The sequence below is a fragment of the Medicago sativa genome, chromosome 7 (genome assembly GCF_051527215.1).
Source record: "Medicago sativa cultivar Bolivia chromosome 7, Bolivia_mono, whole genome shotgun sequence".
In the NCBI taxonomy this organism is placed as follows: Eukaryota; Viridiplantae; Streptophyta; class Magnoliopsida; order Fabales; family Fabaceae; genus Medicago; species Medicago sativa.
Window position 1 is genome coordinate 33,892,900 of NC_140755.1, and position 72,089 is coordinate 33,964,988.

The 72,089-nt window shown below is 33.7% G+C and overlaps 4 protein-coding genes and 1 pseudogene across 5 annotated transcripts; 2 read left to right on the forward strand and 3 right to left on the reverse strand.

Annotated features, from left to right (window-relative positions):
• Positions 1-5,494: 5,494 nt before the first annotated feature.
• LOC146905812 (F-box/LRR-repeat protein At4g14096-like) lies at positions 5,495-13,966 on the reverse strand. Its single transcript, XM_085728645.1, has 2 exons — positions 13,262-13,966; positions 5,495-5,545 (listed from the first exon to the last, which is right to left on the reverse strand). The coding sequence occupies exons 1-2, from the start codon at positions 13,964-13,966 to the stop codon at positions 5,495-5,497; spliced, it is 756 nt and encodes a 251-aa protein (XP_085584771.1).
• A 3,774-nt stretch (positions 13,967-17,740) lies between these two features.
• Positions 17,741-19,396, forward strand: LOC146905813 (FBD-associated F-box protein At5g56370-like). The gene is made up of 3 exons (XM_085729734.1): positions 17,741-18,594; positions 18,691-18,831; positions 18,926-19,396. The coding sequence occupies exons 1-3, from the start codon at positions 17,851-17,853 to the stop codon at positions 19,205-19,207; spliced, it is 1,167 nt and encodes a 388-aa protein (XP_085585860.1). The 5' UTR covers positions 17,741-17,850; the 3' UTR covers positions 19,208-19,396.
• Positions 19,397-23,310: 3,914 nt separating this feature from the next.
• On the reverse strand, positions 23,311-27,839 carry LOC146905814 (FBD-associated F-box protein At4g10400-like; annotated as a pseudogene). The gene is made up of 4 exons (XR_015020347.1): positions 27,143-27,839; positions 26,848-26,995; positions 26,402-26,664; positions 23,311-23,450 (listed from the first exon to the last, which is right to left on the reverse strand). The product of XR_015020347.1 is annotated as an FBD-associated F-box protein At4g10400-like (transcript).
• Positions 27,840-28,795: 956 nt separating this feature from the next.
• LOC146905815 (uncharacterized) lies at positions 28,796-30,421 on the forward strand. The gene is made up of 2 exons (XM_085729736.1): positions 28,796-29,726; positions 30,044-30,421. The coding sequence occupies exons 1-2, from the start codon at positions 28,934-28,936 to the stop codon at positions 30,076-30,078; spliced, it is 828 nt and encodes a 275-aa protein (XP_085585862.1). The 5' UTR covers positions 28,796-28,933; the 3' UTR covers positions 30,079-30,421.
• Positions 30,422-64,362: 33,941 nt separating this feature from the next.
• Positions 64,363-66,732, reverse strand: LOC146905816 (F-box/kelch-repeat protein At3g23880-like). Its single transcript, XM_085728647.1, has 2 exons — positions 65,422-66,732; positions 64,363-64,581 (listed from the first exon to the last, which is right to left on the reverse strand). Exons 1-2 carry the CDS (start codon positions 66,652-66,654, stop codon positions 64,363-64,365), a joined length of 1,452 nt encoding a protein of 483 aa, XP_085584773.1. The 5' UTR covers positions 66,655-66,732.
• Between the last annotated feature and the right edge of the window lie 5,357 nt (positions 66,733-72,089).

Here is a 72,089-nt window from a genome sequence, read left to right on the forward strand (position 1 = left end):
TCATATGTGTATGAGATTTACACGAGAGGATAATGCTTATTCTCCTACCAAACATAAAAAATTTAAATATGTTTCTCTCTTATTTTGAATGGTGGAAAATTACACACTAATCTCTCGCGTGTAAATCACACATGAGAGGATCGAAATCCAAAATTTTCTGATCAATCGTCTAGCTAGCATGATATCACATGCATTATGTGTTTTTTGTATGATTTTTAACTAAAAATATTTCTTTTTGTTATAACAAACTCTGAGAAAATTATAGATTTGAGAAAATCATGGTTAATTTAGTTGTTAGCCATATGAAAAGCACCAAAGAAAATACATGTAAATTCATATTGATGGTTTGATGAACCTGATTTCTTCCATGAAAATTGACTGTTATTGGGAAGTAAATAATGAGATTGTTCTAAATTGACTTTACCAAAACCACTATGTACACCAAGCCTTAATCGACGGAATGTTACCACCAAACTTTAGCAAGTCCTTTCCAGACAGCATTGCAATAACGACCTTGTAAGCCTTAAACGTGTTAATTAGTACGCATAGTGCAGAAGGATCGCATCGAACTTGGTCATGTTATATATTCATTCAAAAATTTGAGTGAGATCCTGTGAAACTACTTGAAGTCTTGATTTTAAGCAGATGGCATATCCATTTCATATATCAGTAACATCAAAATAATCAGTAGAACTCAAAAAAGAAAATATGCATACAACAATAATTCAATAGACTTGGAAGTTATATGGTCAGTTCCACCACCTCCCTTCATGCATATTTTGAAAATAATTCTCCATATAACTCATTCAATAGATTATCAAGGCATCTTCATAAAGTGCATATAGCTACCATGTCCAAAATCATTCTCCCTAAAAAAAATGGTTTCCTTCCATATTCCTGCTGAGTACTAATGAGGTGAAAAATGCCACTGGAATGAACTTTGTGATTGTGATCATTTTTCTACATGTTCTCTGAAATCATAGGTAAGAAAAAACAAGTCAAAATCTAATAGAAATTTCTTCCATCATTGTTTTTCATATCAAGAACCATAATGACTTTAGTCATGGAACTCATGGAAAAAGACAAGTGAAAATCTAACATGATCTTGTTTATCAGCAGTGGAGGTAAGGAAAATTAAACCATTATTGCAATAGCTTGTTTTGTTGCACAGACTGGGAAATTACTATGGTAGGTTTAGTTCATTGCTGCAACATACCATTTTATACAAACCAAAATAAAGTGTATTTTCCATTTTCACAGCATCCATCATGCACACAACCAACTGTGTTAACAATAAATTAGTGCTCAAGTATCGTAGTTAGGGAAACAATAGTGCCAATGCCATGGCTTATCTCCGTAGCTGATAAAATTATTGCCACATAGAATTCATTATGCTGCAAAGATAAAAGCTGAAAAATAGAATATAATGCAAGATACATAAAACAATAACAAGAACACATGCTGAACATAAAAAAAAAAAAAAAAATGAAAGATAATGCAAAAGAAATAGATGTGTTTTTTCCCCTTATGGTCTAAATATTAGCAGAAAAGCCTTGGTGACTTTCTGCCTTTCCTAATTTAGGTTCATTACAACCTTGCTTTGATCCATCATATAATATGAGTTTAACAGAATGTTTGCAATGAAACATGGATCACTACAATTCATCACGTGCAAGTTCTTTTGGAGAACTATCTCCTTCCTCGTAGCAAGTATTTTTCATCTTTTGATCAAGGAAATCAACAACAATCTGCAGTTGCAGAAGTAGATCAAACCTTTTCTACGCGTAACTCTTCTGTCACTTGTCTTCTGAAGTTGGAGGAGCAGAAGAAGAAGATTCAGGAAAGAGAAAAATATTGGACAGGTAAAAGAAGAACAAGGAAAAGAAATATCGAAAAATTGGGTAAAAAAAATTTCCTCCTTATCAAACCTATGAATTTAATTCATGGTGCAACAAGTACTTAATATATTACAATATCAGTTTTTTGGAATGAAATATAAGAACAGGGTGGTTAAGAAGAAAGGAGAGACGGAACAGAAGGAACCAAGGTTTACTTTCATGACTAAAAGTGAGGTTGATCAACTAGAAGATGGATACAAATGGAGAAAATATGGACAGAAACCTGTCAAGAATAGTCGATACCCTAGTTAACTATAAACATTTGCATTCAATTGAAGATCCACCAATATGAACCAAGTCAGTCAATATAGCTAGCTATTACAGTACTGCACCCACGTTCCCAAGAGAAAGCAAAGTGAAATGAAAGGATATGTTCCATGCTTAATTTGGCCATTTAACAATACTCTAAGAACTCTAAACTCTATTAAAATCGATTGATTATATTTTTAGATTCTATGCTAGAGATTACACATATGGGGTTCTCAATGGCCCCACTCTCGCAAATACACAAGTTCATATCTTGCAGAACAGCTCCCGTATTTACTAGACTATCTTTTGTTGGTAACCTATTTTAAAACAGCTTCCACAACATACAGATATTTTTGGAGGAACATCTTTGTGCCTAACAAACTTATCCTAAAAGGGTTTTGGATGTGCGGCTTCCCCTTTTGAACACCGCATATGCTCCTCACATTGAATATACTCCTCCAGCAACACCATTCCAGGAACCCTCTTCTTTTATCACTCTGCGGCATGTAACCAACAAACTCATTCTCACAATTAAAAGGCTCTCTTCTCTAGTTCCAATTTCAACTTCTCTCCGCCCTACCCTCTCGTTCCCCACACAAATCCACTCCTTTGACCTCTTTTTCAGTTATGATGAGAAATAATCTCTCAAACCTATCTTTTAGTACCAATCCATGGATCTCTCCAAAACAATGTGCCCTGCCCGTGTGTCAATTGCTACAGTTAGACATGCAATGAGGCTCATTCTTTGTAATTATAATATTTATGACTTTAGAAATCCTTATTAACTGTAAATACAATGTGCCCTGCTCGTGTGTCAATTGCCTACAATCCTTTATTAACTGTAAATACAATACTATCTCATTTAAGAAATCAATTTCTGATCAAATTTGGTTAAGAGACAAATACATGCAATCAGAACATAACACTAACAACAACACGTTATCCTGTTAGTCAAGGTCAACTACATGGATCAAGAAGTCTTCAAAAATATTATTTAGAACCAAGTCCCTTTTCGTGTGACAATAAAAACATTAATACACTATCAAAAGGCAAATAAATAAAGAATCCTTTGAGAATACAACTAATTCGTTTAATCTTTGTCCATGCTTATTAAAAAGAATAAAGAAGAAACATGGATAAAAAGAGACAGTGATTTACAATTGCACCCTACCCTTTTTTTTTACAGAACGATTGCACCCTCCTACCACATATTTATGCATCAAATCAGAATTTAGCATAGAACTACTTACAAAATGTATCAATGTGGATCTGAAGTCATAAATAGATAAAAAAAAAAAAAATAGGTAAGCAAATAAGAGATTATTTAAGGATTTCCATGACCATCAAATCGGAATTAAGCATAAAACTACTCAAAAAATGGATCAACGTGGATATGAAGTCATAAAGCATAAAACTACTCACAAAATGGATCAACGTGGATATGAAGTCTTAAAAAAAATTAAAATATGATTTAAGGAACACGTTTCCTCGACTCAAGCACCAAAGACAAAGTTAATGACAATCATAGAGTAATTACTACTTACATTGAAACTTAAGTTTACACGTTGCAGAGGCCCTTGGGCATGAGGATAATAAATTTTTGGCTAAAGTGCACTTTTCCCCCTTAACTTTCAAAAACTTGCAATTTTGGCCCCCTAAGTATGAAAACTACAATTTTGGCCCCCTAAGTTTTAGCCCCATTGCAAATTTGGTCCTTTTTGCCAATTTTGACCGGTCAACGCCTACGTGGCACGCCACGTGTGTAATTATTTAATTAAAAAATTAAAAAAATCATATAATCATTTTTTAAATTAAATAAATGAAAAATGAAATTAAAAAATTAAAAAATAAGGAAAAATACATTAAAAATTCATTTTTCTCTCTCTCGTACACTAACAACAGAAGAAGCTTTCTCTTCTTCTCCAAAACCACACAACCGTCCACCATTCCAGGCGATGTGCCGCCCTACTCCGGCCTCCGTTGGCTAAAAAAATATCACCATTGAACTCATCTCTTCTCCTTCTTCAAAACCCCTCAATTTATTTCATGATCGGAGAACTTTCGCCGGCGACCACCGTGCCGGTAATCGCCACAACCGCGACGGAAAACTTCTCAGTCACAGTAAGCAACTTTAGTTGCTGTGAATATTCATTTGTTTTCTTCCATTTTCATCCCTTAACTCTTTCCTTTTGGTTTGATACCGTTGGAATTGAGAAACACTCAAAGCATCACTACGGAGTCCTTTTGTTGCCGTGAATAAGAGGTGTAGGAGAGAAGATGAAGCAAAGTACAAAAAAAAATGGTTTTTTTTAATTCTTTTTTGTTCACGAACAGATCTAAGGCAACTCCTTCTTCTTCTTTCTTCTTTCTTCACGTTTTTTTTTCATCAGGAACTCTCTTCACCTCCTTCTTTCTTCACGTTTTTGTTCGCTCTTGCTTCTTCCCTTGGTCCAAAACGCGAATTGGCCTCTGATAATATGCTTTGAAGCTCGAAATCCGGTTGTGATTGATTGATTGGGTCTTTGTATGAATGAAGTTGTATTGTTGTTATTGTTGGATAACGGTTCTGGAAATGGTTTGTGTTGATTGACGAATCTTCACTTGTTGTGTTGAATTCGATCTGTTTTTGTGGTATGAGAGCCGAAGCCTTAAGTTGTTTGTTGCTCTTTGTGATTCGAAATGAAACAGCTAGGGTGTGTGTTGTTCTTAGCTCGAATCACTTGATCTATGATGTTTATGGACGAATTTGAATTTTTGTGTTGTTGTTGATGGATTTGAAAGAGAAATGGTGTTTGATGATTGTGGTTATGTGTTTGGAATGAACTAAGAAGAAGAAAAAAACGTGATGTTGTTGTTTTTTGATAAATATTTGAAGATGTTGATGAAGATGAATAAGAGGAGTAGGAGAGAAGATGAAGCAAAGTACAAAAAAAATTGGTTTTTTTTAATGCTTTTTTTCTGATTTTTTTTATTTCATTTTTCATTTATTTAATTAAAAAAATGATTATATGGTTTTTTTTAAATTTTTTAATTAAATAATTACACATGTGGCATGCCACGTCAGTGTTGACTGGTCAAAATTGGAAAAAGGACCAAATTTGCAATGGGGCTAAAACTTAGGGGGCCAAAATTGCAAGTTTTTGAAAGTTAAGGGGGGAAAAGTGCACTTTAGCCTAAATTTTTATGTTAGGCTGTTCTCTGTTAAAGATTGTCATGGTTTGTAAAACACTTGCATTCTTCAAAATATACTTTGCAAGCATAACCTTGCCTGGTAGGCCTAAGAAATTGAAAAGATTGCAAGTTCGAAGGTGTAATGAAAGGCATTGCGGAACAGAATTTGGGGCCGCCTACCTTTCTATGGCATCTTCTCTAGTCCAATATACCTCCACTGCGTCATCCTGTAAACAATGCACATAAAATAAAAAGCATAAAAGACTGAAACTAGATAAGACGAGGAAATTTATTAGCTCACATGCCAATATTGTAGAGTTAAGTTATGTCTAACCCAAATTCTAAGAGTGTGAATAAATAAGTGAATCAGACAGATATTATTATCCCTAACAAACCTGATCAATTTCAAGCTTCTGCAGCTTAGGGCAGTTGTTGAGAGGTTCTACTAAGAATTTCCAACCATAATAGAGAGATTGCCAACTTTGACAGTAAGAAGTAAGCACCAATTGGGTCAAATTATGAAAAGTAGGAATTAAACCATATGGGTCACTGTTGGAACATGTGTGGAAATTGAGTAAAAAGACTAAACACAAATTTTCATGTTGGGTAGAACTAGTGTTGTGTGAATTGAAAAAAGTGGAAGTTCCACATCGGATAGAACGCACACGTTAGTAGTGTTTATATAGTGGGGGTGTACCTCTAATTAATGGGGGTACATAAGTACTGGAGAAAAATATATATTGATATATATTTTAGGCTTATATGTGTAATTAGTCTTTGCACTTTCACCCTATTTTGGTATTGGTCCCTGCAGTTTTTTTGTTTGGTTTTAGTCCCTACACTTTATAAATAATTTGCAATTGGTCCCTATCGTTAGTCAGCCGTTACAAAAAGGAAGGAAGGTCAACACAGTGCCATGTGGCATGTAATTATTGGCCCACATGGTGTTTTACAAAATTCATTAAAAATTAAATAAATAAAAGTTTTTTAATTTGTTTTAATATTATTTTATTAATTAAGAAAATTGCTACCACCAAACTTCTTCTCCTTCGTTACGTGAGTACAGTACACCATCACCAACCAACCCATCTTCTTGATCTCTATAGAAATTCAACAACCCAAAAACACAAACAAGAACAATAATAAACCAAGTGAAGCAACAATGAACCAATCATCATTTAAAATCCTTCAACAGACCAATAGCACAAAACAACAACAAAAAAACCCAAAATTTGAATAAGGGCCTCAAAATCACAAAAGGGATTCGAATATCCAGGAATAAAAAGAAAACGAATCGAATTCCAACAACAGGTTTGGGTTGTGAGAATAAGGGAATCTGAAAAGAGAATGTCAAAGAGTTGGACGAAAATTATAAAGGCGGCGCCAAGACAACAAAGTTGATGAAGGCAATGTCGAATTTGAAGATCGGGAGTAGAGATGGATTCAAAAGATGGAGATCTAGGTTCTTGTATGTTGTATCATTACTTGTTGAGTTATGTGTAAGGGTTGTGATAGGGGTGTGAGTGAACTTGTGGAGGAAGAAGAGGGAGAGTGGAATGGAAGAAAAAGGAGCTTTGTTTCTAAGATGAAGAATCGTTTTTCTTTAATTAATTAATAACAATTAATAATTGTTTTTGAAGAAAATTAATCAATTATTTTAATTTTAATACTATTATTATTATTATTATTATTATTATTATTATTATTATTATTATTATTATTATTATTATTATTATTATTATTATTAATTTAAACACTTTTATAGTGCCATGTGGCCCAATAATTACATGCCACATGGCACCCTATAACCTTTCTCTTTTCTTTAACGGTCAACTCTTTTTTTTTAACGGTCAACTAACGGTAGGGACCAATTGCAAATTATTTATAAAGTGCAAGGACTAAAGTCAAACAAAAACAACTGCAGGGACCAATACCAAAATAAGGTGAAAGTGCAGGGACTAATCACACATTTTAATCTATATTTTATTATTTGGATTATTTGGAAATGATAAATTAAATAATTAATTTAATCATTATTAGAAAGTGTTTTCTTAGTCCCCAAGTTTTACTAAAATATTTTGGTACATAATATAATATATTTTTGTACTAAATATAATATATTTTGGTACTCAATTGAGATATTTTTGTACTAGATCTAATATGTGAATTACTTAATGACAAAGTAATGTATTACTTGTTCCCAAAGTTTCTCACTTATTAGTCGTGAATTTTCTCTATAAATAGAGAGCTCACACAGTGCATTCCACACACCAAAGAGTTTCATTGAGTTGTCGGGAACTCTTTCTCTCTTCTTCCATTTTTGACTTGTGTTGACGAGTCTTTCATCTCTTCTCCCTCCTTCGACTTGTTTAACAAGTCCTTCTCCTTTTTCTACTCCTTTCTGTCCCTTCGGAATTAAGAGTGTTCTTAAGACCATAGTCCCTTTTCGGTTTAATGTCCCTTCGGAATTAAGAATGGTCTTAAGTTCATAGTTCCTTCGGTAATATACGTCCCTTCGGAATAAAGAGTACTTTTAAGATCATAGTCCCTATTTGGAATAAACAATGTCTCGTCGGAATTAAGAATGATCTTAACGGTATATAAAAATTATTTCAATATTTTCTATTTGAGGAGAAATGGTGGTATCACCATATTTGAGTGGTCGTAGTACCATATTGATACATTGGAGAAATTAAGGTTAGAATGGTGGTAACACCATATTTGAGTGGTCTTAGCACCATAATAGAGTGGTAACAATACCATATTAAAGTGATTTCAGTATTAAAGAGTGGTCTTAGTACCATATTTAAGGGTGTAATTCTCGAACGGTTTTCTACGGTGCAGTAGTTAACCGCACAGTTGTAGCCGGGCTTGTTTTATCCTGGAGGCGGCGTGGTTGTAGCCTACCTTGCACAATTTTGGGTAGTGCCACGAAACGTCTTAAAGAGAGCGACCTGGTCGTGACTCAACCTAGTAACAACTTCGGTAGATAATAGAATTTGGAAATCCAAATACAACAGTATGGAAATCGAAAAACAACAATTTTAAGACATTTCGATATGCTATGTCTACCGAAGAAGTTACTTATTGAGGTTCAATTGTCCCTAAATACAATAAGGATAAATCAAGCTATAGAAATACATCTTTTGACTGAAACGATGAAGTGATTGTTGTTTTAAATAACAACATTAAAAATTCAAATACGTTGAATTTGTTTGAAATATGGTTTCGAAATCAGAGCCATATAGTGAAACAATACTTTGTTACAAAACAAATTATTTGTTACAAAACCAAACAAGTTTAGTTTTTTACGAAACATAAGAAATGTTTGGAGTTGAAAAGAAAATAATTTGGTTCTGTTTGTTACAAAACAGTAACAAAAATTGATAATGATAAGTCTTTTTGGTAAAACCTATGTCACGTAATGGTGATGGTTTTTCAATCAGTAACAAGAATGCCATAAACTTATGCATCCTCATTGATAAATGGACTAGGTGGGTTTTATGGCATATTAGATATGCATAGTCGCATGCTAGCATATTAAAATGCAAGAATTTCGAATACCCATTTTTCTTTGATGCTAATGCTAAGGTTTGAACTTGTTGCATGCTATAAAAATAAGAAAGAATTTGAATTTTAGATTTTTATTGAATAAGACTGAGTTGACTCAGACTTAAAGAGAGACTTGTGTATCATGCATTCTTGTGGAAAAAGACTGTGTCTTTGATGACATGTTCGAAATTAAATTCTCCTTCTATTTTATAAGTTGTGTGATTTTAATATTTGACATGTCAAAATTGATCACGAACAAGCTTTTAATTTTAAATTTGAGTAACTTGGATTTAATTCCAACGTTATAATTAGACAATTTTATTTATTGCAGTCAAGATATATGAACCAAAAGTTCATATAAATCAGAATTTAGAGAATATGAATCTCTAAACATAATAAATTATGATATGTGTGAATTTGATGACACATAAATTAGAAATGATAAAATGATGTTTTTATCATATTTATTGATGACTGTGAATTTTGGAAAAACTAAAATTGATATGCTTCAATGTTCAATTTTTATAACGAAAATTGAAATTTATAGAGTACCCAAGTCTAAGAACAAAAATTTTAATTAAGAAATTTTTGAAGAAAAGACAATCCAACTTGTCTTATTTTTGAACTTGGGATTGTCTGAACTATATTTGGATTTTGGACCCCGAGAGTTGAACTCACTAGTAGAGCCTTTGAATGTGTATTCATCGGGTATGCGATAAATAACGAAACATATAGGTTTTATGACCTAAATGTTAAAGTGATCATAGAATTTAAAAGATGTCGATTTCTATGTAAATGTTTACCCCTTTAACTAAAGAATAGTGGGGGTACTAGTGGGGGCTCTAATGGGAGCACGACATTAGTGGGGGCAAAATAAATTCCCTTCTAAAAATTAAGAACTAGTGGGGGCACTATATGTAATTAGAAATAGTTATGAGAACATCGTACGGGATGTTATAGAACCTCAAAGAGGTAGGAAAGCAAGAATTGCTAAAGAGTATGGACCTTATGGTTTATACATTGGAAGAAGATTCATTAAGCCTTAAAGGATGAAATGAATTTTCTAGAGTCTAACAAAACAAGACACTTGGTTGACTTGTCTCATAGTTGCAAAATCAATCGGTTGTATTTGGATTTTGGAAAAAGGAACTAAAACCTGATGGTACGATTGATGAATACAAGGCTCTCCTTGTAGTCAAAGGTTTTAGACAAAGAGAAAAATATAGACTTCTTCGACATTCATTCACCAGTCACGAAAATCATATCCATAAGAGTACTAGTCCCTTTAGCCGCCGTTCATAACTCGATAGTACTCCAAATGGATGTGAAAGTTGCCTCTTTTTATGGTGAACTAGAAGAAGAAATCTATATAGAACAACCTGAAAAATTTTGTGATTCATGGACAAGAAAACAAAGTCTGTAAGTTAGATAATTCTTTGTGAGGCCTAAAATAAACTCCTAAGGAAGGACATGAAAAATTTGGCATTCTAATGCTATCGAATGAGTATAAAGTGAATGAAAATGACAAATAGTATTTGCACGATCATATGTCTCTATGAAGACGACTTGCTCATATTTGATTTAAAGATTCATGTTATGAATTATGTGAAATCATTGTTTATCAATAACATTGATAAGAAAGACCTAGACAAAGTTGAAGTAATTCTTGGTTTCAAGATTACTAGATCAAAAAAAAAAGAACTTTTTTGATAAATCTCACAAAGTTGAGAAGTTCTTAAGGAAATATTATTATTTCACCGTAAACTTGCAATCATATCTTATGATCCAAGTGTAAGAACACTTGAGATGGAGTTAGAAAAACAGAATATGCGAGCATCATTGGCTGTACTTAGGTATGCCACTGAATGTATTAGATCCGACATTGCCGATGTCATGAAACTCTTGTGCAAGTTTACTAGTAGACGGATGAGAAACATTGTCATGCTATAGAAAGAGTCATGAGGTGCCTTAAGAAGACTATGACTCTAGGATTACTTCATTAGGAGTAACCTATTGTACTTACATGGTACAAGATATAAACTAGAACATCTTTTAGATGAGTATTTAGCGACTAGTGACTGCACATTGAGCATCACTAGAGGAGTTGTTTGTTAAAACAAATGATATTGACTCAGTCCACTATGGAATGAATCTGAGATCAGAACACTAGAGAAAACTAGTGGAGAAGCAAGTTGACAAGATGCTTGCTAGTTGAAATCCCCTAGTGGATAAAACCGTTTCCAGAAGTGTTAATTTATTGTGATAGTCTGCAGCTATTACAAAATTGAGAATCGTTACCACAATGGTAAGAGGCGATTATTAAGGTACGAACACATAGAGAAGTAGAGAGCTAGCTACTCTCAAAAGGAACGATTAAAGTAGATCATGTACGTACTGATAAAGAATTAGTTAATCCTTTGACGAAAGGAATTACTAGAAAGAAAGTCCTAAACACATCCAATAGGATGGGACTAATGCCCAATGGTCACAAGTGATGGTAACCCAACCTACATGACTGGAGATCCCAAGAAATAGGTTCAATGGGTAATAACAAGTCACAAGTGATAGAACATGCTATGTTAAAAGTAAGAAAGCATGATTCCTGCAGCGATAGAATGATGAGATAATATAAACTCTTAATGAGATTTATACTCTATTTGGAGTGGAGTACATAGCTACAGGAGTACTCTTGATAGACTCACCTATACGAATGTGGAACTAAGGGCTGGTTCCTATGGAATTCGGGGCAGAATACCTAGAGCGTTCGTTAAAACCGGGATACACGTGCAAGGCCATAAACGCACGGGCTTAGAATACACCTTATGAAAAGGTTTGTGTGTGGGTTCGATAGAGTTCAATGCTGTAAGCAACTCTTGTTAATCAGAATTTTACTCGCTATGCAAAGGTTCAAGTTGTAAGCGACACCTTTGTTTACTAACAAATCTTATGGAGACGTCTTTGACGTTATTTCTGAAACCATTTTTTAAATTCAAGTGGGGGATTGTTGGAACATGTGTGAAAATTGAGTAAAAAGACTAAACACAAATTCCCATGTTGGGTAGAACTAGTGTTGTGTGAATTGAAAAAAGTGGAAGTCCCACATCGGATGGAACACACACATTAGTAGTGTTTATATAGTGGGGGTGTACCTCTAATTAATGGGGGTACATAAGCACTAGCGAAAAATATATATTGATATATATTTTATTATTTGGAAATGATAAATTAAATAATTAATTTAATCATTATTAGAAAGTGCTTTCTTAGTCCCCAAGTTTTGCTAAAATATTTTGGTACATAATATAATATATTTTTGTACTAAATATAATATATTTTGGTACTGAATTGAGATATTTTTGTACTAGATCTAACATGTGAATTACTTAATGACAAAGTAATGTATTACTTGTTCCCAAAGTTTCTCACTTATTAGTTGTGAATTTTCTCTATAAATAGAGAGCTCAGACAGTGCATTCCACACACCAAAGAGTTTCACTGAGTTGTCGGGAACTCTTTCTCTCTTCTCCCCTTTTTGACTTGTGTTGACGAGTCTTTCATCTCTTCTCCCTCCTTCGACTTGTTTAACAAGTCCTTCTCCTTTTTCTACTCCTTTCTGTCCCTTCGGAATTAAGAGTGTTCTTAAGACCATAGTCCCTTTTCGGTTTAATGTCCCTTCGAAATTAAGAATGATCTTAAGTTCATAGTCCCTTCGGTAATATACGTCCCTTCGGAATAAAGAGTACTTTTAAGATCATAGTCCCTATTTGGAATAAACAATGTCCCGTCGAAATTAAGAATGATCTTAACGGTATATAAAAATTATTTCAATATTTTCTATTTGAGGAGAAATGGTGGTGTCACCATATTTGAGTGGTCGTAGTACCATATTGATACATTGGAGAAATTAAGGTTAGAATGGTGGTAACACCATATTTGAGTGGTCTTAGCACCATAATAGAGTGGTAACAATACCATATTAAAGTGGTTTCAGTATTAAAGAGTGGTCTTAGTACCATATTTGATGGAGTAATTCTCGAACGGTTTTCTACGGTGCAGTAGTTAACCGCACAGTTGTAGCTGAGCTTGTTTTATCCTGGAGGCGGCGTGGTTGATAGTCTACCTTGCACAATTTTGGGTAGTGCCACGAAACGTCTTAAAGAGAGCGACCTGATCGTGACTCAACCTAGTAACAACTTCGGTAGATAATAGAATTTGGAAATCCAAATACAACAGTATGGAAATCCAAAAACAACAGTCACAAACCTAGAATATGCAGAACAATAAACTGTTATAAATAAGGTTAAAATTCTAAAACACAAGAATGAAAGGTAAAAAAATTTACATATCAATCACATTGTTTTTCCATTCCATAGTAAGTTTCATACACAAACCTGATCAAGTACCAGGCACAGAGACCGTCCATATTGAACTGCTTTCAATGGAAAATAATAGCAAGCGCAATCAATATCAGCTCTGGTCAAGTTACTTAAGAAAAAGCTCTCCAGATCATCAAAAGTTATATCTTCGTAAGAACGAAAACGCACGAAAGATGTTATTAAATCCTCAAGAATTGGACATCCATTTAACAGTAACATAAAATCTTCAAGTGTAGGGAACAAAATATCTTCTAAATGAAGGGTTTTGAGAGAAGGAAGTAAAACAGAAGAAAAACTCTCTTCCACAGTGAAATAAAAAAGCTTGAGAACCACAAGGGTTTTGCAACTGAGAATACTGATAGGTAAAGTCACTATGTCAGCATTGAGATGAAGATATTCAACTCCACGTTTTAGCACAAAATTGACCCATTTGGTAACACTGTCACTGGGGCAGTGAGGTAGATCTAACTCGTCTAAAACCTCAAGACATATACTCTTAATGGGAAGTGCGGGATCACGGGACAGCAAAACAGAGTAGACAAAATGGGTGCTTTTGTCTATCTCTGTCATGTTGGTGAAGTACAGAGTGGTAACAGAGAGCCATAGATACTGCCATCTTTTGGAAAGAATACTTGTGGCAACGGATTGTTTGGTTTCGAGAAAAGAGAGAATGTGACAGAGAATTGGTTCTGGTAAGGTGCTTATTGTATCTTCCGCCATTAAAATTTGAAGGACTGAAAATCCGTTAAATTGTCACCTATTTGTACAAATCAAAAATAGTAGAAGAGTCGGAAGTGAAAGGGCAATGTAAAAGCGCGAAGGAAAGTGAGAACGGCCGAACATGTAACTTTGGTCAAAAACCTTCCGAATTCCAAGAAACTTTGAAAATCTTTTGAAATACTCCCTTCGTCCCATATTATAAACAAAGGTTATGTTAACCGGTGCCCCCGGAGAACGGGTTAAGAAAACCAAAAAAAGAAAGTTTTAAATTAAAAGAAATACTTTTTAGACTTTTAATGACTTGATTGCACAAGTTCCAATGCAATGTTACTATATTTGCTCCCTTCCGTTTGGTTCGAGAATTAGGAGGGCAGGGGAAGGGAGGAATTTTAACGGAGGGGAGGGAAGGGGAGATATTTTAATTAAAAGTGTGTTTGGTTCACAAGGGGAGGGGAGGGATTTTAAAATTATTTTACTGTTTTACCCTTAAACTTAATTAAATAAGGATAATAAAGTAACGAAACAATAACGATGTAATCGATAACAACATGATGTAGACGAATGGAATAATGGATTAGTAATAGGGTTGTTACAAAGAGTAATGAAGGTTGTTACAAGGAAAAATTGTTAATAATATAGAATACAAGTTGTTACAACAAAATATTGCTAATAATATGGAATAAAAGTTGTTACAAGATAACCTAATAATAGTAAAAGTTGTTTCAAGGATAATCTAACATAATAATAATAAATGTTGTTATGAGGATAATATTGAGATTTTAAATTAATATAAGGATAATTTAGACGGTGCAATAAAATTTGCTCATCTCCCCTCCCCTCCCTTCCCCTTCTAAAAATTGAACCAAACACGTCAAATTAAAAATCTCCCCTCCCCTCCAAAACTCTCGAACCAAACGGACCACCGATGCCCCAGGGGCCCCGATTAACATTACCCTATAAACAAAACAAAATTACTTATTAAGAAAATTAAAACATACTCCCTCCGTCCCGCAATAGATGACCCATTTGAAAATGTGTAATTTTGACCTAACTTACTTTGACCATATTTTTCTACTAATATACAAAGATAAATAATATCATATAAGATGTCCTTGTTCAAAAAAAATATCATATAAGATGTCGTTAGATTTGTCTCGATGAATATTTTCAAAATATCAAGTTTTTATAATTTTTTCTAATATATTATTCAAGATATTTAAACACAAAATTATGCATTGGCATGCGTAATAAGAGCAATTGTGTCAAGTATTATGGGACGGAGGAAGTAGTAGTTTGTAACATAGATTTTTGTGTTATCTTTGAAATAAATTTTATAGGAAGACGTAAAAACAATTTCCATTGGTAGTTGATTATAGAGAAAATGAAAAAGAGAGCAAATTGAATGCACTTTGCATTTAATTTTCCTCTGGAAAAGATTTTATTTTGAAAAAAACATAATTAAATATGATAAAAGTTGGTCTTTTTTGCTTATAATTTGGGACAGAAAATGAGTTTTTTTTTTTACTTATAATTTAGGACGGAGGGAGTAGTGAAACGTATCAATTATTAGCTTTGTATTTATTTTTTTGGAAATATTTTTTTTTACAAGATTTTTTTAGAAAATGTTAATGAGTTCCCCGAAAAGTACTCGAAATCAAAATATTTGATTTTTTTTATAAAATAGTTTCTTGTTTTGAATCCTTGATATGTGCACTGGGAGCACTACCCTCCTTTTTAGCAAGGCAAAATGAATTATATTAACGATTAAAGTGTTTCTTATAACACAAGAAGTATTAAAGAGAAACGTTGTAGTCTTACAAATTGAGCACACAAACGACCGATAAAAGAAAATGTGTTATTAGTCAATATCCAAATAAGAGAAGGAGCTGAGCCACCAGCCATGATAATCGAAAGCTAAATTAACATATTTTCTCTTCGGCCAATAATAGGAAAGTAACTTAATTATATCTAAAAGATGATGAATAGATATGTCCTTTTGGCTAAATACTCTATTATTTCTCTCTTCCAAACTTCTCAAGCACATGAAAACCAAATAACATACATAAAAAATCGTCGAACTTTAGATCCGCCTGTTAAAAAATCGAACTGCATAAAATGATATAAAATACTTGAAGGAAGAGAAAACTAAAGGCTCACACCCACACACCAGAGACTACAATCCACTCAACGCGTCTCGCGAAATTATCCTACGGGAATGCTACGCTACGGAATTCATAGCAGCAGGCATCAAAGCACCACAATCCCTGAAGGAATCGGCAAGAACCAACAAAGCAAAGTACTGCCGCTACCATTGAAGTCGGGGCCATGACACGGGAGAGTGCTTCCAGCTCCGAGAAGCAATTGAAGATTTGATAGAGAAAGGAAAACTAGGCTGCTTCATTGATAAGGGACGCTGGAGAAACTCATCGAGAAAGTCTCCGAAAAAGAAACGATCCTCAGAAGGAGGCGAATCACCACCAAGAAAGACGTGGAGTGCTGCTGACAGAGAACAAACAGACGTTGAAAGCGATAGTGGGGCCGAAAAAGATGGAAGCAGGATCTTTCTCCTGGCAATAATGGGTGGATTCTCAGCACCAAATGACACATCGATGGGGACGGCCAAAAGGAAAATAGTCAAAGTAAGGGAGACACATGGGACACCCCAAAAGGCAGCCAGGAAGAGAACATTGCTAGGTTTCACCGACAACGAAAAAGTAAATGGAGTGTCCAACGAAGAGTTACCGCTTGTCATCGTCGTGACCATTCGAGAACACAACGTTGTAAGATGTTTGGTGGACGAAGGCAGCTCCGTCGACATCATGGATCAAGACGCCTTTGAAATGTTGGGCCTGAAAATAAGAGATTTAAAGCCCTACACTGGCACCGATCTTCACGGCTTCAATGAGATGAGCACGCGCTCGTGGGGATATTTCACATTGAGTGTGACAATCGGAGGAGAAATGGACGAACGAACGGTCGACACACCATTCCTGGTCATACCAGTATTATCCATCTACAACTGCATTCTAGGACGCCCCACCTTAGCAGCTCTCGACGCGGTCACGTCGACGATCCATTTAAAGATGAAATATCACAACAATAACGGAGACATGGCCACAATTTACGTAGACATGAAGGCGAGAAAGGGAAAAAAATGTCTTTCCCTTTGGAAGCGAAGTTACCTTTCGAGCGCCCTACCCCTGACGGGGAGTTCAAATCTGTTCAGCTGGATGACAACCAGACCAGGAAGGTCAAGGAGTACAAATCATGTGCACAACACCGTTAACCCTGATGAAGATGAATAAGTGAAAGATGAAGATCGTTTGGCTTATTAGGTTTTATTTTTTTAATATGCCTGTCACACAAGACACAAAATGGGTCCACCCTTATGCCACATCAGTGTTCTGTTAATAAAATAGACAGTACGGACAATTTGTGCTAACAGAGCAAAAATGTGGCGATTTTAACAACATTTATTGAAATGTAAGGACTATTCTCCAAAGAGGCGCAAAATGTAGGGATCAATAACATATTTAACCCATTTAGTTATATCCTCAAAGAAAAAAATATATTATATAAGATTTGTTTTTAGTCAAATATTTTCTTAGTTTTATTTTTTAGTCAAATATTTTCAAAATATCAAAAAGATTTTGTTTTAATTTTTATTTTGTTTTGTTTCCCTAAATAAAATAAAAAATTTGTTTTGCTCTTATTTGTCCATCAAATATTCTCAAACCCCCAATAAAATAACCTCACTTCACACCACTCATCGATCACACGGCCAAAGCTGAAACACTTTTGACTCCTGAAAACAAAACATACAAAAACCCTCTCTGCAAACCCTTACTCTCCTCACGCCCTCATCCTTCCATATCTCAATTGCGATGTCTTCCCAGCGTTCCATTCCAACCGTCGACATAATCAGCAACCTGCCGGACTCTGTTATCTGCCATATCCTCTCTTTTCTCCCTACCAAAACATCTGCAGCCACGAGCATCCTCTCCAAAAGATGGAAACCATTGTGGCATTCAGTTCTCACTCTCGACTTCGATGACCGAAGCTTTACAGACTTTGCCACTTTTCGACATTTTGTCTACTCTGTCATGCTCACCCGTAACACCGTCTTGCCCCTATTATCGTTCCGCCTCAAATGCGGTACCTCCTCGGGATGTGATCCACATGATATCAATCGATTCGTTCCTGTTGCTGTAAAAAAAGGAATTGAGAGTCTCTCTTTAGACTTTTCTAACACTGATTTTGATTTTCAAATCAGATTAGGTCCTGCACTTTCCAGTGTTTTCAGTTGCAGGAACCTTGTGGTTCTTAAGGTGAAGAGACTAATACTCAAGGTTGTTCTTCAATTCGATTTTCCACTGCTCAAAACTCTCCATTTGGATAACATTTACCATTTGGGAGATTATAATGAATTTTTTAACAAGATTGTCAAAGGATGTCCCATTCTAGAGGAATTACAAACAAATGTTCATGTTCTCTTAAGGGTTCCAAATGATATTGATGGAGGAGAGTTTAAATGCTTTTCCAATTTGGTTAGAGCTAACATTTCTAATTATAATTGGAATATTCCATTTTCTTGGATTTGTAATGCAAAGTTTCTGCGTCTGGAAGTGGTATGACTATCATTGCTCTTCACTATAGCTTAAGTTACACGAATTGTTGAACATAATCTGAATGATTTATAATGTTTGTCTTTGTAATTCACGCAGAGGAATGAGCTAAAAGTTCACACTCTTCATAACTTAACCCACATGGAGCTTATATTTGCATCAAATCGGCAGAGGAAATGGAAGTGGCTGGTAAAAGTGCTCGAACATTGTCCTAAACTTCAAAATGTTACTCTTGATCAGGTTTTACTTATGCCAATGATCATATTTTTTAAATTGTAGTTTTAACTATATTTTAGGTATTTCTTTTCTGATTTTTGTATGTGGATTTTGATAGCTTTATGGATATGGAAAGGACGAGGATGATTGGAAGAAACCAGAAATTGTTCCAGAATGCATTTCCTCTCAACTTAGAACATGCTCACTTACATCTTATAAAGGCAAGAAGTGCGAGCATCAATTTGCAAAGTATATTATGAAGAATGCAAAAGTAATGCGCATCATGACAATTAATACTTCGGTGGTAGATATAAATATAAACCACCAAATGCTACTGAAATTATCTTCATGTCCAAGGGGCTCTCCTACATGCAAATTTTCATTTTACTGCAAAGGTTAGGGCATGTCTACATTAGTTACATTGGATTCTAAATACATGCAATAGTAGCATGGGATAGTTTGAAATTCCTGAACTCTGTTTTATTAGGTCTTTTATGTCACATATTTTCAAATATATATTTTGATTATTTCTCCTCTAAACCTTTGTGAACTTCCCTTTCTTACTGTTAATTGTTTATGTTTTGAATTATGTTGACGCTTATCAAATCATTGTCTTGCGTTTATTTAAAAATATCGATATGATACATAACCACGACCGACAAAGGGTATAAATTTTGAATTTGTGTTTTTCAAGTGTTTTAAGGGGATTGGGTATTAAAAATTTGAGTGCTTTTAATCTAGCTTTATTTGAAAAATTGGTTTGGAGATTGAAGACCAAGAGGAATGAACCGCTGTGCAAAAGTTTAACATTCAAATATGGTGAGTTGCAAGGTGAAATTCGAGAGGGGGGTTGAGGGGCATCAGCATGGTGGGGTAATTTGAGAAAGTTGGACAAAGAATGTTGGGGGTTCAAACAAAATTGGTAGGGGAGATACACTTTTTTGGGAGGAAAATTGGGTAGGTAGAGGAGCATGAAGAAATAGGTTTAGATTGCTGTTCTCTTTATCTTTGGATATAAAGGCGAGAGTGTTGTACTTTAGAAGGGTGGTAGATGGGAGTTGAGAGAGTCGGTATCTCAGTTACTGGTGGAGATTGAAAGGTGAGATTTAGAGATGGTGTTAGCGATAGAATGGTTTGGAAGTATTGGGTATTCTATCGGCAATGGTTCTTTGTTTTCGTCTTATAAAATGACTGGTATGTTTGCTGTTACACCTCTATCAGTAGAAACTTGTTAATTGTATTGTGCTGGTTGGTGTTTTTTTGGTTGTGTGTGATTGGTGCGGTGCTTGGTGTTATACGACGTAAATATTGGCAAGTTAGCTTATTTTGTAGTGGCCTTTGGTAGTGGTCTGGTGTTTAACTTGCGTAAAATTGAGGGGCGCACAGTTAGTGTGACTTTGTTGAAGTGCTTTGGATGATGATGTGATGTTGCTCTACTCTTTTTTACTGAAGTTCATGCTACTGATGGAATAATGGACATGGGACTTGGGAGGGTGATGGCTATCTGATATGGGCTGATTTTTCAATAATGATAATCATCTAATAGAATCGTTTTTTGCGTGGCATCAACTACATAGGCTATTGCAATAGATGTTATAGAGATGATGAGCATATTGTGGGGGAGAGGCAAACATGGAGCTTTATGAAGTATGGATCTTAGAAGGTTGACGGAGTGAAAGCTTCCAGTTTTGCAGGTGCAGATCTTTGGTATCTCAAACGGTCTTGGTTTTTTTGTGTGAATTACGATTGCATCTGTGAGTGTGGCTAGGAGTTTAGTTGATCTTTGTGCATAATTCATGATTTCGGTTTCAATAATTTCTGTTGGAGTATGTATCATCACTTAGTGCATAATTCTGCAGTTGGAGTGTTGTCCAGCTAATGTTTTACTGTATTATGGTTTTGAGATGGTTTGTTCTATCTCGACGTGCATTCAATTGTTTCCTGATAAGCCATAGCCTCTTCTCAGTTTCTAATTTGTGTTATATAAAAGTTACCAAGCAATTTTAGTTGGTATTTCAGTTACTGCTAAATTCTTATAAATCTAATTCAAAATATGTGCCACAATTTGATGAAACAAGGAACGTAAAGAAACAACCAGGGTGCAATGAATCGTTACTAGATTCAACTTTCATACATGAAATAACTTGAAAGCAGAAACTACTATTGTTTTTTCTCTCTCTCTATGGTGCATTCAAGAGGAAATGGTGAAAAATATTGGGATTTGGATCCTCTCATATGTGTATGAGATTTACACATGAGAGGGTAATGCTTCTTCTCATACCATTGAAATTGAGAAACATATAAAAAAAATAAATGTTTTTTACTCATTTTTAATGGTGGACAATTACACAATATTCTCTCATATGTAAATCACACATTAGAGGATCCAATGGTAAAATTTTCTCAATCGTCTTTGCTAGCATGATATTACATGCATTATAATTTAGGACAAAACTTAGTGCTTTTTGTATGATTCTTAACTAAACTTTGAGAAAATTATAGTTTTGAGGAAATCATGAAAGCACCTAATCCATAACACATAAATTTGTCCTCTTATATATATATTGTGTTACCTATGATGACCGATTTAAGATCCTCTTCATTTAAACTCTACACCATTTCTTTCATTTGGATAAGATAAGATAAAGACATAAAAAAATGGTGAGAATAATTAATGATAGTAGGACCCATTTAATGATAGGATTCATCATCTATTTTGTGTTTATCTCTTTCGTAATGACAATCTCTATTTATTTTTATAAATGAAGAGGATCTCAACTCACGATGACCCACCGGTAACTATTGTAAATATGAGGAATGTTAGCAACACACATTTTCCAACAAACTATCTTTGATTGGTTAAAATTCACATGAGTCCCACCAAATCACATGAGCCCTGTATAAATTTGGTGGGTTCCATGTGAATTTTAACCAATTAAAGAGAGTGTGTTGAAAAGTGTTAAAATGTGTGTTGCTAACATTTCTCGATTAAATATATTAATTCCTATCGAAGATTTAATGAACCTGATTTCTTCCATGAAATTTACTTTGTTCTTGGGGAATAAATAACGAGCTTGTTCTAAATTGACTTTATCAAAACCACAATTAAACCTTAAACGAAGGAAGGTTACCACTAAAACCACAATTAAACATTAAACCAAGAGAGGTTAGCACCAAATTTCCGCGGTGATGTTAATGTTTTAGAGGTCCCCAGTCCCCACACAGTATCACAACCACGAGTGTGGCAGTGTCCACCGCATTTTGCCAAAGTACAAGGTTTACAGCGTAACTTTTTTTTTTTAAAATAGCAAATATTATTCACGTCGAGTCTATGCAAGACGCACAAGAACTCGTGGATTGAAAAAAGTTCAAAAGGCACCGATATTAAAAAACGGAAGCGCCAAAGAGCCAATACAAAGAAAAAAATCATCCCCAAAATTAGCGAGGCCGACATATACACACAGCCAGGCCTAACCTGCATTGACTCCCCAAGCAGACCCCTGCCTCACTAAAAACTGCCAAGCACTCCAAGCTTCCGAAGCCAAACAGAACCGAAAAACAATGCACCAAAAACCTGTGCTGGTAGCGCAAAACAGTCCCCCTGTTATCAAAACAACAGCTGCAGACTAAGAAGGAAAAGCCAGGAATAAAACTCAAACCATCCAAGAAAAAGCTACTCCAAGCAAAAACATCCATTAAATGGAAACAACAAAGAACTTGCCTGCACTACCAAAACCGCACCTCCACACAACCTTGTAAGACAAAGCTTAGGATTCCAACACCATTCGTAAAAAAGACAAGACGGAGTGTGAGTCCTATCCAACATCCACCTCCAAGACAACACCTTAATCTCCTCAACCACTTCCTCCACCTCTCCTCAACCACTTCCTCCACCTTAAAATTTGACCCCTTGAAAATCTTATCATCCCTCGCTTTTCACAAAACCCAAATGGTTTATACTTTATAGCATAACTACAACCACAATTTAGAACCTTTGCAAATAATTTGGTGTCCACGTGTCTTTTGAAATAAACATCCATCAGAGTATGATCATTGTGCTAACATGTACTCATTTTAATTTGAAAATTGTGAAATCACTCTTGTAGCAAATGAAGTGGACGGAGACCAAATCTTGAAAAGATAAAGTGAGAAGAAAAAAATTGTTGAAAAAACTATCAAATTTGGTCATGTTTTATATTCATTCAAAATTTTGAGTGAGTTCATGTGAAACTACTTGAAGTCTCGATTTTAAGCAGATGGCATAAAATAGAATTAACTATTGAAAAGCATAAGTAAAGACCACTGCATATCCATTTCATATATCAGTAACATCAAAATAACCAGTACAACATCACTTTAACTTCTACAAGCAAAAAAGAAAATATGCATACAAGATTAATTCAATAGACTTAAAGTTATATGGTCAGTTCCACGACCTCCCTTCATGCATATTTTGAAAATAATTCTCCATGAAATTCATTCAATAGATTAACAAGGCATCTTCATAAAGTACATATAGCTACCATGTCCAAAATCATTCTCCCTAAAAAAGATGGTTTCCTTCCATATTCCTGCTGAGTACTAATGAGGTGAAAAATGCCACTGGAATGAACTTTGATCGTGATCATTTTTCTACATGTTCTCTGAAATCAATAGGTACGAAAAAAACAAGTCAAAATCGAATAGAAATTTCTTCCGTCATTGTTCTTCATATCAAGAACCATGATGACTTTAGTCATGGAACTCATGGAATAAGACAAGTGAAAATCTAACATGATCTTGTTTATCAGCAAATGAGGTAAGGAAAATTAAACCATTATTGCAATAGCTTGCTTTGTTGCACAGATTGGGAAATTAGTTCATTGCTGCAACAGTTCATTGCTGCAACCAACTGTGTTATTGCAATAGTTCATTGCTGCAACATACCATTTTATAGAAACCAAAATAAAGTGTATTTTCCATTTTCACAGCATCTATCATGCACACAACCAACTGTGTTAACAATAAATCAGTGCTCAAGTATCTTAGTTAGGAAAACAATAGTGTTAATACTATGGCTTATCTCCGTGGCTGATAAAATTATTACTACATAAAATTCATTATGCTGCAAAGATAAAAGCTGAAAAAAGATAAAAGCTGCAAGATACATAAAACAAGAACAAGAACATATGCTGAACATAAAAAAAAATAAAAAAAAAATAAAAAAAATGAAAGATAATGCAAAAGAAATAGACGTGTTTTTTCCCTTTATGGTCTAAATAAATATTAGCAGAAAAGCCTTGGTGACTTTCTGCCTTTCCTCGTAGTAAGTATTTTTCATCTTTTGATCAGGGTGGATAAGAAGAAAGGAGAGAAGAAACAGAAGGAACCAAAGTCTGCTTTCATGACAAAAAGTGAGGTTGATCAACTAGAAGATGGACACAAATGGAGAAAATATGGGCAGAAAGCTGTCAAGAATAGTTGATACCCTAGGTAATTATAAATATTTGCATTCAATGGAAGATCCACCAACATGAACTAAGTCAATCAATATAGCTAGCTATTACAGTACTGCACCCATGTTCCCAAGTGAAAGCAAAGTGAAATGAAAGGATATGTTCAATGCTTAATTTGGCTATTTAACAATACTCTAAGGACTCTAAACTCTAATAAAATTGACTGATTATGATTTTTAGATTCTATGCTAGAGATCACACATACGAGGTTTTCAACGGCCCCACTCTCGCAAATACACAAGTTCATATCTTGCAGAACAGCTCCCCTATTATCTAGACTGTCTTTTGTTGGTAACCTGTTTTAAAACAACTTCCGCAACATACAAACATTTTTGGAGGAACATCTTTGTGCTGAACAAACTTATACTAAAAGGGTTTTGGATGTGCGGCTTCCCCTTTTGAAACCGTATATGCTCTTCACATAGAAAATACTCCTCCAGCGACACCATTCCAGCTCCAGTATTCACGTTCAGCCCCATTGAAACCCTCTTCTTTTATCACTCTGTGTCATGTAACCAACAAACTCATTCTCACAATTAAAAGGCTCTCTTCTCTAGTTCCAATTTCAACTTCTCTCCTCCCTACCCTCTCGTTCCCCACATAAATCCACTAATTTGACCCCTTTTTCAGTTATGATGAGAAATAATCTGTTAGACTATTATTATTAAATAAATATTATTTATAATAACAGTTATGGCAGTTATTATGTAAATTATCTTGTAACAATTAGTTATTAAGTTAGTTATGTATTGTGTGTGAATAAAAAAGGGTAACCCCAGACTATTGTGGATTATTCTGAAAAGTAGAAAGTGGTTATTTGGAAGAGAGAGACCAAGCTCTCGAATTCTTGGAGGGGAGAGAACCAAGACTCTTGAATTTCTTGGGAAATCTGTTGTATTATTAATATTAATTTGTATTTTCATATCAGTTTCTATCATAATCTCTCAAACCTATCTTTTAGTACCACACCCTCACCAATCCATGAATCTCTCCAAAACAATGTGCCCTGCCCGTGTGTCAATTGCTACAGTTAGACATGCAATGAGGCTCATTCTTTGTAATTATAATATTTAAGATTTTAGACTGTCTACAATCCTTTATTAACTGTATATACAATACTATCTCAATTAAGAAATTAATTTTTGGTGAAATTTGGTTAAGACACGGATATATGCAATCGGAACGTAACACTAACAGAAAAACGTTATCCTGTTAGTCAAGGTCAACTACACGGATCAAGATCATTTAGATCCAAGTCCCTTTTCGTGGGACAATCAAAACATTAATATACTATCAGAAGACATAAATAAAGAATCTGTTACGAATACAACTAATTCGTTTAATCTTTGTCCATGCTTATTAAAAATAAGGGAAATGCTAACAAGTGCCCTAAGGGCACTTGTTAAGAAGACCAAAGAAGAAATTTTGTCTTGGAAATGGTGCATTCAATGCATGGAAACTTTAAAAAGTAACTTTTTCTACTTTAAATTTATCAATTATTTCTATTTTTGCATCCTTAACAAGTGCCCTAAGGGCACTTGTTAGCAAGACCCTAAAAATAAAAAAGAAGGTACATGGCAAAAATGAGACACTCAATTACAACTGCACCTTCCTCCTTTTCTTTTCCTTTGTGACAGAACAATGGTACCCTCCTACCATATGTTTATGGATCAAATCAGAATTTAGCATACAACCACCTACAAATGTATCAATGTGGATGTGAAATCATAAACAGATAAAAATAAAAATAGTTAAGCAAATAAAAGATTATTTAAGGAACACTTTACCATGACCATTGAATCAGAATTAAGCATAAAACTACTCACAAAATGGATATGAAGTCATAAAGCATAAAACTACTTACTCACAAAAGGGATCAACATGGATATGAAATCTTAAAAAAATAAAAATAAAAATAAAAACAGGTAAGCCAGTACTATATGATTTAAGGAACACTTTTCCTTGACTTAAGCACCAAAGACAAAGTTAATGACAATCAGAGTTCTAGTTCGAACTACCAAATCTAGGAATTCCATGGTAGAAAAAGAAGTTAATTAGCTAATTAAATGACAGGAATGATTAGAGTATCTACTACTTACATGGATCATGAACCATGATAAATATTGAGTTTGCACGTTGAAGAGGCCCTTGGGAATGAAGATAATTTTCTTCTAATTTTAGGCTGTCCACGGTTCCAGATTTTCATGGTTTGTAAAACACTTGCATTCTTCAAAATATACTTTGCTGGCTGTTGGCCTAAGAGATTGAAGAGATTGCAAGTTCTAAGGTGTAATGAAAGGCATTGCGGAACAACATCTGGGTCTACCCAATTTTCTTCTCTATCTTCGTCGTCTAAATCGCCCTGTTAATAATGCCCATAAAACAAAATAAAAATCATAAGAGTGTTTTATTTTAAAAGTCCCACACTGGATGAGACAAGAAAGTTTACCAACATAGACGCCGATGTTGTAGGGTTGAGTTATACCTAACCCAAATTCCAAGAATGTGCAATGAATAAATAAATCAGACACAATCTATAACAAACCTGGTGAATGTCAAGCTTTTGAAGCTTGGGGCAATGCTTGAGAACTTCCACTATGAATTCATACGTATAATAATCCATAATCCATACAAATAAGCTCCAGTTGGGTCAGATTATGAAATGTAGGAATCAAATCATCAATGTAATACACCTAGTTCAAATATGTAGAAACATAAATTGATAGAAATGAACGTAAAAATTATCACACACAAAATATATAAATAAAACCCAAATACATTACACATCAGTAACATTTTTCTTTTCCATGCCAACATCAGTAAGTAAGTCATAAACAAACCTGATTGATTTCCAAGCGCAGAGAGCGTACATATTGAACTGCTTTCAACAGAAAATGAGAACAAGTGTAATCAATATCAGCTTTAGTCAAGTTACTTAAACAAAAGCTTTTCCACTCTTCAGGGGTAAGAGATTGGCTGGAACCAAAGGACAAATTAGATGTGAATAAATCCTCAAGAATTGGGCATCCCCTTATAATTAACATGAAATCTCGAAATTTTGTAAACCAAATATAGTTCAAATGAAGGGTTTTGAGAGACGGAAATAGAACAGAAGAAAAACCCTCTTCCACACTGAAACCCGAAAGCTTGAGAACGCAAGAGTTCTGCAATTGAGAATATTGATGGGTAAAGTCAACATAGAAAAATCGAGATGAAGGTGTTCAACTCCACGTTGTAGCACAAAGTTGACCCACTTGGAAACACTGTTACTGGGGCGGTGAGGTAGATTAAAATGGTACACAAGACGGAAAGTCTTTATGGGAAGTGCGGGATCTCGGGACAGTAAAACAGAGTGGACGGAGTCGTTAAAGCAAAAATGGGTGCTGTCGTCTATCTCTGTCGTGTTGGTGAAGTACAGAGTGGTAACTGAGAGCCATAGATACTTCCATCGTTTGGAAAGAATTCTTTGGTTTCGAGAAATGAGAGAATATGGCAGAGAATCGGATCTGGTAAAGTGCTTACTATATCTTCCGCCATTAGGACTGAAAATCCGTGAAATTGTTACATAAGAAGAGTCGGAAGTGAAAGGGTTGGGGGCAATGTATAAGCGTGAAGGAATTTGAGAAGAGCGGAAAAGACGTAAACAAGGGAGGAGACAATTTCTTTTCTTTTTTTTTAACAAACAATGACAAGACATGAAAATTGTCACTTTGGTCCCTTACTTTGTATTTTTTGTCACAAAGATCTCCGACTCTTGGTTAAATACAATGCATTCTCGTTATCAGTTTAGTCTCTGACGTTAAATAAATTCAGGATTTAGAGATTTGAGATTCAATTTCGAGATATTGATTTTTGATTCAGGAATCAAATTGATAATTTCCTACTTTCACTTTAGTGTGACACTTCATGACGCCACCGTTTTTTCACTTCCGTTTTTTCATTAGAGAAAGGACCCCAAATATCAAGATGTGCAGGAAATATCAAATTGTGGTATAAGCGTGAAAGAATTTGAGATTCATATAAACAATGCTTGTAACCGTTTTTTCATTGAATGAAATAACCGTAACTGTTTCTCAATTCTCTCTTCTTCTTCAAGCTTCGTCAAGCTTCATCCATGGCAGATTCCATGGTTTCTTTGTTCTTAGATGGTATCAGAGCAAGATTCTCTTGCTCTGCTTCCGCACATTGAAGATTGAACGTTAGATAAGTTCATCTTCTTCGCTCACTCTGTTTTCTATTCTCTTTTCTCCGATTCGCTTTGATTTTGCGTTTCTGGTTTTTCATTGTTCTTTCTTGAACAATTTCTCATTTCTTCTTTGAATCTTTGATCGAATTCTTCTTCAATATGGTGCCAAACAACAACAATCAGGATCAAAGCCTTGATCCACAACGGTTACGGTTACACCGCAATTGAATGGTGAAAATTATCACTCGTGTCTATGAAGATGCGAAGAGCACTTGCAATGAAGAACAAATTTAAGTTTGTTGATGGATCTATAACTGTACCAGATGAAAATGATTTGAGCTATGCTGGATGGGAAAGGTGCAATAATCTTGTTCATACTTGGATAATCAATTCTATTGAACCTTCAATTGCACAAAGTGTGGTTTTTATAGAAAATGCTGTGGATATGTGGAATGATTTAAAGGATAGATTCATGAGAGGAGATAGAATTAGGGTTGCTCAATTGCAAGAAGAAATTGCGAATCTGAAGCAAGGAAACAAGAAAGTTACTGAATTTTTCACTGAATTGAGAGGTTTATGGGAAGAACTGGATCAGTATAGGCCTATGCCTCAATGTACATGTCCAGTTGCTTGTGTTTGTTTGGCTATGAGGAGCAACAAAGCATTCAGAGCAGAAGATAGGATTATCAAGTTTCTGATGGGACTGAGTGAAGAGTACCAAGGGGTAACATCACAAGTGCTGTTGATGGATCCTTTGCCTCAGATTAATAGAGTTTTCTCAATGGTTTTACAGCAAGAGAGAAAGATGCAATACAATACAGTATCATCACCAGTTTTGGATGATACTGCTTCTGGGTTGATCAATGCCATAGATGGTCAGAGACAATTTGGAAGAGGAAGAGGAAATGGTTTTTCTCAAGGAAGAGGAAGAGGAAATCCCAGAGTTTGTAGTTTTTGTAATAGAACTAATCATACAGTTGAAACATGCTACAAGAAGCATGGTTATCCTCCTAATTGGGGTAGAGGAGGTGGAAACTCTTTTGCTAATGCTAACTTTGTGGAATGTGAAGATACTGAATCTAAAGGAAGCACTTCTGCTGGGAAAAATGATGAGAGTGGAATGATGCTGACTAAGGATCAGTACCAGAATCTGATAGCACTTTTGGAGAGAAGTAATGTTGAAGCTAAAGGTTCAGCAAACATGATAAAAACCAATGGCTCAGGTGTAAACATTGGAGGTAAACTCTTTATCGATAATGTTATTTGCAAAATTGATGATAATAGCTGGATTGTTGATACTGGTGCAACACACCATACTTGTCATGATTTGAGTTGGTTCACTAGTTATAGGAACATTACACCTATAAGTGTCAATTTACCAAACAAGACTATTGTGGAAGCTTGTCATAGAGGAAGTGTCAAGTTATCACACACTCTACACATACATGATGTGTTATATTTGCCAGATTTTGCTGTAAATCTTATATCAGTCTCAAAGTTATGCAAAGAACAAGATTGCATTGTGAATTTTGAGGCTAACCAGTGTATTATACAGGCAAAGAAGGATATGAGGAAGATTGGTTTGGCTGAAGAGATAGATGGACTCTATTACTTGAAGGCTGAAAAAGGAACACAAAAACAAGTCAAAATTTCAAGTATTTCTGCTTCTAATAACAAGTCTGATAATGTAGTGCCCTCTGGTATTCTATGGCATCTTAGACTTGGGCATCTATCTCATGATAAAATGCTATGCATGAATAAAATGTATAGTTACATTTCTGTAAGTGATCATGTGGCTTGTGATATATGTCAAATGGCCAGACAAAAGAAATTACCTTTCTCTATTAGTAAAAATAATGCACATACTGTGTTTGAACTTGTGCATGTTGATATTTGGGGTCCTTTCTCTACTGAATCTATTCATGGTTTCAAGTACTTTTTGACTATTTTGGATGACTATAGTAGACATGTTTGGGTGGTTATGATGAAAACCAAATCAGAAGCTTCAGACAAGATCAGAAGCTTTGTCTACATGATAGAAAATCAATTTGAAAAGAAAGTGAAGTCCATCAGGAGTGATAATGGACCTGAGTTTCTTATGCAAGATTTCTATGCTAAAAGAGGCATACTACATCAAAGAAGTTGTGTATATACACCACAACAGAATGGAAGGGTAGAAAGAAGACATCAGCATATATTGAACATTAGCAGAGCCTTAATGTTTCAGTCAAGATTGCCCAAGAAGTTCTGGTCTTATGCAGTGTTACATGCTGTATTTCTTTTGAATAGAATACCAACTAAGATCTTGCAAAATAAGTCATCTTATGAGATGTTATATAATAAAACACCTGATTTGAGTGAGCTTAAGGTGTTTGGATGCTTGAGTTATGCATCTACTTTGTCTATTAACAGACACAAATTTGACCCTAGAGCCAAGAAATGTGCTTTTCTTGGTTATAAATCAGGAATGAAAGGGTACATATTAGTAGACATTCACAATTCTGAAGTGTTTGTATCCAGAAATGTGAAGTTCTTTGATTTGGAGTTTCCATTTCATTCTTCATCCTTGAATCCTGTTCCCAACACTCACATTTATCTAGACAGCAGATATGACTTGTCTGTTGAGTCACCTAATGACACAGCAGTTTGTATTCAAAGTAATACTAATGCTGATACAGATGATAATGAAAATGTCTCTGAAGCTGATACTATAGCTGATGACACTCAGGAGCTTCATGATGTTAATGAAGTTGAAGCACCAGTGCCCATTAGAAAGTCTCAAATAGTTACTCAACCTCCTGCACACTTGAAAAACTATGTTTGTGACTCTGTTGTATACCCTATGACAAACTATATGTCTTACTCTCAACTCACTCCACAACATAAGGCATATGCTCTCTCTATTTCTCATGATGTGGAGCCCCCAAACTTTCATCATGCTAATCAAGACTCCAGGTGGATAACAGCTATGCAGACTGAAATTGAGGCACTCAATGCTAACAATACCTGGGAGTTTGTTGATTTACCATCAGATGCTGTTGCTATTGGTAGTAAATGGGTGTACAAAATTAAGAGACATGCTGATGGGAGTATTGAAAGATTCAAAGCAAGGCTGGTGGCCCAAGGGTATACTCAGACTGAAGGACTGGATTATTTTGAGACATTTTCTCCAGTTGCCAAAATGTCCACTATTAGAGTACTCTTGGCACTTGCATCCATTCATGGTTGGCACTTGCACCAACTGGATGTAAATAATGCCTTTCTTCATGGTGAGCTACATGAAACTATCTATAAAAAGGTGCCTCAAGGAGTCATCTCTCCTAAACCTGGACAAGTTTGTAAGCTGCTTAAGTCTTTGTATGGACTTAAGCAGGCCAGCAGACAATGGTTTGAAAAGCTCACCACATTTCTCTATGCACAGGGCTTCATTCAAGCAGCCTCTGATCACACTCTCTTCATCAAATCCACTGCAGGATCTTTTACTGCCCTGCATGTGTATGTTGATGATATCATACTAGCTGGGACATCTCTTACTGAGTTTGATATCTTGAAGTCTGCTTTAGATCAAACTTTTAGAATCAAGAATCTGGGCCAGCTTAAATTTTTCCTTGGGATCGAAGTGGCATGTTCTTCTAGAGGTATTTCTCTATGTCAGAGAAAATACTGTCTGGAACTCTTAGAAGATGCTAAACTGACCAGTTGCAAACCTGCAAGCACACCCCTTGATCCATCTTCACGTTTGCATCTTGATGGAGGTTCAGTTTACCATGATTTAGCTGCTTACAGAAGACTGGTGGGTAGATTGTTATACCTTACAACTACAAGACCAGATATTGCCTATGCCACTCAGCAACTCAGTCAATTCATGGCTTCACCAACAGTTACTCATTATCATGCAGGTCTAAGAGTTCTTCGATACCTTAAGAGATCCCCTGGTCGTGGCTTATTCTTTCCCCAATCATCTGACTTACAACTGTTTGGATTCAGTGATGCTGATTGGGGAGGGTGCTTAGACACCAGAAAATCCATTTCTGGGTATTGTTTCTTTCTTGGGAAATCTCTAGTGTCCTGGAAATCAAAGAAACAAAGCACTATTTCTTGCTCTTCTGCAGAAGCTGAATACAGAGCTCTAGCTTCAGCAACTCGTGAACTGCAATGGATGTGTTTTCTTCTCCATGATTTGAAGCAGTCACCTTCACGCTTACCAGTGCTCTACTGTGATAATCAGAGTGCTCTACACATTTCAGCCAATCCTGTGTTTCATGAGCGCACAAAGCATCTTGATATTGATTGTCATCTGGTGCGTGAAAAATTGCAAGCTGGAGTTATGAGGTTACTGCCTATTTCTTCACACAATCAAACTGCTGATGTTTTCACCAAAGCATCAAATCCTAGACAGTTTTATGAGTGTGTTAACAAGCTGGGGATGATTGACATATACCAACCTCCAGCTTGTGGGGGAGTATTGGAGCTGTCAAAGAATAAGGACACAACTCCTGAAGTAACATAGCTTCTGACGTTACGGAGCTTCTGAAGTCACACAGCTCCTGAACATAGCTTCTGACGTTACAGAGCTTCTGAAGTTACATAGCTTCTGAGTTCTGATGCAAGTTTCATTTAGCTTTGTAATTTCATTTACATTTAGCTTGCATTTACATTTCATGTAGTTAGTTAGAAGTGATAGTGATGACGTGTCACTCTAAGCTCCTATATAAACAATGCTTGTAACCGTTTTTTCATTGAATAAAATAACCGTAACTGTTTCTCAATTCTCTCTTCTTCTTCAAGCTTCGTCAAGCTTCATCCATGGCAGATTCCATGGTTTCTTTGTTCTTAGAATGTTTATTAAATGTTTTATTAACTTACAATTTAGAGATCACTAGTAGTCATTGAATAATCTAATAGTTGACTTCTAAATTCAGAAACAACAAAGGCAAAAGAGGTTCCAATTTTATTTATTTATTTTTTTATTATAAAAAGCCAAACTAGGTCACTGAAATTGGCATTGGGAAGAATCAACCTTGAAAGCAGCACACTCCAAGGTCCCAAACCAACACACCAGCCCTTCCCAATCTTTTAAAAAATTATTTGATTATTTGATAGTCATCTTATCTTTTAAACTTTGTGTTTGTATTCTTTATTTTTTTTTCTTCTCATACTTGTATTATATGCATCAACCTGCAAACAGTCAGAAATAATAACAAGCGCGTGTTTCAACTATTTATTTTATTTTCAGGTCTCCATATAGCATATACGTTATTCATGTATGTGTGACTACTTCCTAGCATCAAACATTTTCTTGTTTTACCAATGCTGGAAATATAATTTGGTGATGTGTATTTGTCTATGTTATGATTGCGTTCAATTTTATGACCCTTCAATTTGCTGAATATAGTGCTAGGGCAGTTTACTTTTTCAAATAGAACTTCTAGTGGACAAATACTTTATGTTAATACAGAGAAAAAAGAACAATGAGTGGACTACAAGGGAAACATCACAACCATAACAATGATACAACGGTAATTCCCCCGAGGAATCCATGTGAAGAAGTCAGGGTAGGAACGAAATTCACTGGTGTTATTGATGGAATAATTCCTGTTGGATACTTGCTCACAATTAGAAAAGGAAATGGTGTTACTTTGCGTTTGCGGGGTTCCATGTTGACCTCCGATTAACCTTCACTAATTCAAGGCGATGTTAATATGAATGTTCCTTTGGTACCAGTAAATGTCAATCTTACACAAAATACTCGAAACTCAGAAGCATGTATCGATCCAAACACCAAGAAAAAGATTCATGACTTGGACGTGGATGATGATTTTTCTCAAGATTACTCATATTTTGAGATTTCATCACCTTCAGATAAAATTCAAATGCCTGATCTTTTACAATATTTTGACAAATTTGAGCCAGTTGTGTATCAACCGATTAATCAAACCAATACTTCAAACAAAGGAAAGGAAGCATCCATCGATTTAAATTCAGCACCCACTCCAACGGGTCACAGAATCGGCAAAGTTCCTTTTCTACCGAGTAATTTTCCATCCCTAGCAGGGAGTATAAGACCACCTGAAGAACTAATAGCAAAACCAGGTCGGCCAAGTAAACAAGGTTTGTTTTCCATAATCAGAGCCCTAAAATCCATTTTGCTAAACAATGAAAGAATTAACAAACATGTAGTTATATTAATCATCACTTAATTAAAACACAAGTAAAAAAGGCATTTCTACGAAAAATGAAACTGAAAAGGTTGTGCAATAGCAACTAGATTTTTTTGATCCAATTGTTGTTATTCGTGTAATTATGGAAACAAATATTTAGTAGAGATTAATGATACAATCCTATAGGCATGCTTATACTGATAATTTAATTTCTTTGGCTGTTAAAAGGGTTTCAAGGTTACTCACATTTATCAAATATTGTGGTTTTCAACAAAAATTTAGGTCAGAAGAAAGGAAACAGTAGCAAAGGGAAGGGTGTTCTTCGCTTTTGAGATGACCAACAAAATTCAGATATGTTAAGAAGGTATATGCAGGTAAAACAAATTACATCTTAATAATTATACTTGGTTAGTACTTGTAATTATTTTACATACAACACGGTGTTGTAAGGGAAGAATTTAAGTACACTAGACCATTCACCCGTGCATCGCACGAGTCATATCAACTATAATATATAATAATAAGAATAAAGTATATCATTATAGATTTGACCCGTATTTGAAATTAAAATAATCCTAAAAAATAAACAGGGCGTTTGATATTGGATATCAATTATGGGAAGCAAAATTAAATCGAAAATTATCGGTGGCTTAGTGGTGAAAATGTTGAGAAGAAGCCATTAAGGCTCGGGTTCGAATCCCTTCAAAAGTGTTTTTCAATAAAGATTTTTTAGATTAATTGCGTGGATAAAGGAGGGAAATATTTAGATTAGAAGTAGGGCTTAATCAGGGTTAAGTATTGCTTAACGGGTTAAGATTTATAAATAAGAGATATCATTGAATGAATTATGTCTTTGAGCTCACTGGAAATAGAAAATCTAAACTTTATTTTACAACTATATAAGTTTTCTCATATATGTGCTTATATATGAAATTTTTTGTAGGACAGTAATTGATTTGGAGATGAATTTATGAAAGTGTACAAAATGCTCAAGGGAATTGGTATTTGGAGATGAAAGTGGAAGATATTTAGAGATGTTTTTAAAACTTATGTGGAATTAAACAAGATGATTTTGTTGGATGGTTGGTAAATTGAATTTAGATATTTTTTTCTCATTGAACAAATCTAGTTATTTTGTTTCTGTTTCTATAAATATGATGGATTTCATGTCTTTTTAAATTTAAATATTGTTGAAACCAGTTGAATTATTATGTGTGACAATCTATATAATTGTTTGTTATTAGCAATGAATGATGAATTATTTTGTCAAAAATGATTGGCATGACATAAAAATATATTCAAGCACATATCTATGGATAGAGTTGGGCAATTTTTGTTGAAGAGGGGTTCCTAGATTCCTCTGACTTTATAGATTTAAATGTTTATATTGAATGCATTCAAGTTACGTAAATGTTGTTCGTACAAGCTAACTAACATGGGTCACTCAGTGCAGGGTTCGGTTTGGCTGTCTTCTCTTCCTAATGAGTTGAAAGTTGATTTCGTTAGGGATAGACGTGGTTTACCCAACTACAGATTTCCATAGTCTATTTTTCGGTGTTTTTTCTGTTGTTATCTGTTTTTTTTCTTGCTTTCTGTTTTTTCTTATGAGGGTTTTGGCCTAGTCCCCCTCCTTTGTAATTATTGTTTCCCCTTTTTTAATAAAATCTTTAGAGTTTGGCGGCATATGATGAAGGTTTCTTAGGGTGCCAACCTAGTTGGGATATCGTGTTGCAATAAAATGTGTTTAACAATAAACCTTTGAGAGATTTGATGATAACAAGGTATTAAAAATTGTCAATTGGATAAGCTAATATTTGTTCAAGTGTACAGGACCATAGACAAAATTTGACATCTTAAATAGGTTCTGGAAGAACAAAAGAGAGTTAAGGAATCAACAAAAAGGAAGCTTAAAGCGTCTAAAGAGAAGTGCTCCTGAAGACAAAGTGCTCCTGAAGTGATGACGTCATCAGAAGCAAGTTCATCAGAAGCATCTCATCAGAAGCTAGTTCATCACCAGAAGCTGAAGTTCATCAGGAGATACAAAACTTACAGCTTCAAGGGTTGTTCATTGGATTTAAACTCGTTTAAGTATTGCAGAAGACTGGAAGTGTAAAGCAACGGTCATTTTGAGAGGATTTGGAGGCATTGGATGCTCTATCTTAAAAAAACGTTGACAAAGTACAATTGTACGAAGTGTACAACCACTACCTCCACTACTCTGTTTTTGTCTCTGCTACAAGACAAGAAAAACAGCTCTGCCTGCAACGATGTTCCTTCACAATGGGAATGGATTTGAAATTGATCCTTCATAGGGCAACAACCATATCAGGCAAAAGATCATTGTTGATTGATCAAAGTTTCAAACGACTCTTTTTGATGTGCTTCACTTAGAATTTCTTATCAAATTTCATAGCTTAGAAATTCTATAGTCTTATGAGTTTGTATCTGATTTGTATTGTGAACACCACTGATTGTATATCAAGTGTTCAACCTCAAACATTTTTCTTTGTAATATTGTTTGATTAGAAGTCTTTTGCAGTTGTGCTTGAGCATTAGAAGTCTCTTGATTGTGTTCAGGAGCATATGAAGTCTCTTGCAGTTGTGCTTGAGCAGTTTGAAGTCTCTTGCTAGTTGTAGCAGTGAGCTGTTGTAATCAGATATTACATTATAGTGAACTCTCCTTGGAAGTGCAAGGGGGACATGACTACTTCCGGTTTGTGGAAGGCTGTGTCTTTCTTCTTTCTTTGCTCAAGGCATATGACAGGAGAGAAGTCTATGTTCCTCACCCTCACAATGAAAGAAGGAGGAAGTGTGAAGTTTGGAGGCAACCAGTCTGGCAGGATCATTGGTACATGAACTATCGGTAACTCCTTTATCTCAATTAATAATGTGTGGTTGGTAGATGGTCTTGAACATAATCTATTGAGTATCAGTCAGTTTTGTGACAATGGTTATGATGTGATGTTTAAAAAGACCAATTGCACAGTAATCAACGAAGAAAACAAATCCATAGTATTCAAGGGAAAGTGGATGGAGAATGTCTATAAAATTAACTTCTCCGAACTGGTTGACTAGAAGGTAATTTTTCTTATGTCAGTGAATGATAAGAAATGGATGTGGCATAGATGGTTGGGACATGCTAACTGGAGATTAATCTCTAAGCTTAGTAAGTTACAACTTGTCAAAGGCCTACCAGACATTGACTATCATTCAGATGCACTTTGTGGTGCATGCCAGAAGGGGAAGATTGTGAAATCATCTTTTACAACAAAAGACATTGTCTCAACCTCCAGACCCTTGAATTACTTCATATTGACTTATTTGGACCAGTTAGCACTGCATCCTTATATGGAAGTAAATATGGATTAGTTATTGTTGATGATTACAACATATGGACTTGGGTAAAATTCCTGAATAGTAAGGATAATGCTTATGATGTGTTCAGCAACTTCTGCACTCAAATTCAGTCTGAAAAAGAAATGAAAATTTTAAAAGTAAGAAGTGATCATGGTGGAGAGTTTGAAAATGAGCCATTTGAAAATTTTTGTGAAAAACTTGGAATTGTCCAGGAATTCTCTTCTCCTAGAACTCCACAACAAAATGGGGTTGTAGAGAGAAAGAATAGAACTTTACAAGAAATGGCTAGAACCATGATTCATGAAAACAATTTTGCTAAACATTTATGGGCCGAAGCAATGAATACAACATGTTATGTCCAAAATAAAATCTATATCAGACCTATCTAGGAGAAAACAACATATGAACTCTTTAAGGGAAGAAGACCCAATATCTCTTACTTTCATCAATTTGGATGTACTTGTTACATTCTAAATAACAAGCTCTACCTAAAGAAATTTGATGCCAAGGCCCAAAGAGGAATCTTCTTAGGTTACTCTGAAAGGTCAAAGGCATACAAAATGTATAATTTAGAAACACTTTGTGTTGAAGAATCAATGCACGTTAAATTTGATGACAAAGAGCCTGGAAGTAAAACTTCAGACTAAGATGAAAGTTTTGCGGAGATACAGGTTCCTGAAGATACTCCAGAACCTGATCAGATAACTGAATCTGAAGATAGTCCAGAAGCTAAACCTACCACAGAAACACAAGATGAAGTTGCTTCTGATGAAGCTCAAGATGGCTCTCAGCAAGCTACTCAATCCAAGAACACATTCAAGTAGAAGTCTTCACATCATGAGGATCAAATCATTGGAAACAAAGAGAGTCCTAGAAGAACAATATCATATTTCAGACAAGAAGAGTCAATGATAGGATTGTTATCAGTGATTGAACCTGCTACAGTTGATGAAGCACTTTCAGATGATGAATGGATACTAGCAATGCAAGAATAGCTTAATTAGTTTCAAAGAAATGATGTGCGGGATCTAGTACCCAAACCTCAGCAAAAGAACATTATTGGAACAAAATGGGTATTCAGAAACTAGTTGAATGAATAAGGTGAAGTAGTCGGAAACAAAGCAAGACTTGTTGCACAAGGTTACAGTCAACAATAAGGCATTGATTATACTGAAACATTTGCTCCAATTGCAAGATTGGAAGCAATCAGGTTACTTCTATCCTATGCAGTAAATCAAGTCATAATATTATATCAAATGGATGTCAAGAGTGCATTTCTAAATGGAGTCATTGAAGAAGAAGTGTTTGTCAAGCAACCACCTGGTTTTGAGGATCTTAAGCATCCTGACCATGTTTACAAACTTAAGAAATCAATATATGGCTTGAAACAAGCTCCCAGAGCTTGGTATGATAGACTAAGTAATTTCTTGATCAAAAATGATTTTAAAAGAGGTCAAATTGACACAACACTCTTCAGAAGGACTCTTGAGAAAGACATTCTTGTTGTGTAGATATATGTTGATGATTGCAGAAGACTGGAAGTGTAAAGCAACGGTCATTTTGAGAGGATTTAAAGGCTTTGGATGCTTTATCTTCAAAAAGAGTTGACAAAGTACAATTGTACGAAGTGTACAATCACTACCTCCATTACTTTGTTTTTGTCTCTGCTACAATACAAGAAAAACAGATCTGCCTGCAATGATATTCCTTCACAATGGGAATAGATTTGAAATTGATCCTTCATAAGACAATAACCATATCAGACAAAAGATCATTGGTGATTGATCAAAGCTTCAAACGACTCTTTTTGATGTGCTGGAAATTCACAACGTCTCTTTCACGCCTCTATATAAAGGAGTGGAGATTTAGAGTTTTGTGTGTGGACTCAACAACAATTTACAAGTGCCAAAACTCTGCTGAAATTGTTCTGCATTCAAAAGTTCACTTAGAATTTCTTATCAACTTTCATATCTTAGAAATTCTAGAGTCTTATGAGTTTGTATCTGATTTGTATTGTGAACACCACTGATTGTATATCAAGTGTTCAACCTCAAACATTTTTCTTTGTAATATTGTTTGATTAGAAGTCTTTTGCAGTTGTGCTTGAGCATTAGAAGTCTCTTGATTGTGTTCAGGAGCATATGAAATCTCTTGCAGTTGTGCTTGAGCAGTTTGAAGTCTCTTGCTAGTTGTAGCAGTGAGCAGTTGTAATCAGATATTACATTATAGTGAAATCTCCTTGGAAGTGCAAGGTGGACAATTGCTTTGTGTCTTTCTTCTTTCTTTCTCTCTCTCTCTCTCTCTCTCTCTCTCTCTCTCTCTCTCTCTCTCTCTCTCTCTCTGTTTTTATCCGCTGCAAGTTTGTCCTGAACATCACTTCAGAAGCAAAACTCTATTTGCTTTTAGTCAATGTTTTCAGCTTAGGAGAAAACAAAGAAAAAGCAAACACAATTCAACCCCCCTTCTTGTGTTTTTCTCACCTTCATGTCGATGTTGCCTCTTGATGTCTGTCCTCTTTCCTTGCTTATAAAAAAATGCAGTGAAGTTAAATAGAATAGATTTCTTGAGAGCAATATAAAGATTAGTAATAAATCATAAATGATGAGGGGTATGATTATTCATTTTATCTTACTAGAGTCAATATGGTAGAATATGACACCAAAGCAAAGCCAATAGATGTTAATTAAATTCTTCACAATTGATAAAAAGAAATCGAGACTTAGTGGATATTGATAGGAAAGTTAAGGATAAATAATTTTTTTGTTAAAATCGGCCACTCAGATGTAGACCACATGCAGTGGTTGTGTGACGAGACTTAGTCTCTACGCCACCTTGGGAAAATAAAAGAAAAAGGAAATGGGAAAGCTCACAATTTATTGGGGACCTTGTGGAGGTCTCTTCATGTGGCTTTTCTTTTACTAATATGCAAAACAAAAATAAAGAAAAAGACATTAATATGTGGTTTAAAAAAACGTTAATGACTGATGACATGCTGTCATTACGTAATTTTTAGGACTTATTTTGACATTTTGATAGAGTTCTAAGCAATATAAAGTATTCAGGAGATGTTAAAAGCAACAAAATTGGAAGAACTGGAAGCTGCCAATCGTATTACGATTATCACCATCGCAATACGATTTCTTGAAGTCAGAGAGCATGTTTTTGAAGGAGCTTCATCGCAGCACGATTCAACCAATCGTGATACGATTTCAAGAGGGGCTTTGAAGGTAATTAGGATTTAATGAAGCCATCGTGGTACGATTGTGCCATCGTGGTACGATTTTGAGCTATCAGAATTTGCCTATTTAAGCTGAAGTCAGTCTCAAACAAAGGGGATTACGATTTTGGAGAGCTAAAGTGCGATTTTAACACCCAGAAGGCTGCAGCGGAGAGGATTTCATCATCTCTAACCCAGTTTATGTATGTTTAATTCTTTCATTGATTATGCTATTTGTAAACTCAATTATGAGTAGCTAAATCTCTTAGAGATTAGGTCAGAGATGAATCTATGTAACACTAGTTGATTTATGTTGCTGTGAAACTCTATTACTTATTAATGAATTTCTAGTTTTTATTCAATTCAATTGTTCTTAATGCTTTTTATATCCTGATCAAATATAAACATGATTTAGTGAGAACGAATGACTACTGAACATAGCTTTCGAAATTGTTCTAATAAACATGATTAGTCTAGGAATGGATAATCGTTTGTTAGTGATATTAGGTTAACGTTCATAAAACCTTCAAGGATTATTAGACCACCTATGGAGTTAGGGGCTGTAGTTTAAGAAGAGGGTCCTAACTCAAGGGATTGATTAGGGCTAATTTGTTAACTATCGTGAAACTAGAGAATCATTAGTAACAATAGGTGCAGTAACCAACTAGGGGAAACATAGAGGATTCGACAGACCTGATCTCATCTCTCTCCATATTTTCCTAATCAAATCTGTTTCTTTTATTTGATTTCATAAAATCAAACCAAATCTACTGCCTAGTGGCAAACCAAAATAAACTTTTATACATCCTATTTTTATAACGCGATTGAATTATTGAAGTTAAAAATAGTCCTCGTGGGATCGATATTTTTACTACTTCGATAATATTTGGTGCACTTGCCAAACTTCTATCAATGACCTTGGAGGTTAAAAATACACGTATTCTATAATAAACTAAATACATAAAAATAATATATAGTAATAAATTTAGTTTTTTCAAAAGGATATAATTAATCTTTTTACATGGTCAAAGTCGTTTTACATAGTCAAAAATACATTATTAAATTCTTATTTTACATGGTAAAAAATACATCATTAAATTCTTATTTTAGTTAGTTATTCGAAGTAATAAGCATATAATTAATTTGTTCTGAGTAATTTATCAATAAATTTTAGTCAAAGCAATTAATCATATCACTTAATTACTTTATAATTCTTATTTGGTAATTTTTAATAAAAAATAATTCAAACATTTTATATGCAATAAAACTTTAAAAATACAAATATTTAATGATAGAATAAAAATCCAACATAAAAAATATAAAAATAAATTTATTTTGTTTCTTTCAAAAAAAAAAAAATTTATTTTGTTGAAAGGAAATAAACTAATCCATATAAAATATCTTCATGAGAAACCCGTTTTATTTTTAATAAAATTTATTATCTAAACTTTTATTTATATTTCAACTCTCAAGTAAAACTAATAAAAATAAATGTCATATTTAGTAAAATTATTATAAAATATTAAACCAACCTTAAAAAAATATTAAACTCTTTACCTTTTTTATTAGGCTTAATTACACTTTTGGTCATCGTGTTTTGGCATACTCACGAAATTGTTCCTGCCCTTTTAAAGCAGAACAAAATTGTCCTTCAGTTATCATTTTTGTTTCATTTTTCGTCCTACCCCCATTTTATTCTCCAAAAACGCAGAGAAATAACAATTTTAGACCTACCCCCTATACTCAACCATGAAATAAACAAGGAATAAAGCATGTGGGTACAAAGAATCCACTTTATTCAACACACTAACAAAAAAAAAACCCTAATTTCTAAGATATGTTTCAAATTAGGGTTTTTCTTTTGTGAGTGTGCTGAATAGAGTAGATTTCTTGTACCCATATGCTTTATTCCTTGTTGATTTAATGGTTGAGCATAGGGGTAGGTCTAAAACTGCATAAAACTGCCATTTCTCTGCGTTTCTGAAGTTTGAAAATAAGAGGTAGGACGAAAAATGCAACAAAAATGATAATTGAAGGACGGTTTTCTTTTGTTTTAAAAGGGTAGGACCAGTTTCGTGAGTAGGCTAAAACACGAGGACCAAAAGTGTAATTAAGCCTTTTTATTATTATAACTTTTTTTGACATATTATTATAATATTTATTTATTAATATTGGTATATTAACATTCTAGAACATTTTTAGGAGGTCTATATTAGTCAAAATCTTTTCTTACTTAACCTGATTTTAATGCTATTTCTTTGCTATATGAAACAAAAGTATAGTTAGTACTTAACATCACAATTACAAGGGTAAAATTTTGATCCTGTACCGTAGCAACACTATTGTGATAGACAAAAGGGGTCCACTTTTGGATACATGGAGGTCTATGATTGGTACTTGTGTTTTTTTATTGGTTATATTTTCATATAGTGACGATGTGCCCTCGGTTATTTTTTCCCAATAAATCGTAAGTAATAATTTTCATCTAATTTCTTCTTCAATCTCATACCATTCTCAAATTCTCAAATCACAAACATAATTTTCTTTTCTTTCTCATCCATTTCATTCTCAGTCTATTCCTAAAATATAGTCAACACGAAGTTCTTGTCTTATCCCACCATATTAATCGGTACGTGGGTCGTTTTGTAATCTCTCTTGTTCTCTTAGAAAAGTTTCAATTTTATTTCTGATTAGGATTTTTTGCAGTTACTACATATTTACATGTTCATTGATGTTGGATCCAATCAAACCGCGTTAGGAAGTTCCATATTTCAATGCATATTAAAGTTTTTGAAAAAATCAAAATTCTTAGTTCAAAACTAAATAGTTTGATCTTGATCTAACTATTATCGATTATTCTGCCTTTGTGATTATGTTAATTGTTGAAACATCATTGAATTAAATAGATTTATTTTTCGTTGTAATGTAACAATTTTTTTTCTTCAGATCTGTCATTTAATTTTTTTTTATTTTGACTTCAGGTTTTTTAGAGATCGGTGGGCAAACGCTGTGGCTCTGAAAGAGAATTCATTCCTCTTAGTATGTTTTTTTTATGACAACTTATTCTTATCAATTATCTATGTGATGAATGATTATTTGTTTATTTTGTAGATTTAATTTATATTTTTTTTTACTGAAGGGAGCTACCTTGCAACCCTTAATCCAAATACTTGTTTTGAATTTTTCATTCTATTCAAAAGCATTTTTTTTATATTTTAACTTAATTTATTGTAGATTTTTTTTTCACTAAGTCAGGAGAAATGACATACATTAAGGAGAAGCAACCAATTTATTCTAGATTATTAAAATGAAAACATAAATATTTTTTTATAAATACAAAAAATGTGCCAAATGATTTATAACAACATATATGTGGTCTATATCTGTGTGTGCTTTGTTTAAATATGAATGATTAAAAAAACAAAAACAATTCTTATTAAGCAATTGTTACACTTTTCTTATTTTTTTTTTTTTAAAGATGTAGCTTCTTTTTGTTTTAGTGCATTTGCAGACAACGATCAACTCTTGGATTCTTTCAATTAATTCTTAGGAGCTTTGAGTTCTTAATCAATGGATGAATCTAAGAGCTGGCCTCTAGGTGCAAATACAGTTGAGACAAGAGAGGATATAATCTTTCAAGATGCATATTTGTTTTATGTTTTGTTAAATGTTTATTGATGAAAAATTAAATAACATAACAATATTTGATAAATTTTTATGTTTGCAAAATTCTTGAAGTGTTTTAAGGGGTATCTTCCTATATTAGCCATGAGTTATGATGTTCTTCTACCTTTTGCACCTTTATAGTCACTGGATAAATTTATCGGTGGACATCTAGATATGGAGAAAATAATGAATGAAAAGGATATGATCTTCTAAAGATTCAAATCAAACAGTGTTAAATGTTTTAATTTCACAAAACCATTAATTTTAGAAAAGAACAACTTCTTATATCACACATGAACTTAGATCCTCTCTAGTTTTTATAACTTGCAGTTTGGATATCACTTTTAGTCCACGAATGAACTAATAGGTCACTTCTATTCATAAACAACAAAGGCATCAGGTTCCAATCTTTTTCTATTTTTTATTTTTATATTCATTGATAGTCATCTTATCTTTTAAACTTTGTGTGTGTATTCTTTATTTTTTTTTCCTTCTCCATACTTGTATTATATGCATCAACCTGCAAACTGTCAGAAATAATAATGTTCCTTCTCCATACTTGTATTATACTTTATGTTAATACAGAGAAAAAAGAACAATGAGTGGACTACAAGGGAAACATCACAACCATAACAATGATACAACGGTAATTCCCCCGAGGAATCCATGTGAAGAAGTCAGGGTAGGAACGAAATTCACATGGATTCTGTTCCTACCCTGACTTCTTCACATGGATTCTGTTCCTACCCTAACATAAATTATTTGTCAATCACTTGACGTTCTATTTGAAAGAATGAACTGCCCTAGCATTATATTTAGCAAATTGAAGGGTCATAAAGTTGAACGCAATCATAACCTAGACAAATACACATCACCAAACTATATTTCCAGCACTGGTAAAACAAGAAAATGTTTGAAAGAAAAATATTTGATGATAGGTTGATGCAGAGAAAAAAGAACAATGAGTGGACTACAAGGGAAACATCACAACCATAACAATGATACAACGGTAATTCCCCCGAGGAATCCATGTGAAGAAGTCAGGGTAGGAACAGAATTCACCGGTGTCATTGATGAAATAATTCCTGGTGGATACTTGCTCACAATTAGAAAAGGAGACGGTGTTACTTTGCGTTTGCGGGGTTCCATGTTGACCTCTGATCAACCTTCACAAATTCAAGGCGATGTTAATATGAATGTTCCTTTGGTACCAGCAAATGTCAATCTTACACAAAATACTCGAAACTCAAAAGCAATGTATCGATCTGAACACCAAGAAAAAGATTCCTGAGTTGGAAGTGGATGATGATTTTTCTCAAGATTACTCATATTTTGAGATGTCATCACCTTCAGATAAAATGCCTGATCTTTTACAATATTTTGACAAATTTGAATCAGTTCTGCTTCAACCTGTTAATCAAACCAATACTTCGAACAAAGGAAAAGGTGTATCCATCGATTTAAATTCAGCTCCCACTTCAATGGGTCATAGAATCAACAAAGATCCTTTTCAACTAAGTAATTTTCCATCCCCAGCAGGGAGTATAAGACCACCTGAAGAACTAATAGCAAAAACAAGTCGGCCAAGTAAGCAAGGTTTGTCTTCTCATAATCAGAACCCTAAAATTCCTTTTGCAGAACAATGAAAGAATTAACAAACAAGTAGTTATATTAATCATCACTGAATTAAAACACAAGTAAAAAGACATTTCTACGAAAAATGAAACTGAAAAGGTTGTGCCAACTAGATTTTTTTTGATCCAATTGTTGTTATTCACGTAATTATGGAAACAAATATTTAGCAGAGATTAATGATACTGTTGGAACATGTGTGGAAATTGAGTTAAAAAGACTAAACACAAATTCCCATGTTGGGTAGAACTAGTGTTGTGTGAATTGAAAAAAGTGGAAGTCCCACATCGGATGGAACACACACATTAGTAGTGTTTATATAGTGGGGTGTACCTCTAATTAATGGGGGTACATAAGCACTAGAGAAAAAATATATATTGATATATATTTTATTATTTGGAAATGATAAATTAAATAATTAATTTAATCATTATTAGAAAGTGCTTTCTTAGTCCCCAATTTTGCTAAAATATTTTGGTACATAATATGATATATTTTTGTACTAAATTTAATATATTTTAGTACTCAATTAAGATAATTTTGTACTAGATCTAATATGTGAATTACTTAATCGCAAAGTAATATGTTACTTGTTCCCAAAGTTTCTCATATTACTTGTTCCCAAAGTTTCTCACTTATTAGTTGTGAATTTTCTCTATAAATAGAGAGCTCACACAGTGCATTCCACACACCGAAAAGAATTTCATTGAGTTGTCGGGAATTCTTTTCTTCTCTTCTCCCTCCGACTTGTGCTAAACGAGTTTCTTCTGCTTCTACTCCTTTCTGTCCCTTTCGATTTCAAATAGAGCGGTTACGTACCGTATTGAGTGGCTTTGATCAATCGATTGAACCATATTTTAAGAATGTTCTTAAGACCATAGTCCCTTTTTCGGTTTAATGTCCCTTCGGAATTAAGAATGGTCTTAAGTTCATAGTCCCTTTCGATAATATATGTCCCTCGAAATAAAGAGTACTATCAAGATCATAGTCCCTTTCGTAATAATAATGTCCCGTCGGAATTATGAATGATCTTAACAGTATATAAATTATTTAAATATTTTTCTATTTGAGGAGAAATGGTGGTATCACCATATTTGAGTGGTCGTAGTACCATATTGAAAGTTTGGAGAACTTAAAAGTTAGAATGGTGGAAACACCATATTTGAGTGGTCTTAGCACCATAATAGAATGGTAATAATACCATATTAAAGTGGTTTCAGTATTAAAGAGTGGTCTTAGTACCATATTTGACGGTGTAATTCTCGAACGATTTTCTACAGTGCAGTAGTTAATCGAACAGTTGTAGCTGGGCTTGTTTTATCCTGGAGGCGGCGTGGTTGATAGTCTACCTTGCACAATTTTGGGTAGTGCCACAAAACGTCTTAAAGAGAGCGACCTGGTCGTGACTCAACCTAGTAACAACTTCGGTAGATAATAGAATTTGGAAATCCAAATACAACAGTTTGGAAATCCAAAAACAACAATTTTAAGACGTTTGGTACTGCTATGTCTACCGAAGAAGTTACTTTTTGAGGTTAAGTTGTCCCTAAATACATTAAGGATAAATCTGACTATATAGAATTACATCTTTCGACTGAGATGGTTGTTTTTATAACAATAACACAAAGCATCACTAATATGCTAGTAAAGATTAGTAATATTAGTTATTTGTTGGAACATACATCAATATTAGATTGAAGCTTGCATTGACTTCGGGAGCAAGCATAGCTTAGCACGTTCACACGTACGTTTCTTATTGGAGCAATCAACGTGAGCTTTGCTTGCAGCTTTTTTGTTTGAAAATTAATAGACAAAAAGGTATCTAAGACTAAGAGATGATCAAACATACCAGGTTGATTAAATCATGACTAGCGGATGTTACCCAAAAACAAAAGGAAAGCCTCTTCACTTATGACTGCTATAAATGTCATCGCGTATGTTTTGACATAGTTGAATCATTCTCTAGCACTTGATGTATGCTCCAAGAATAAGAAAGAATCTGAATTTCAGATTTCTATTGAATAAGACTGAGTTGACTCAGACTTAAAGAGAGACTTGTGTGTTATGCACTCTTGTTGGAAAAAGATGGCATGTTCAAAATTAAAATTCTCCTTCTATTTTATTAGTTGTGTGATTTTAATATTTCACTCATGAACAAGCGTTTAATTTTAAACTTGAGTAACTTGGACTTAATTCCAAGTTATATGATTAGACAATTTTATTTATTGCAGTCAAGATATATGAACCAAAAATTCATATAAATCAGAATTTAGAGAATATGAATCTCTAAACATAATAAATTATGATATGTGTGAATTTGATGACACATAAATTAGAAATGATAAAATGATATTTTTATCATATTTATTGATGACTGTGAATTTTGGAAAATAAAATTGATAAGCTTGATATGTTCAATTTTTATAATGAAAATTGAAATTTATAGAGTACTCAAGTCTAAGAACAAAAAATTCTAATTAAGAAGAAAAGACAATCCAACTTGTCTTATTTTTGAACTTAGGATTGTCCGGACTATATTTGGCTTCAGGACCCCAAGAGAGTTAAACTCACTAGTAGAGCCTATGAATATGTATTCATTAGGTATGTTATAAATAACGAAGCATATAGGTTTTAGGACCTAAATGTTAAAGTGATCATAGAATTAAAAGATGCTGATTTCTATGAAGTAAGTACCCCTGTAAATTAAAGAATAGTGGGGGTAAACTAAATTCCCTTTTTAAAAATTAAGAACTAGTGGGGGCACTATATCTAATCACATTCATGTAATTAGAAATAGTTATGAAAACATCATATGAGATGTTATAGAACCTCAAGGAGGTAAGAAAGCTAAATTTGCTAAAGAGTATGAACTTGGTTTATACATTGGAAGAAGATTCATTAAGCCTTAAAGAAGTTATATCCTCATTGGATGCTGAATTATGGCAAAAAGCAATAAACGATGAAATGAATTTTCTAGAGTCTAACAAAACATGACACTTGGTTGACTTGTCTCATAGTTGCAAAACCAATCGGTTGTATTTGGATTTGGAAAAGGAAACTAAAACCTCACGAGACGGTTGATGAATACAAGGCTCTCCTTGTAGTCAAAGGTTTTAGACAAAGAGAAAAATATAGACTTCTTCGACATTCATTCACCAATCACGAAAATCATATCCATAAGAGTACCAGTCCCTTTAGCCGCCGTTCATAACTCGATAGTACTCCAAATGGATGTGAAAGTTGCCTTTTTTTATGGTGAACTAGAAGAAGAAATCTATATTAAACAACCTAAAAGTTTTGTGATTCATGGACAAGAAAACAGGGTATGTAAGTTAGATAATTATTTGTATGGTCTAAAATAAACTCTTAAGGAATGACATGAAAAATTTGACATTTTAATGCTATCGAATGAGTATAAAGTGAATGAAAGTGACAAATAATATTTGCACGATCATATGTCTCTATAAAGACGACTTGCTCATATTTGATTTAAATATTCATGTTATGAATTATGTGAAATCATTGTTTATCAATAACATTGATAAGAAAGACCTAGACAGAGTTGAAGTAATTCTTGGTTTCAAGATTACTAGATCAGAAAAGAGAATTTTTTTGATAAATCTCACAAAGTTGAGAAGTTCTTAAGGAAATATTATTATTTCGCCGTAAACTTGCAATCATATATTATGATCCAAGTGTAAGAACACTTGAGATGGAGTTAGAAAAAAAAGAATATGCGAGCATCATTGGTTGTACTTAGGTATGCCATTGAATGTATTAGATCCGACATTGTCGATGTCGTGAAACTCTTGTGCAAGTTTACTAGTAGACGGATGAGAAGCATTGCCATGCTATAGAAAGAGTCATGAGGTGCCTTAAGAAGACTATGACTCTAGGATTACTTCACTAGGAGTAACCTATTGTACTTAAATGGTACAAGATATAAAATAGAACATCTTTCAGATGAATATTTAGCGACTAGTGTTTGCACATTGAGCATCACTAGAGGAGTTATTTGTTGAAACAAATGATATTGACTCAGTCCACTATGGAATGAATCTGAGATGAGAACACTAGAGAAAACTAGTGAAGAAGCAAGTTGATAAGATACTTGCTAGTTGAAATCCCTTAGTGGATAAAACCGGTTCCAGAAGTGTTAATTTATTGTGATAGTCTGCAGCTATTACAAAAATTGAGAATCGTTAGAGACGATAATTAAGGCATGAACACATAAAGGATTAGAGAGCTAGCTACTCTCAAAAGGAACGGTTAAAGTAGATCATGTACGTACTGATAAAGAATTAGTCAATCCTTTGACGAAAGGAATTACTAAAAAGAAAGTCATAAACACATCCAATAGGATGGGACTATTGCCCAAAGGTCACAAGTGATGGTAACCCGACCTACATGACTGGAGATCCCAAGAAATAGGTTCAATGGGTAATAACAAGTCACAAGTGATAGAACATGCTATGTTAAAAGTAAGAAAGCATGATTCCTGCAGCAATAGAAGGATGAGATAATAGAATTTGGAAATCCAAATACAACAGTTTGGAAATCCAAAAACAACAGATACAATCCTATAAGCATGTTTATACTGATAATTTGATTTCTTTGGCTGTTAAGAGGGTTTCAAGGTTACTCACATTTATCAATTATTGTGGTTTATATCAAAAATTTAGGTCAGAAGAATGGAAACAGTAGCAAAGGAAAGGGTGTTCTTCGCTTTTGAGATGATCAACAAAATTCAGAGATGTTAAGAAGGTATATGCAAATAAAACAAATTACATCTTAATAATTGTACTTGGTTTGTACTTGTAATTATTTTACATACAACAACGGTGTTGTAAGGGAAGAATTTAAGTTTATATCATTGAATGAATTATGTCTTTGAGTTCACTGGACCTAGAAAATCTAAACTTTATTTTACAGCAATAGAAGTTTTATGATAGATGTGCTTACATATGAAATTTTTTGCAGGACAGTAATTGATTTGGAGATTAATTTATCAAAGTGTACAAAATGCTCAAGGGAATTGGTATTTGGAGATGAAGGTGAAAGATATTTAGAGATGTTTTTAAAACTTATGTGGAATTAAACAGGATGATTTTGTTGGATGGTTGGTTAATTGAATTTAGATATTTTTTCTCATTGAACAAATCTAGTTGTTTTGTTTTTGTTTCTATAAATATGATGGATTTCATTTCTTTTTAAATTTAAATATTGTTGAAACCAGTTGAATTATTATGTGTGACAATCTATATAATTGTTTGTTATTGGCATTGAATGATGAATTATATTGTCAAAAATTATTGGCATGACATAAAAATATATTCAAGCACATATCTATGGATAGAGTTCTTGACAAAAAAAAAATCTATGGACAGAGTTGGGCAATTTTTGTTGAAGAGGGGTTCCTAGATTCCCCCGACTTTATAGATTTAACTGTTGATATTGAATGCATTCAAGTTAAACATTATAGATTTCTTGAGAACAATATAAAGATTAGTAATAAATCATACGACGACGATGAGGGGTATGATTATTCATTTTATCCTACTAGAGTCAATATGGTAGAAACATGACACCAAAGCAAAGCCAATAGATGTTAATTAAATTCTTGACAATTGATAAAGAAAAATTGAATTTTTGAAACTTGTGGATATTGATAGGAAAGTTAAGGATAAATAAGTTTTTGTTAAAATCAGCCGCTCAGATGTAAACCACAGGAAGCGGTGGTGCGACCAGACTTAGTCTCTGCACCACCTCTTCAGCCCTTCGGGGTTTGTTCTCTATCTTTTAGGGGTGTTTCGATTTGTTTTGATCGCCGACAACACTTCATCTTGTCTATTCACTCCTCCTTCTTGTTATTTTCCGATCCGGGTGCTTGGTTTTAACCTGCAATCTTCCTCTTGATGTTGTTCATGTCTGTTAGTGGTTCTGGGGTGTTGGTGATAAGGGTGGTGGTGAGTAGGTGGTTTTCTGGGTGGTGATGGGGTGGTGATGATCGGGTTTTGATGTGCAGACTTGCGTGGTGGTCTGTGGTGATGAGGAGGTTGTGAGACGTACAATTTTAAGGTCTTACGGTGGTGATGACTGGTGGTTTCAGTTGGTGAGAGTGAGCATTGGCGATGGTGTTAGGAATTTGTTGGTGTAGCAGAGATCTTGATATTAGAGAAGCACTTAGATTTTTGTTTCTCGAAGCGAAAAAAACTATAATCTATGGTAGGCAGAGACCTTGATATTAGAGAACCACTTAGATTTTTGTTTCTCGAAGCGAAAAAAACTATAATCTATGGTAGGCAGAGATCGTGATATTAGAGAAGCACCTAGATTTTTGTTTCTCCAGAACCAAGACCCCTGTGGTAAATATGTTGGCATATGAGAAGTGAGATCTTGCTTGAGCCAACTTAAAGCATCCAGATTAGAGAAAAACTCACTAGAGCCCAGAGGTGAAGCCTAAACATGCTAAAGAAGTGTTGAGTTGTGCAGTCGTTGGTGCAACAAACAAAGGATTCTGCAAAGGATGAATAGCATTGAGACAAAGTAGGGACGGAGTTGTTATAAGCCAACCATACAAGAAATTTGATTTTTTCGAGAAGATGAAGATGTAAAATCTAAGACCAATAGATGGTAGTGATATGCACGCCCTACTGTTTCAGATGCCAGGTAACAAAATTGGAAACCATTAGAGTTGTCAGACCAAATGAAAGCATATTTTGTGGTGGAGTGGAAATGAAGTTTGAGTTCTTTCTCATATATATGATTAGGTAGTTATTTTATAAGTTCAAATTTCAAATAATAATGAATAAGAACATCAGAAAGCAATGATTTTGCAACTCTCAATGAATCATAAGAAGTTTCAATTCAGAAATGTGGATTATAATGACATAAGTGAGGAGTGCATGCCAACTCTCACGTATGAAAAATATACAAATTTACATCTGCTACTAAAAGTTGTTAGGAATTGAACCAGGAGACATTATATATATATATATATATATATATATATATATATATATATATATATATATATATATATATGTTGAAATACCACTAAATAGTCAAAGATTCCATAAGGGTAAGGCTATTCAATCCTCCGCTTTTGGTCAATCAACAAAAAAATTGTTTTTCAATAGGTTTTATAAACCAAAAGACCTTATCATATGAATACAAAAAACCTCATATATTAAAACTCATTTTAAGCCTAGTTTATTATTAAAAATTACTGGGACAGACCCTAATTATCATGGTAAACAAATCATTCATAAGTTTTTTTGTTAAGTAGCCTAGTGGCAAGAAATTCATCTCTTAAGGTGAATAAGAGATGATACGAGTTCAAACTCTGACCCTATAATTCAATGTGACAATGCATTCATATTTTACTTCAGGGGATAATTCATTCATATTTTACTTCAACAACAATAAGAATATCATAATTAGGTCAATGAAATAGCAGAATTATGAAAATTTAGAAAGGGTATTGGTGGAATGAAGGAATTGTTGTCAAGGTTCTGAGCAAAGTACTGCAGTGAAATTAAGGGTACTATAAGCTAAAGGGTGTTGTGAGAAAAATGATTGACAAGTAAGTAGGGAAACAAAAATGCTATAAAGCAAGCATGTGCTAAGAGTTGATCAGGAAGAGCTCGAAATCGTGATTAAACAAGTTAGTGGCCATGTAAAAATAGTCGGTGGTTCTTATTGTCGATCACATTGAAAAATAGGTTTTCAATGCAATGAATGTCTTAATGCACCTTTGTCAGACTATTAATTATAGTGGAGATTTCCGATGCAATGAAAAAATCACTGACATTTTTTTCAAATACTCCCTCCGTCCCTTAATGTAGCCACCAATTTGATTTTATTTTTGTCCCTAAATCTAAACCCCTTTTCAAATTACAAGATGCATTTATTATTTTTTTTCCTAAACATACCCTTAATTAATACTACTAACTTGTCTTGAAATTTGAACAGTCAAATTTAATACACATACAAACAAAGGACAATTTGGTAATATTAACACACAAAACAGACACATTAATTACACTGACAACCTTTCTTAAGAAATGTGAAAAAAGCAAAGGGGGCTTACATACAGGGAAGGAGGGAGTAACAATTGAGGTTTCTGATGCAATGTAGTTTGTCTTAATGCATCTTTGTCATGTTATTAATTACAATGCAGGTTTCCAATGAAACACATGCATTAGTGTCTCACAGTCACACATACTCCCTCCGTCCCGAATTGTAAGAAAAAAAATTACACTTACTAAGAAAACTAAAACATAAAAATTTGGATTATAGTTTTTTGTGTTTTGCTTCAAATAAGTTTCATGGAAAGATGTAAATACAATTTTCATTGGCTATTGATTATGGAGAAAATGGAAGAGAGGGAAAATTGAATGTAATTTACATTTAATTTCATGAGAATAAGAAAAGGTTTTTCTTGGAAAATATGGTTTTTTTTAAATAAAGATTAAATAGGATAAAAGTTTGTCTTTTTTGCTTACATTTTGGGACAAAGAAAGTGAGTTTTTTTTTTTTTTGCTTACATTACGGGAAGGAGGGAGTATTAATTACAATGCAGGTTGTTGATGCAACACATGTTTTAGTGTCTATTAAACAAACACATTGGTAATTACAATGTAAGTTCCCAATGTAAAGCAAATCTCTGTTACACGTATTAATATAATGTAGATTACCAATGCAACTTATGTCTCTATGCACCTTTGTCACACATATTAATTAAATTGGAGGCTCTCAGTTACACATTGTTAATTAAATTAAGATTCTTTATGAAACACAATTCAATGACATATTATTTACAATGTCGATTTCCAATGCAATTCAACTAGTTTGAGAATTATTTTTTACAGTTACCTTTTGTTTTATTGGACTGAAATCATGCTTGATCTATTTGAATCTCTGACTATAATACTCTCTTCATCTCTAATTATAACACTCTTTTGTGAGAAAATAATTTGTCCTTTTTATAAGATTCATTTGCTATTTCCAGCCACATTAATTTCTTACCAACAAACCCCTACTTATTTCACATCTTTTTCTTCAATCAAAAATAAATATTATGTTGAAAACATAAACTAACTCCCTCTTAAAGAATAAAATTGTAAAATATTAGTAATTACAAATAAGTTAAGATTATTACCAACTTACAAAATTCCCAAGATTTGGTCAAAATTTCTTATTATTAAGGGCGGAGGTCTTAATAAGTACTCCCTCCGTCCTACAACTTGGATGAGATGAAATTAATATTAATTGGATTGTATAATTAAAAAAATATAATTAATATTGCATTAAAAAAAACCGTCGAACCTAGTTTTTTAGTGAGAGAAACTCCAACTTCTCTCTAAACTTTCTTTTTCCTTCATCCATCGAGGAGGGATGATTTTAAGTAATTTTGTGACCTAGAATCACCCCTCTACATCTTTTTTTTCCTTTTCTTTCAATCTAAATAAGTGGTTTTCACATATATCAACTTTTTCCTTTTGTGTTTTTTTGTGATTTCGTCGTCTAAGTGCGGCGTTGTGTTGTTTGTCGTCTTGTGCGGCGTTTGATTTCGCGTCTGTCGCGGTGATCGTTTAATTTCTATTGAAAGATCAACATCAATAAATTACAAATTCAATCAATAATCTGGGCATCAACGTTGCAGATCTGAAAGCATAAGTATTTCGGTGATTTAGATTTTATCATATTATTTGTAGGCATTTTCCGTTGTATGTCATATAACTTCGGTGTTGTGAGTTTGTTCGCAGTTTCACCCTTTAAGTTTTTAGCGATGTTTGTATCTGATGTACTATATATCAATTTAAATGAATGAATATCATTTTGTTTTTGTCAAAAAAAAAAAAAGTGTGGAAGTAAATAAATGAATCGGACGAAGTAAGTGAAGAAAAATAGTCTGAACGGAAACTACGTGTATGTGCAAAGTGACTTATTTTTAAACAGGGCATTTTTTTAACTATTTAGTACGAAAAATATGTGTATGTGCAATGGGAAACATGGCATTTTTTTAACTATTTAGTACGAAAACTTAGTACGGAAAATAATAGGACAAAAACTTACTATTCATAACAACCGATCCAACCCTGCTCCATCTATTGATATGCACCGGTCATAATTGATAACGAGAGAAATGATATTTCTTCAATATTTTTTACCTAAAAATAGAGGCTCATCATAGAACCCAACTCAATTAGGGTTTAGTTACACGTAGTAAATAAAGACTAACTAAAAAAAAACATATTCTAGAGACTAATGTTGAGGATATACTCCTCCCTTAATGCTCCTACTGGAGTAGGAAATGGACTTACTTTGCGGGGAACCATCTTAACCTCATATCAACCTTCAAAAATTGAAGACGATGTTAATGTGAATGTTCCTCTGGTCCCCACCAATGTCAGTCTTACTCAAAATAACAAGAATCAAAATCAGAAAAAGAATCACAAAAGAAGACTTATTCCCGGATTGAAGTTAACGACGAGTTACTTTCATATTACTCATATATTGAGATGTCACCTTCACGGCTTCACCATAAATTCATATGCTTGGTCCCTTACTAGCTCTGATTAAGTTGTGTCTATTGTGCTTAAACTTGTTCATCCATCAGCAGGAATTCCAGTAAATCAAATCAATTTTCGTGATAAAGGAAAAGATATATCTAAATATTATTCGTCTCCAACTCCAAAATGTTATGGAACCAAAAGAGATTCTTTTCTAGCTAGAAATTTTCTATGCTCGATAGTGAGTATAACTGCACATTATGATCTCACAACAACAAGAAGTTTTCCTAGTAAAACTCCAACAATTAAACCACATGGAAGGGTTAGTCAAGTAGGTGTGAGTTTGTCAACTAATTAGAACGCTAAAATTCCAAATGTTGAACAATGTAAAAGAATTAACCTACTATGAATTATACATTTATTAAAGTAGACGAAAAATAAGTACTTACTTGGTTAATTATTTCACATTGTTTTGGAATCAAAATTTTAGTGTTTTATTATGAGATGACTAACCTTCACCTGTTTGGTTAACTCTTGCATGTTGTTTAGTTGTTGGAGTTTTACTAGGCAAACTTCTTGTTGTTATTTGATCCAAATGTGGAGTTATACTCAATGTCAGGAATGGAAAATTTCTAGGTAGAAAAGAATCTCTTTTGATTCTGTAACCTTTTGGAGTTGGAGCATAATTAGAATCTTTATATATATTTTTTCCTTTGTTCAAAGAATTGGTTTGACTAATTGGTATCCTTGTTGACGGATTAACAAGTTTAAGCACAATAAGCGCAACGTTATAAGAACTAGTAAGGGACTAGCTTATGAATTTATGGTAAAGATGACATCTCAATATATGACTAATCTGAAAGTTAATTCATCATCAACTTTAAAATTAGGAGTAGTTTTATTCATGTTGATATAGATACACGATTAGGGATTCTCGGTATATTGGAGACGAGTCTTCTTTTGATTTTGATTCTCATTATTTTGAGTAAGACTTGCATTAGTGGAGACCAAAGGAACATCCACATTAACACCATCTTCAATTTGTGAAGGTTGATATGAGGTTAACATGGCTCCCTGCAAAGCAAGTTCTACTCCAATAATGAGCAACTATCCACCATAAAATTGTCCATCAATGATACCACTGAATCACATCCATATCTTGATTTCATCATATGGATTCCTAGGGAAAATTACAGGTGAATATTTTATTTTGGCTTCTTGTATAACACCTATCTAGTTTAGACTCATTCATTTGTTTCAGGATCGTTGTGTATAATGTATCTAGAACCTTCTTCATCTGGACATGAATATTTTCTTCGGTATTTTCTATCAATGAGAAAGTGAATATTTTCTCAGGACCATTTCTTACTTTAATAGTAATAAAGTGATCCATCAATGATACCAATGAATTGCATCCCAATAAATAGAAGGCATGAGTTTTAGGGTTTTCGGTGTGAAAAAAATTGAATTTCTGGGAACCAACAGAAGAAACTCTTGTGAAAGGGTTGGTGGCTTATGTGGAGGGATTCATGAGATGGAAAACACATAGGAAACACATGAGAAAATGAAAGAGTGATATGAAACTTGTGTGAATATAGTAATTACTAAAAGAGATTCTTAGGAAATTAAAGGCTAAGGGTTGGGTTCCTTTTCGGGATAGATTTTAGGGTTGGGAAACAATTGTAAACACTTTAGGTAGTGAATGTTTGGATTGAGGGTTTAAGAGGGGAAGGGAGGGGAAGGTTTGTTTTTCTTTTTTAAATTACAGACTATATAACATGTTTTTCTAAAATAAATTAAGTGTGATTGAAGTATTATATGATCGTTTATCATGTTAATATGTTAACTTTTTAAAAAACATTTCATAGTGTCCGCAATTTAAAAATGAAAAGTAAACCCTCCCCTCCCTTCCCCTCCTAAACCCTCAATCCAAACACACCCTAATTAGTCTCTTGGTCACAGTAAGAAATTCGGGAAAAGATAGACATTAAAGTTTGCCCTTGAATTTGACCTCCAGATATAGGTCAAATTTGAGTCAAACTGGATGAGCAAATATCATTTTTTTTGTTCTCTATTCTCTACTCTCTTGTTTTTTGTTTCGATAGTGGTTCAACTAGGCACTGTTGTTATTGCTTGCAATTCTTTTCATTATTGGTTGTCAGTTATACATTCTTTAAACATTTAAGTATATTAGTGTGTGTTTTTTGTCGAATTCACAACACATAGTTAGGTCTCTGGATATTTACTTAAGAAGAAAGTGGATTCATACAATACACATATCCCTTTTTTTTTGTCAGGTAACCTAGACACAGATCCCATTCTATTACTTACATGAGAATAAAACTGCAAAACAAATTAAAAGAATAAATAACAGAAAAGACAACTAAACTAACTAAATAAACAAAAATATAACTAACAACCTAACTAAAAGACTCAAACGCCACAATTCATTCTTATTTTCATTTTCCTGTTCTCCAAGTGGTGTATAATATGAGGTCCTTATGAATTGCTATTGAATACTATATCTGTTGTTGAAGGGAAATTTTATTGAATCATATACATTGCACTTTATTTTGTTTCTGACCGAGTGGTGTATAATATGATGTCCTTACCATTGAATTTCTTCTGACTTCCTACTATGTATGATGAGTGCATCATGTTTACATTGCACTTTTGTTTTAATTTCATTTATAGAATAATTTACGAAATTCATACAAAATTCTAACTATTCGGCCTGAATTCTGTTGCAAGGAAAACCAGTCTGTATAAAAATATTGCTTGTGATAAAGACCATACTTCTAGTTTTGTAAGTATGGTCCTTATCCTTAAAACTATCATTTTTAACATTGAACAAGACTTGGAAATTAGAATGCTCATAAATCATTTACGAACTTATTACTAACATTTTTCTAAGTCCCCATATGAAGCAATGCACAAAAACCTCTTGAAAAATATTTTTAACATGGTGTAACCGGTTACACCCTAACATCGTAATCGGTTACCTACTTGAATTTTTGAATTTTTTTTTATTAATGTTATAGTGTAATCAGTTAAAAACCCTATGGCTTGAGTTTTTTGAAAATTTATTAACTTTTTTATTAATGTTAGTGTAATCAGTTAAAATCAGTTAAAAACCCTATGGCTTGAGTTTTTTGAAATTTTTTTATTAACGTTAATAAAGTTATAGTTATAGTGTAACCGGTTAAACCCCTTAAACTTGGAAATTAGAATGCTCATAAATCATTTACGAACTTATTACTAACATTTTTCTAAGTCCCCATATAAAGCAATGCACAAAAACCTCTTGAAAAATATTTTTAACATGGTGTAACCGGTTACACCCTAACATCGTAATCGGTTACCTACTTGAATATCGGTTACCTACTTGAATTTTTGAATTTTTTTTTATTAATGTTATAGTGTAATCAGTTAAAAACCCTATGGCTTGAGTTTTTTGAAAATTTATTAACTTTTTTATTAATGTTAGTGTAATCAGTTAAAATTAGTTAAAAACCCTATGGCTTGAGTTTTTTGAAATTTTTTTATTAACGTTAATAAAGTTATAGTTATAGTGTAACCGGTTAAACCCCTTAATAAAGTTATAGTGTAACCGGTTAAACCCCTTAATAAAGTTATAGTTATAGTGTAACCGGTTAAACCCCTATGTGATATCTGGTTACTATTAAATCTGATTGGATCTCATCCCAAAAGTTAGCTCAAAAGATGAGGGTACTCAAACATATTTATATGCTCAACAACCCGGGAACCTGAGCGATGTGGGACTAACAATAAACTACAAACAACTTCAACAACCACCCTCACGCCTAGCGTGGACCTGGGTCCAATTCCCATATTGTAATCCTTAACCCGGCTCTGATACCATTGTTGGGTCACAAGTGGGGCCAGGGGTACACTCGACATCAAGGCCAAAACAACCATACAAGTGAAAGAGACGCCACATTCTTACCCAAAACCTTAAGGCTATAGGTTTATAGGTCCTCTCTCTTATAAAGTGTTCTTATTCCACTTTTCAATCCTATGTGGGACATATAACTCACACTTTTACACAAACTCCCCCTCAAGTGTGAGTTTATCAATTCATTGTGTTTCCCCCTTCAGAGGAAGCTCTTTTCATCCACAAATTCTTGGTTGTACCGTTGTTGCTACTTTTTTCGCAACGAAACCGGACAGCAGAACACGTTGTCAAGAAGACTTTTAACACAAGAGCAGGTCGTACCCTTCGTTGAACCAGGCATTGGTACCATCTTAGAAATTGTGGTTGGGTCTACAACAACCCCACAAAACCGGCTTGTGAGATGCGGATTGCCCTCGTTTATTCTTTGAAATTGTGGTTGGCTCTAACACAACCCCACAAAACCGGCTTGTGAGGTAAGGATTGCCCTCATTCATAAACACATGTTCATGCCATATTTTTTATGATGTGGGACACTTTTACACACCCCCTCACAATCAGCACTATTGGGCTTGGTTCGTGGACATAAATGGTTGCTGGCCCGATAATGAAAACCTAATAGCAAGTGACCCAATTGATCTTTGGGAGGCTCTGATACCATGAAAATGTGATCATATTTCATACCAAAAGTTAGTTAAAACGATGAGGGTACTCAAACATATGTATACACTCAACAACTTGAGAACTTGAGCGATGTGGGACTAACAACAAATTACAAACAACTTCAAAAATTACCACTTCATAAACATGTTTCTGTTCAATAGGGACCCTTTTTAATAGGTAGCATTGGTTCGTAAACATGTTTTCAGCCTCTATAAAATCAATTGATAGCTAAGTAATTTTTAAAACAACCTTCATAATCTCAATTAACATTTTTAATATCATTTGAATTCTAAAACTCTCATTATCTTGTTGGAAAACTTTGTTCATACTTTAACTGTCATAAAAAGTTTTCTGACCATTAAATTTTGTGTTAGAGTGATATTGATCAAAGATACAACCATACATTTTATTCTTCATTACTTCTGTAAAAAGTTTATCATCATTGTTGGTGAGAATTGTTGTAAAGATATTGGGGTGTTATCTTGGTGTGTACAGAAATATTGTTAAGGACCTTAGGTTAAGGTTGCCTGTAACAAACATTCTTACTTAGTGGAATTCTTTCACGGGGTGTGAAGGGAGTAGATGTACCCTTAGGTTTGAAGGATAACCACTATAATTTTGTGTCCATTTTTCTCTTCCCTACTCTCTTTATTTTTCCGCTTTCGTTCATAACTTCAACATAATTTTCCGAAAAAATATTAAGAACCCTAAACTCACAAAAATAATCCTAAAAACTCCGAAAACCTAATTCACCCCGCCCTCTTAGGTTGCACTTTGAACTTACATTGATGTCTTTTGATTAATTACCATGAACAGTTCCTCCAACCCCTCACTTTTGTATTACGCCTCTTGGTAGTACATAGCCATCATCCCCAACTCCACATTATATGCTTCACTCCATTCAACTCCCTGATCATTTATTTAAATTATGAAAGAGTTTCCTTCCCAATTTGAATGCACAGAGTTGGGATAAATGTTCTGTGGCAGTCTTGGAACGTATATGTACTCCATATACATCATCTCCAATGAATCGACATTGTAATTTACGTTCTTTTGAATAAGTGGTATATCACCATCATATTTGCATTGATATGCATTGGTTCATTATTCAGTATTGAAAACATTTAAGTTAAATATTGAAAATTGCATAGCATTGAAGATTCAAATATTATCCAGATAATATGGTATCCTCTATTTGCATTTTTTTCATAATCATATTCATATTCTAATCCTTCTCTAACTATTGAGTTCATGAAAGAGATATATAACTTTGGCAAGCTTGATCAACTATACCATTGAGAGTTTGTTCTCCTTAGCTTGTCTTTGTGCATACAACAACAACCAAACCTTAACTTTTCAGGCAGGGTCACTTACATCTGCCAAATGTCTTTTGTAAATAATTTTTATAGCCAAACTATTAGATACAAAGTTATGTCATTAGATAGTGATATAGTTCACGGGTTGTTATTTGAGTTGGATCAAAATCATGAATTTCAATACCATTTTTATACAGGTATAATATTTTCTAGAGATGTCAATCTTTTTTTTTTAGATGGTATGTGCAACAATTCGATCAAACAAGGCACATAAAGAAATAGCTAAGGGTCCAATGAACTACATTTTAGTAGTTTTCGTTTTCTGTCTATGGTGCATTTCAAGAGGTATTTGAAAAGAAAGAAAAAAAAGATCTTTAGCTACAGAGACAGAGGTATTTGAAATTTTGAATGTGATATCCTGGCTTCTATATGTATCATTAGCAGTTTTTCAATAATGTTTTACTTCTGTTTTTGCCATTCATAAATGTGTTTAATAATAATGATGATCCTGGAAACCCTAATGATCTAGTAAACTATTTTCAAATTGGGATGTCAACAAAATTTGTACCTGCGGATACAACTCGACTAGCGAATACCCGCAAGGATATAATAAAGCAGACATAAATATTATTTTTATATTACAAAGTGAGTGGCAGGTGAATTGGTAATACCCATTTGCATCCCTAATTTAAGGAATTGATTTTATCTTCTTTTTGGGTTATTCCAATCTCCAACTTGGCGTTCAAGATTTTTTATTTTTTTTGAGAGAAAGGTGCTTATAACATTTCATTAATAATAATAGATTCAATACAACTTGGGATAACATAATAAATAGTGGGACTAGCTAAAGAAATGGCTTCTCGTGCTAACGCATGAGCCGCCACATTCGCTTGTCGCTTAATGAACTCCATCTTATAGTTTGTAAAATGTGCAGAAAACATCTCCCTGCGTCAGGGATACCGGACACAAAAGTCACTAAGGACAATTGGCTCAATACTAGATATCAAAGTTCAAGTTCAAGAGGAAATGAAAGTCACTGAAGACACTACATATAATTTGGAAAAGTAAAGTAATTGAATATAATCACATATGTTGATGTCTTATCACTCATCAGACATGTCTTAACATACAATTTTTAGTATTACATGAACACTTTTGGGATTGCAATTATTGAGACGGTATGTTAGCAACAATAGTAGAAATATCATTAATCAAGTAACTGAAGACTGATTTGAGCTTAAAATAGTTAATATTTGTAGAGTTTTAACCATTTTTGTATCGTCATAAGTAAAAGTATCTCAGAGGATTATTTCGATGTATTGTTGCCTATACCAAATATGTATTTGGTTTCCATTCGCAGTATTTCTAATTGATGATATACAGAGAAAAATAAATTAGAAAAAAAAAATTATTAGTTTCACCTTCACCAAAATTAGGGATTAAGATTTGTCCGTAAAGGATGTGGATATTTGTCCGTAAAATACCTCTCAATTGGCAATGTCATATTGCTAGGTTGGTCACCTTCAATTACAAGGTAAATATATTTGTAAGGAACCACACTTTGTTCTTCTATTAGCCAGCCCTTTGCGGAAGCATCAACTACAACGGCTAACCACACTTCTTCCATTTCCTCTAAACTCTCTTCTGTCCGCTATCAGTTGCCGAGATCATATCTCATAATTGCAGACTCACTTTGTCTTTAAGCCCTACTGTCAAGTTAATTTTATTTTGCATAATAAAATTAATCAGAAACCAAAGTAAATGTATCAATTCTAATGTTTTTATGTTAACCTTGCGATTCCTAGGAAACAACCTATGAATGTACCAAGAAACATGTGTAATGTAAATCAAGATAAACAATTAAAAGGATAAGCAGACTTCTTGCTTCAGTGCTTTAACAATTGATCAGTCCTCTTTGTATGAGCATGATCAGTGTCTTTGCTTATTGGGAGGAGTAGATGAAACACAAAGTTGCTTCAGCTTATGGTGATCCTGCCTGGTCCAAAAAGTAACAAATTAAATTGATTAAAACTCTAAAAACTCTAAATTGATTTCTCGCATTCACACGTTTAGAACATGGATAGTGGTTAATTAGATCAAGATCAAACAATCTATATTTAAACTCGAATTTATTCTCTGTAGTTTAATTGTATACTATCAATTTATATCAGCCAAAAAAGTTGGAAGCATTTATGTGCATGTGTATAGGAATTGAAGACTGCAATCTAGCATTCTCAACTATTTATAGTTATGGCATGAGCTTACAATTTTTTTACCAATATAGTATCATGGACATACACATAACAGCTCAAATTTAGATCAGTAAATAAAATCGAAATACAAAGTAAATAAATTTAAGGGAAAAATGACTATTATAGAAAACAGTGGAAACAAAGCAAATACATAGCTGTTATCACACAATATAATTCATTGTAAACCAATACACAAACTAACACAAATTCAAACAAGTAAATAATCGAACAAAACTTACTTTCAAGAAGTCGATCGATACCAAGCTTTCAACATATCCCTTGGCATCGAACCACCAAATTTTATTGGTACTTTTAATTCTCTTCACTCTATTATCTCTCAAATTATAAACAATTGCTTGGTCTTCGCGGTTGATTGCAAACATCACTGTATCACCATTATGAGAAACACACAATGGGTTTACAATAAATTCAGGATTATAACTGTAGTTCAACTCACGAAATTTATAATCCACTTGAAGATCCAGATAACTAATTTTAAGGAATTGAATCCAAGATTCTTCAACTCCAAATTCCTTCATTTGCCATATGACAACATAGGTTCCCTTGAAATCATAATAAAGACAAAGACAATCCATCAACACAACAAGATTAGGAGTATGAAATGGAGGATCATGTAGCTCTTCATGACAAAATTGAGGAAGCAACAATTGTTTATATGTCTCTTTCCTCAAATCAAGCGAGATAATTACAAATTTTTCAACTGTAAGATTCTCCACATGACAATAATAACTGTGCCTGACAAACCAGTTAATGCTATTATTCAAATAAACGCCGTCCTTTGCAAAATAACAATAACGATAATGCACCAATACCACAGGAAAACAATCAATATCTCTCCAAACATTATCACCCAAAGCAAAAACTCGTACCGTGGATGTAATAAGGTCGCCATTCCTTTTCAAACATAACACCACCACCTTGTAAGTGTCTGTTGAATCATCATAACCAAATGCAAAATTGCAAAAACTATGCTCTTTCTGATATGAGCGGAAAGACACTAATGTTTCAGATGCAAACCTTGTGGCAGGGTTCCAGAAACAGAACGATTCCTCGATAATCCCAGCAGCAAAAGACAAACCACGCAAACAGACCAAACCATTGCATGAACCAACAATACCACCGGCGTCCTTGTAATTGAATGGGTAGCAAGGATCAGTAAGGACGATGAAATTCGAAGTAGTCTCCATCAAACGAAAGATGGGTACTGCCCTACAGTCTCCCGAACCTTTAGCCTTGTCTGCGAGAATTGCGAGGTGTGTTATTCGTGTATATTTCTTCTTAAGGTGCATTTTAACGAAGACTGGATCAGAGATTAGGGTTTCCCAAGACTTGCAGACACACTTCATCCGCATCAGATATTTCACTTCAATGAACGATAGGACTTCCATAATAAGTTCCTCAGGGAGGATTGCCAGCAGCCCCGCCACTTTGGGCGGAGGAGAGATATTCATCAGAATGACGCAGTTGTTGAAAGTAAAAAATCCTTCGGGCGGAGGAAGAAACCCTATCAAGTGTATTTCTAACTTTTAATTCTGTTTACTTTTTTTTTTCTTCGTAACCTTAATTCTCTTTACTCTATTATCTCAATTTTTTTTTTGAGATAATTATTTTATTTTTTGAAGGTTCGAAACAATTATTTACATATGCCAATTGTATCTTTTTTTTTTATACGCCAGTTGTATTTGTTATCACTTGTTTTTTGTTTTCTACTATATATATATATATATATATAATTCTGGACCACTCACACGGCTACACGTATGCAATATTACGCCGCCTCAAGGCCTCGCACTCAAAGGAGCAAGCGAACTCGCCTGCGCCGTGTTGTACCATTCATAATCGCCGCATAACATGAAGACGGTTATTCCAAGAGCGCGCCTATATAAGGGTGAACTTGCTGCACCCCCAAGGTACACAACACTTTTCACAACTCTCCTAAGACTTTTCGTCGAAGTGCTAACGTGTGTGCAAACATCTTTCGTTCCACCACAGAAGACTCATCGCCACCGTACCCGAAGCCATTATTGATCATCGGAGCATTCTCTTTCGTCGTTGCGACTCAACCGTTCTCACTAGACATATCATTTGGTGCTAGAAGGAGGGGATCGTTCGCTAAACTGTCATGGTCCAACGATCCTCCACCTTAATTGTTTTCAGTTACGCATATCTCCACTGTAACTGTTTTCGGTTACACGTTCCTCCACCGTAACGGTTAATATAGTTACTGCTCCTACCTTCGAAGTAATGGCCGAAACTTGCAGGAGAACCACTGGAGGACAAAAAAGTATTAAGAAAGGCTGTAACTAATTAAAACATGGAATTGTAACTATTCAATACACACCCTGCCAAATCAAATTAAAAATAATTATTAAAGCCCCGTTTACTTTGTGAAAATATTTTACGTATTCATTTTTCTAACTTTGTGTTAATTTTACTTGCTAACAAGAAAATAAGAGACTCTTGAAGTGAACAATTGTGCGCATTTTTTGTAAACAATGAAAATGTAAAAAAAAAAATCAATTATTTCTAGAAAAGCATCAAGCCCAACTAGCATTTCATCTTCTTATTAACATGTTACGATGAACATATGTTTTAGAAAATGAACATAGATAATGTTTTCACCAAAACACTAATACAAGTTCAATTTTGGAGTACGATAGTTTTCAAAGAAAAACAGAGTTTGACATTGGGTGTTCTCCCCCGGTTTTAATTTGGCAAGCCCTAGATTCTCAATTGAAGTCAATTCTATTAGACAACCATAACTGAGATTGGACCACCTATAACACCAAATTCACGACATTAAGGCTTAAATGAGCGGCTTTAAGGATAACTCAAATCTGATGTTAAGAATTGCATGGGTTTTAAGAGCTTAAGCTGGGCTTAAGGCCTTCGATTTAAAAATGGAAAATACTAATGAGTGCCCTTGCGGTATTGATAAGAAGACAACTATAAAAATATTATATTGGAAAGTGGTGTAATCAACTTCTTAAAAGTTTAAAAATTGCGTTTTCCAATGCAAAATTCTTTATTTTGTTTTCTTAAAGGGCACTTGTTAGCATGACCCTTTACATGTTTAAAAGGTATTGAGAGGCCTAAATGATGAAATGTAAAATTCAATCAAAAAGGTGGATCTTATCCTTCGTCCTAGTTTTCCACCCCTACCTATTCCCCCACATATTCCATTCCCTTCCCCCTTCATCAAAGCACCACTTCTTTCCCTTCCTTTTCAGTTCGAATCCTCCTCCTCCAAGCTGCTGTTTCCTCAAAGCACCCTCTCGTTGTTTTTGTTTTTTTTTTTGTTTTTTTTTTGTTTAACTTGTAAACCCTTTCATTCTCGCCATCTGAAATGTCTTCCATGTTGGAGATGCCCAAGATCCAATCAATTATGTAACCAATTTTAGACTTAATAAATATTCATTATCTTGTTTACTGTTTAGTGAAATAGTTAATTTGATAACGTCCTTGATTAAGACTATAGACTTGTTATCATGATAGAGATTATGATAATGAGAAACAAGTCTTTTATTATTTTAATCTAAATTGTTCTTGATCGTATGATTATTGTGAGTAGGACATCAATAATTCGGATAGATCAATATATATGTGATAGTCTTTATTGGATAAAGATTAATAAGTCTCATTTATTAAATTACATATATAGATGATACATATAGTGATGTGATCATTGAACTGACTCGACTGAGAATTTCTAATGGTCGATATTACCTTAAAATGTCAATAGAAAAATTCTCAAGAAAGAATATAATGATTTTCTTTGACCTGAGATTGTCATGGTAATTAACATGTTATTTATTGTATTTTGATTCTGAACACCTAATACCTTAGGGTGCTAGTTGAAAGGATATTGGATACGATTAAATACTTGTATAATTAATGACTAATCAAGATGGGATCCGTCAACTCTTGGTAATGAGTTTGAACTCTATGATAAAATTAAAACCCTGGCCAGGGAAATTAAATGAAAGAAGAAATGAGTTTCTTAAGTCAAATATGTTAACTTATTAAGAGTTTGACAATTGTACCATGCTCTAGAGTTAACAAGAGTTGTAACGACGGAAGAAAAATATTATATTATTCTAATTGGTTCTTGAAGGAAAAGTAATACTTCATACTACCTGGACGTCAAGGAGTGTTACTGGACGCCTACCTTGATTAATATATTAATTTGATTAATCTATTACCAGTTTAGTATTGAACCTACAGGGTCACACACAAACGAGTGTTCTAATTCTTGCTAAAGAATTACTTTATTATTTGATGATTAAATTGAAGAATTTAATTAATCAAAATATAAATTTTCTAAGTGGAATATTATTGTATTTTTTGCTAGTACAGAGAATACAAATAATATATATGAACAAGAGCATATTATTTATTGAAAAAGTAAATAAATAAGAAAAGTTTGGTGTACGTTGCATTGGCCATGTATATATGGAAATAAGGCAATTGGTCAATGATTGATCTTTTAGAAAGAAAGAAAAACGTACAACATTATATATGTGCAATTATATATAATTATGTGGAATCATATTGGTCACTGGTCATCTTAGTAGAAAAATGGTTTTTCAAATAAATTAGCATTAACATGTGTTAATTGTTTTTATAAGAATTGACCATATGAAATTAAAAGGTCATTAAGATGAGTCAACACCTTCTATTTGATAGTAGTGTGTGTGACCTATAAATAGACCTTAAGTTATTTGATCAAGACACACAACACAACAAAATACAAAACAAAATATGCTCTAGTTTTCTTGTTCCACTACTCAAAGGTTGAAAGTAAGAATTGGTCTCGGTGTGGATACGCGTAGAGTCTTCATATCATTGAAGAATTTTTCATGCTTCAAGAATTGATACAAAGGTACACTTTTAGTATCTAAATTATAATTTTATAATTTAATCGCAAAATAGATCCAAACTATATTCCGTTGCATGTGTTATGAACACTATTTTTACTTCAATTGGTATCAGAGCATGGATCTTTTGTGTTTAAATTATAATTTCAGAAATATAACAAAGCTGAAATTTTTTTTTCTTTACGTAATCATCGTTACGACAGTTCATTGATATTTTAAAATTACATGTGTGACGTAACGAAGATTGCTAGCTTGTTATCATTTATACTTTTATTAGATATAATCAAAATATCAAAATGCTAGTACATATTCAATTTGGTAAATTTACTATATTATATATGATGATAAAAGTGAATTAAAACCATTTGCATGTGTCCTGCACATTTCGATTTTATTTGATTATATTTACATATATGTTTTCGTATAGACTTACATATATATGTTGATATTTGTATATCAAAATGATTTATAATAATATAAGTATAAATATGCATCGGTAATGCTTTGAGCAATTTACATTTTAATTACTTAAACAATTTTGAATGTGATATAATTGATATTTATGTTCAATTATTATATGTATTAAATTGTTAATCCATATATATCTTCACATGTTTGATTAAAATGTTCAATTTTTTTTTTTTATTATCGTGTATTTTGTATATGATACAATTTTAATATATAATTAATTGTCAATAATAAGAAATGGCCTGACTACCAGGAAACTTATAATTAATAATTAATTATAATTAATGATAAAAATGTTTTATTGTATATATAATTAGTAGTAAAATTCAAGAGTTGATCTGACTACCAGAAAACTTGTAATTAACGACTAATTATAGCATATGATGCATACTTTAAATTAATTATATACTTAACGTCTGGACTACCCGGAGGAGTAATAAAATTAATTTATAACTTAAAAAATATATATACACACACCAATAGGATTGACCTGACAACCAGGAACTTATGTGGTATGATATTTTTTTTTGTATACGATACATCATGACTTAAAACTTATATATGAGAAACGACTTGACAACCAAGTGTTTTATATATTACTTTTAAGTGATCTTCCAATTTTTTTTATTTATTTTAAAAGATAAAATGTTCTCACATCATAAATTTTTATATGATAAAACAGTATGTCTTCTCTTTCGCTCCGTGGAATACTTGAATCTGGAAAATTGGTTGGACCCAATTATGATGATTGGTACCGTAACATGAGAATTGTTCTCATGCACGAAAAACTAATCGACATCATTGATAAGCCTGCTGTGACTGCACCGGTTGATCCAACCAATGTTGAAGCTACCAATACTTATGAGAAGTACTTGGAGCAATGTCTCACTACTAAGTGCATCATGCTAGCTTCCATGAGTTCTAACCTTCAGAGGCAACATGAGGATATGAATCCATCTGAAATTATCGAACATCTTAAGAAGATGTACGGTGGTCAAAGTAGGACAGCTAGATATCAGCTGTCTAAAACTTTGTTCAGGTCCTCATTGAGTGAAAATGATCAAGTTGGACCCCATGTGCTTAAGATGATTGATCTCATCGAACAACTTGAGAAGTTGGGGTGCAATATTGGGAAAGAGCTTTCTCAAGACTTGATTCTGCAATCACTTCCTGATTCATTCTCACAATTTGTTGTGAATTTTAATATGAACAAGATGGACTCTGATTTGCATGAGATGCTTAACTTGTTGATTGATTATGAGAATCAATTTACCTCTGAAAAGAAGAAAGGAACTGTCATGGTTGTTGGCAAGACCTTTAAGAAAAAGGGCAAAAGAAAGCTTAATCCAAAAAAGAAACCTTTTGGACCTACTGGTGGTGTGACCAAACCTAAGCACAAAAGGGTCAATGTCAATCAAGTTGATGTTGAATGCTTCTACTGTAAAGAGAAGGGGCATTGGAAGAGAAATTGCAAGAAGTATCTTGATTCTCTGAAGAAACAAGGTAAGATATTAGTGAAAAATGTTTTCATGATTTCTTTA

What these genes read in the sequence shown, in the direction of transcription:
- LOC146905812 (XM_085728645.1), bottom strand. Translation starts at nt 13,966, where the DNA reads ATGGCGGAAGATACAATAAGCACCTTACCAGAACCAATTCTCTGTCAC. An exon ending in TGTGCCTGGTACTTGATCAG is followed by an intron (nt 5,546 to 13,261) that starts GTTTGTGTATGA and finishes CATTGTTTACAG; the next exon opens with GATGACGCAGTGGAGGTATA.
- LOC146905816 (XM_085728647.1), bottom strand. Translation starts at nt 66,654, where the DNA reads ATGAATATCTCTCCTCCGCCCAAAGTGGCGGGGCTGCTGGCAATCCTC. An exon ending in TATCGATCGACTTCTTGAAA is followed by an intron (nt 64,582 to 65,421) that starts GTAAGTTTTGTT and finishes GGCAACTGATAG; the next exon opens with CGGACAGAAGAGAGTTTAGA.
- LOC146905815 (XM_085729736.1), top strand. Translation starts at nt 28,934, where the DNA reads ATGTGGAATGATTTAAAGGATAGATTCATGAGAGGAGATAGAATTAGG. An exon ending in CTCAGGTGTAAACATTGGAG is followed by an intron (nt 29,727 to 30,043) that starts GTAAACTCTTTA and finishes TGTATTATACAG; the next exon opens with GCAAAGAAGGATATGAGGAA.
- LOC146905813 (XM_085729734.1), top strand. Translation starts at nt 17,851, where the DNA reads ATGTCTTCCCAGCGTTCCATTCCAACCGTCGACATAATCAGCAACCTG. An exon ending in AGTTTCTGCGTCTGGAAGTG is followed by an intron (nt 18,595 to 18,690) that starts GTATGACTATCA and finishes TAATTCACGCAG; the next exon opens with AGGAATGAGCTAAAAGTTCA. An exon ending in AAAATGTTACTCTTGATCAG is followed by an intron (nt 18,832 to 18,925) that starts GTTTTACTTATG and finishes GGATTTTGATAG; the next exon opens with CTTTATGGATATGGAAAGGA.